Raw genomic sequence first — 72,089 nt, 5'->3', positions numbered from 1 at the left:
TTCAACCTATAAAGGGGGTGACATGTCCATGGTACATATTTTAAGTGGTAGGTGGCAAAAGATTTAATTATGGAATGGAGTGGGGATCAGGGGAATCATTTGTACCACATGTCAAAGTTCATGGGTAGCTATAATGAGCGAAGACCACACCTGGTTATGTGAGTATAGGAGGGAGAAAATCATAGTACATGAGTTACCGTGAAATTTTTTTCCACCCTTCTTTATATGCAATTTTCCTTTTATTGATTTTTATTCCTAACTACTTGGGGCTCCATGGGATGAGAGCATGACCTATAATATGTATCGGTGGATATTGTTGGATCCTTAATTTTTTAAAGAATAACAGTCGCAAAGGACACTTTGTACAAAGCTTCTAGAAATAGAGCCGCGAAAAATCAAAGCGGTTGTGGAATACTTGTTTTGGGACTTACGCAACAGAAAATAAGGGCACACACCGAAGTACCAAGAGCCTCCTTTTATACAGTCAATAGAGAACCAAGGTAATAGCCCTAGGTATTGGAAAACCATGGATCAAGCGAGTGAGGGACCAAAGACTAAATCAAGCGAGCAGAGGTATAAAAGAGGATGAAAAGTAGTGAGAAATGGTTGTTGACAAATTTTCAAAGTTTATACAGTTATGTGGAGTTTGGATAGTGATATTTAGACTGCTATGTAGAATTTAGAATTTGATGTAATGTTCAGGATTTGAGTTATGTGGGAGAACGAATGCTTATACATAGATTGAGCTATGTATTGATCCATTTTGATAGTTGTTTTGAATTGTAATGTTGGTCACACTTTTGTAATGTGCTACAAGCTGTAAGGGATAAATGTTATTATAATCAGGATTTGTTGTTTCAATATTAGAATGAGAATGGGAATTATGTCAATTATATTTGTATTTGGTGCCCCTTTTAAAAAATTTCCAGTTAGGTTTATTTCTAGTTACATGCATGAGTTAAATAGCTGCGAATGAATGTTTTAATGGTTCCCCAAGTTTCTTAGATAATTAAATCTAAATCCATTACACCTTTTTATGGTTTTGGCTCGCCTCGAGTGAGATGCTCCTTTGATCCAAGGGAGTGAAAATGTCGATGAAGTTCTAGACTATGCAGAGACTTTTGTTGGTACCCTAGGCCGAACCTTGGGGCAAACATAATTTAATTTTTTTTTGCCAACAAATGGTTTTGTTGCCAGGATTCCTCTGAATGTACCACAACTAATCCAAATGGAAGCCACTTTGCATAGAGTTCTGATCCAGCAGCAACAACACATTAACTCGAGGTCGAGTCAATGGGTTGTGGTTGGGGCATGTTGCGTCCTTTGTTTCTTAAGGATAACAGTTGTGAAGGAAATTTTGGACAAAGCGGACATAAATAGAGCACCAAAAAAGCAAAGTGGTAATGGAATACTTGTTTTTGGACTTACGTAGCGGAAAATTAGGGCGCACACGGATGAACCAGGAGCTGATTTTGATACAGTCAGTATAGAACCAAGGTAATGGACCTAGGTATTATAAAACCATGGATCAAGTGAGTGAGGGATGAAAGACTAAATCAAGCGAGTGTAGCTGTAAAAGGGGATAAAAGCATCAAGAAATGGTTGTTGATAGTTTTGAGGAGCGGAGCGCGAGGAGCATAGACCGATAGGAGCCAAATGGGCTTTAATAAGGTCAAATCCCCTTAGTTTGTTAAGATTCAAGCTGTTTTGAAACCCGCTCATGGGTCAAGGACCTTGGTATTGTAATGAAAAATAATATAACAAGAAGTCATATAATAGTCATAGGAGAATAGAATAGAAGTAAGAATACTGCACGATTTGGGTTTGATTTTACCTATTCTGTACTTGGGCAAAGGGGAACTAGTGTTACAGTTCTATTTGGCCACATCACTCCCGACATTTAGATTAGTGAAATTAGGGCTCATCAAACCCTAATTCAGTTGTTACATCCCCTAGACAAGTCATCACATTGAATGCTTCCTTCTTTGAAAGTTTCCTAGCCTAAAGCCTTGCTCAAATGCCTCCTTATGACACCAACGCATCCTTGGTGAGGGGTAACTATGCTGTAGAGCAGGTGGGCCCATTCAGGCCTGCACTATAGTGCACTTAGGCCCTCTTTGACCTGCTAGGCGAGATTGAGCAAAATTTGCATAGGGTTTTGGGAATATTCCTTAATTGTAGATGATTATAAAAGGATCCCATCTCTTATCTCCTCCTATGAGATCTAAATTGGATAGGCTAAGGGCAGATTAACCTCCTATTCTCTCATCCCTTGCTCCATGGAAACTAACTCCAAGTTTGGAAGGCCATTCAATACCCTCATTTATGACAAAACCACCTCCATTTCCTATAAATTGAGCACTCATCATAGTGATCAGGGGGCTAGAATCTGAAGTTTGTAATGAAGTTCTATTGGTTTGAGAATTGAGTTCATGTCAAGCAATGTTATGCTCCTGGATTGGTGTGCTTTTGATGTGGCGAAGGTTGGACTGAAGTTGGAGGAGTGGCATAGGATCAAACTGTATTGAGTGAAACTCTTCCTTCTACATTAATAAAGAGTTTATTCCTTTCTCATATCCTGGTTCATATCTATGATGATTATGTGTTTCAATGTCTTCGATTCCATTGGTTTATAGTAGGTAGATCATGTATGCTTTGATTGTTTCTTGTTTTTGTTTCTCTTGGCACAGGTACCAATTGAGTGGATTTAGTTCAAGTGGGAGCGACGGGAGCGATTCAAAAGATATCAAGGAAGCGAAAGACTACAAGTAAGTTCCTTCATCTCATCTATCTAATATAAGAAAAGGTTAAACTACTTTCTTTCTGTTGTTCTAGGTGTAGCTATGGACCTAGGGAAAATTTGTTTATCCATAGATGAAAATTCCATATAAAAAATTGGCGACCATACTGGGGAACAAATGTCATTCTTGGTGGCTTAACCTTATCATATTACACCCTAGTAGACTTCGTTTGACATAATTGATCTTATTTCAGTATTTTTGAAGTGTTTTTGGTCAAAAATTGTGCTTGAATGTCTCTTGGTTTCACTCTTTGGCACCAGCACAGTGTTGGTCTTGACACAGTGCACTGTAGAGGATCCCTAGCTTAGAGATAGTGCACTGTAGCACATTATCTCCCAATCTGGCCTGCGCTGATCCCCCTCAAGTAAAAAAACCCATTTTTGGCTTGGTTTTTTCCAAATTTGCTTCTGAAGTGGTTTGATGAAAGATCAATGTTCTATATGGTTTTGAAATCAATTTGAATTTCTTCTCCTAGCCCTACTTTGACATTGATTTTTTAGTGTTTCTTAAGTGATTTCGTTATCATTATCAATTGTCAAAGTTAGTTTATATCGATTAGTATTTTCTGAAAAGGAAGTGTAATAAAGTCTTCATTTCTTTAAAAAAGAAACTGTCGTAAAGTCTTCGTTTCTTGTGAAAAGTATTGATTGATTATTTGTGCATCTAGCTCCTTTTTGTTCATCTAAACACTAAAGGGACTAAAAAGAAAAACTTGCATTGTGCATATTGTAATTTGTGAATGCTTGATAGGATTAGTTAGGGAATTTGCATTAGGTGTGCTCTTTGTTCTTTGTGAAAGATTTGATTGCTCTATCCCTTTCTAGCTATGGTTTTCATTGTTAATTGAATGAAAGAATGTCTCTCATGTTAGTTGCATTCTAGGAATTTAAAACATACATCACGTGGTGAACCTTGAAAGGAAAATTCTTAAGAATATCAACTTAAAAAGTTATCTCAATTAACCTAATGAAGTATTTTAACTTAATGCATAACATTTAGAGGTTCTATGCTAGAGACGAGTTCCGACGTCTAAAACATAGCAGCTATCATTAATTGTATGCGATACATTACGAGTGTGATACGTCATTCCACATATGTAAGTATATCGTAGCTCATCCACGTACCTTGGAGTATATAGGGCGGTGTTATAGTAAGAAAATTATAAAGGAATGCTCTCACTGTGCGGTTTCACATTAGACAACACTAACATGGATTGGGCTGTTGGAGAGGTAAATCCCCTCTGCGGACAGAGGCGATCCCACTAGCCCAAAATGGGTCTAGCAACAATCAATTAACGCTACCATGCAAGTTCCTAGTTGCAAATTGAAAGTGGATTATGAGAACCAACCTGGAGTCCAACGCTAGTGTCGTAGAAGAGTTGATACTCCCGTTCCCTTGCTCCGGCAGGTCACAATCCTCACGATCTCCGCGAATGGATACCTGCACATGCAAAGAACGAAGCAAATACAAGCATAAAATCCACTAAATACAACTATATATCAGTCAAAAAGGATATAGATCAAACATTATCATAACGAACAATAAGATTGGAACCATAATGATAGTCATTTATTAATGAATAATCAACAGAGAAAAATACAACCAATGTTCTGACGTTGAATCTCTCCTCTGGCTGGGCGAGCAGCTATATATGTCTTGCAATAGACCTTTCTCTCTCAGACTTCTGGCAGCATAACCTCCCTATGCTCCAAGACTCTTACTATCACTCAAGACAGGCGTTATCACTACTAGCACTATCACCACTACTCAAAAACTAGCTTGTCAAATGCATGAGGACAGACTTTTATAGATGGAGAAGGGGAGGAAGATACAATGCATCAAGACACCCATTATGGATTGTCATTATCTCCAAAAAGCCGCTGTGGATAGATGTAAGGGATAAATGATGACTCTCGACATCTAGAAGATGAGATTTATCCTCAAAAGACTTCATGACTTGAAGGGAAAAAACATCTGGGCGCGCGTTTGTTAAAAATATTTTCCAAACTTGGTTGGCGCGGGTGTTACTCTAAGACAGAGCGCCAATGGGCGCACCTTCTTTTGAGGATCTCGTTCATTGGCGCGGGTAGTACATTGTGGAACCGCGCTAATGGAAAAAGGGCACTTTTCAGGGATATTTTGCAGGAGGTTTATTCAGGGCACATGAAGTCCATACTTAGGGGAACATAATGTAAGTGTTTTTAAGTTATGTCACTGCTCACAGGTCCCGGAATGAGTCCTCCAAAGTACGGTAAAGGGGTAACAGGGACGGTGACCAATGGTGACAAATTACTGTGTAACAGATGCCCCCTAAAGCATGAGGCCCGAGAGAGAGAGAGGGGTGAAATGCTTTACAAGAACACATGTAGCTGCCGCCGAGAATATGCATCGAGAGATACAACTGATAGCTCAAGTACATGATATATGTGGTATGGTCGCAGCCATCCATAAGAGAGTACATCATAATCTAGATCCATAGTATGGGCGCAGCCATCTGGTTAGGATCAATGAATCGACTCAGGTATGGTCGCAGCCATCCAGTGAATGAGTCATGTAACAAGAATCACGCCTGGATTACAACAGACAAAATCCAGGGTCTTGCACTCCATCTCGACCCGAACAAAAGTACAAGTTCAAGCATGCGAATATATGAGCTGAAGTCAAACATGCATGAACATCGTCTGATTACCAGTCAATATTGAAAACTGTTAACAGACGCGAGAGGTACCACCAATAATGAAAATGGCCCTCAAGGTACTATAGGTACAATCTACGGTGTGCGAATTAGTGATCTGGCGTCGAACACCCGTAGAATCATTCGATCGTAGGCCAATGATGAAAACCTCACGTCGAACACGAAGAACCTTCCATTGAGGCATGCAGGCTCCAAGGCACCGGAAGGGAGTCTCTAGATCAGCTTCCTGGATAATGAGCTGAAGTCGACAGGAAGTGACCTTGATCGAAGGTGGGCCATGATGTTTCCCACGTCAGCGACACGAGACAGAGAGATAATGTTGTGAATCAGAATTATGTGAGCTATCAGAGGGAGGTTGTTTTTCTGCAGAGGTCAACTTCTCTTGAACATATCGGCGACACGATAGTGGAATTGGCGGTATTTGACATAAATGGATCAGAGGTCATGGTGACGAGGCAATGAGCAGATGAGAGGTCAAATAGGATTACCCAAATCCACGGAGGCAAGTGAAAAATGAGATGAGATATCCCCACCCAGACACGAAAGCAGACAAGTGCCATGTTCAAGAGCGACATACTGCCGACACGACAATAACTATGGTTCCATTTTTTCCCCCGCCATTTCTGGCGAGTACCCCAATTATTTTTAACAAGCTTGATGGGGATAGCATATGCTTGTGGTGCGTCATTTCGACAGAATCCGATGTCATCAGGTTTTAACGAGTCTGACAAGGGAAGAACTCGACGCCTTTTCATGTTTAGAGAGTTTGAAAAGACAGCAGAAAAGGAAACTCCAAGGATGTCATTTTTCGTAAAGTTGTGTCTCTCGAGCCCGAAAAAGTATAAAACAATGCTCGAAATAACCGCCCGACCATTACGATCGAGGAGTACTTTTCATAAATAGTGATTTCAACCTGAAAAAGTAAAAAAGCGATCAAAACCACGTCGTTTCGTAACCATTAACGAGTCTGAAACGACAAAAACCCGGTAATCTTTTTATGTTTTAACGGTCGACAAAAAGAACTTAAAACGACCGCCCCTTATTAACGTTTAACGAGTCAAGAGGAGTAACTCGGCAATCTTTTCGTCTTTAAACGGTCAGAAAAGAGCTGAAAGCGGACCTCAAAGTAACCTTTTCACATGTTTTACCGAGCTTGAAAAAGTAGAAAAAAGGAGCTCGTTTCGTCGCTTGAGTTGCACCAACACCTGTCATCATAGCAAAAACAGCGTAAAACCCATTTTGATATAAATATATTCAAAAATACCCAAAAAAATAATATTTTTAATGTATTTTAGGTCAAAAAATGCTATAAAATAGTGAAATGGTAGAAAAAAAATTCACTTTTTACTTTTCACCTTGTGAGTTTACCATTGGAGGGTTTTGGGTGCAAACTTCAACCATTGATTGTGATCAATCCAGGAAAGCAATCGAGCCGCCGTCTGGAGCAGGTAAGAGGTCTTGTCCTCAGCTTCATTTTCATTCCATTTTTTTAGTTTTTCATCCACAGACGGATCCCCTACAAGGGGATTTGCAAAATTTAGGGTTGCGCCATTGGTGCGGGTTTCCCACTCGGGACCACGCCAATGGGATTATTTTCCAAAAGGGGGCGCGACATTGGCGCGACTGTTTCGAAAACAGTCGCGCCAACCGGGCGACCTAATTTTCCCATGGATTTAACCGTTAATTTTGCTATTTTCCTTGAATTATGGTTTCACCAGTGATCTAATGATGGTATTTTCGACTTTATGGTTGCAGGGGTTCGTCAAAATGGTTGTAGAATGGAGAGAAAGAGAGCATGATGCTATAGATGCTCTGGCACTAGAGGATGAAGCCTGCATGGATGCTTTGAGGGACTGCGGCTTAAAGAAGTTTTTCCTCACCTCCTATTTGCGTGCACAACCAGAGCTACTACGATTTATCGTGGATGCTTGGGACATAGAGGATTAGGTATTCCGCTTGCGAGATCAAACATTGGAGCTGGATGTTTCCGATGTCTATTTTATCACTAGGTTATCGCGGAGAGGTGCACGACCCATTTTGACTGGAAGTAGGCTTTCCAGGGAAAAGATGGGGGAGGTGATGGAACGGGTTTGTCCGAGGGCACAGTTTGGATCGAACAGTGCCAAGGTAGATATCGTCACAGTTCCAGACGTAGTGCTACGGGTGATACTATTCACTATCACAGGGACGGCTGGGGTACAGGCGCCCCATGAGGCCAACAAGAATCATTTACTGCTGGCAACCGAGTGTCTCCAGCCTACTCTGTTTGATTGGGCCACAGCTGTGACTACAAACATCAAGAGGCAGCTTACGAAGTGTAAGCGTGGGGGCAACAAACAGTTCAGGTACGGATCCATTGTGGTATCCTTCTTCTTGGAGCGACTGCCGATTTTCCGGATTCAGGGAGGTATAGTGGCAGATCCAGTGCCACGGGAACCGAGGTTGACTCGATGGGCAGCACTCATGCCCAGAGGAGGAGGGGGCCAGCAGATGGATGGAGGCCCGAGTTCTTCATATGGCTTCGTCACCAGATGATCGTTATAGAGGATTGGCCCTATGCGGGCACCGATTTTACTGGAGACCCAGATCTCCCATTGCCTGTGGGAGAAGACTGGGATGAGGAGCTTGGTAAGAACTCTTTGTGTTTTTGATGTTTTTTGATGTATTTAATAATTTTTTTTTGTAATACATGCATGTCTCTGACAACAGCTATATATATGTATGCAGATGTTGGTGCAGAGCGACCAGCTGGTCTGTCTCACATAGCACGGAGGGTACAACCCGCAGCCGACCCTCAGGTAGAGGGTGGTGTGGGTGAAGAGCTAGTACAGAACCTTGAGGGACTCACTCGAGGGATTCCAGACTATGCCAGATTGGCGGATGTGCCCTTCGCGTACCAGAGGCACACAGTGGGAGTACCGACTCGTGTCCACCGTCTGCTGAGACGTTTGGTGTGAGTGGTGACATGCTATCATGAGCATCACCGTGATTAGACGCCTAGGTTTCTTTTTTGCATATTTTTGAGAGACATGTTGTCTCCGGCCATATGAGATTCGAACATGTATTAATTTTTGGACTATGTAACGCGCACGGCGCAAACATTATGACACACACGTATATATATACATATGCCTATGGTTTATTATTGTGCTTTCATGTGCTTGCTTGTATAATGTTTTGATTACAAATTACGCAAATGTCTATCTAATACATGATTAGCCAATGCATCAGATAATGTGTTTAATTGTCGTGGAATATGCTGATATATGATAAAATCAAAGTTCCTTTCTAACAATCTCACACGTAAAAACAACCTTAGAATGCGATGGTCTCTGACGGAATATTGCCCATTAAGCTAGTGGATGACAAGTTGAGAGTCCAGGTTCACTACCAATGCACGAATGCCGAGATTAATTGCTTCAGCAAGTAGCTCGATTACAGCACAATATTCGGCGACATTGTTAGTGGTACGACCTAAAAACACACCTTGAAAATCTATCAGCTCGCCATGAGGATCATAGATTACCCACCACACACAGATGCAGCTGCAGAGGACAAGTTGCGAGTACTGCGGCAGGCACCATCAGCGAAACCAACATAAGGTGCATCAGACATCTGCACAAGAAGCGAAAGACACAATACGTGGCAGTTACGCCTTTAAAACTGACACACATACACACAACACACTTGCTAGAGTACATGTATGTACAAAATAAAGTGTACAAGCATCATGCATAGTACTTTTTCAAATACAGCCCGTTTCGGGCTTCTCGAGAGGGTTCCCTTCATCATCAATTAGCTCGTAGGACCCTTTTTGCAAAACTTTCTTGACAATGTAAGGGCCTAGCCACATAGGCTCGAGCTTTCCTGCTCCTAGCTTATCATTTGCCTGATCGTACAGCAGGACTAAATCTCCTTCAACAAAAGAATGTGGATGTACAGTCTGATCGAAGTGAGTCTTGACTCGCTTCTTTTGTGTTTCAATGGCCAAAGAGGCCAGGCGAAGGGTCTCATCTAGCCGTTCCAGGTAAAGAAGGCATTCTTCTAAAGGAGTAGTGTTGGGAAGTAGCTCGATAACCAATTTTAATGAAGGGATTTCACATTCGATTGGAAGGGTAGCCTCTAGTCCATAAACTAGTTGAAATGGAGTGAAACCAGTGGCATCCTTCACGGAGGTTCGGTAGGCCCACAAGGCAGGGAACAACATCAAATGCCAGTTAGACTTATGCACGCCAATGGTACGCTGAAGAATTGTAACCAAAATCTTATTGATAGCTTCAACTTGGCCATTGGACTGAGGGTAGTATGGAGTCGAACTATCGTGTTGTAAGCCTAGCTGGGTTGTTAGTTCCGTCATCATGTGATTACGGAAATGCTTCCCGTGATTAGTGACGATGGCTTGAGGGACGCCGAATCGCAAGATAACATGGTTGAATAAAAATTGCGCCGCTGTGTGACCGTCTTCAGTTAATGTAGGCATTGCCTCGGCCCATTTAGTAAAGTAATCGACGACAACGATAATAAACCATGCCCCTCGGCCGAGCGATGGTTATAGGTCATATAATCAATGCCCCATTTTGCAAAAGGGCCAACGGTGACAACAGGGTGCAATGGAGCAGGAGGCGCTCGCATCTTCCGCTGGTATATCTGGCACTCATGACAAGAGCGGACGACAAGAATGCAATCCTTGAAGATAGAGGGCCAAAAGTAGCCAGCACGGAGGATTTTTTGGGCAGTAGCATATCCGGACATGTGACCACCACAGGCACCAGAGTGGCAGTCATTTAAGACACGCTCAGCTTCCTCGAGAGTTAGACATCGGCGGAGAATAGAGTCGGCGCCGAGGCGAAATAGTGTGTCACCAATGATACGGTATGGTTGAGACTGATGACGAATCCTTCGCCTAACGTCTTTAGACACGCCAGGGTGAAAGGAGGACGTTTGCAGATATATAATGATATCCCCGTACCAGGGGTCGAGGGTGCTAATGAGAAACAAAGTCTCATCCGGAATTTGATTCTCTACGTGAGAGGTCGGGGAAGAAGATGGCAAAGAGCAAAGTAACTTAGAAAATACAAGGGATTTCTTGGACTTGGCAGTGGTAAATTACAAGTCGAACTCTTGGAGGATGACAATCCACTTCGAGTACTTGCCCCTCAGCAACTGGCGTGACAAAATATATGTCATGGGGTTGCAATCAGAAATCACGGTAGTAGTGCGCAGCAGAATGTAGTGACGGAAGCGTTGGACAGCACAAACGACGGCTAAAGCCAACTTCTCAACATAAGCATATCGAGTTTCCGTGTCTAGAAGGTTGCGGCTGAGATAATAGATAACATGCTCAGTGTCATCATCGTTAGTTTGAACAAGAACCATGCCGATAGTGGTGTCGGCGGCAGCCAAATACAGAGTGTAGTCACGATAATAGTTCGGCGGACGGAGCAATGGAGCAGAAACAAGGAGACCCTTGAGACGCTCAAAAGATTCCTGAGCAATGGTATCCCAATGAAAAGGGACATCGCGCTTTAGTAATCATGTGAAACCTTTAGCCACCTCGGCATAGTTTGGAACGAAACGTCGTAGAAAATTTGCTTTACCCTGCAAGCTTTGCAATTGCTGTAAAGAAGCAGGGGGAGGAAGATTCAATATAGCCTCGACCTTAAGGGGATCCAAACGGATGCCTTCTCGGGAGACGACAAACCCGAGAAGTCGGCCGGATTCAACGCAGAAGACACATTTGTGAGGATTGAGTCTGATTCGGTAGTATCGACAGCGAAGAAAGATCTCGCGAAGGTGAGTAGGGTGGTCCTGATGTTTGGCTGAATGAGCTGGAAGATCATCCAGGTATGGCTGTACAATGTGTCGAATGTCATGAAACGCATAGGACATTGCACGTTGGAAGGTAGCACCGACATGTTTGAGACCGAAAGGGAGTTTCTTATAGGCAAAAGTGCCCCATGGACAGATAAAGGCGGTCTTGTGTTGATCAGCGGGAGCAATATTGATCTGGTTATATCCAGAAAAACCGTCCATAAAAGAGTACATTTCACTTCCGGCACACTCGTCAATAATTTGATCAATGAATGGTGTGGGAAAATTATCTTTAGGACAGGCCCGATTTATATCACGATAATCGACACAAACACGGATTGTACCCTATTTTTTATTCACAGGGACGATATTGGAAACCCAATCTGTGAGCGGGATAGGATAAATAAAACCGGCTTTAAGAAGCTTCTCTACTTCAGCCTTAATAGCTGCAGCCTTTTGGGGGTGTACAGGGCGTAAACGTTGATGAACAGGCTTAGCACTTGGGTACGTGATTATCTCATGCACCACTATGCTAGGATCAATGCCGGGAATTTCTTCATAGGACCATGCAAAGACGTCACGAAATTCGCGAAAAATATTGGAATAAAGTTGAATCTCCTCCGGAGTACAAGTGACTCCAATGTGAAGATGTTCGACAATCCCTGGTTTCACAGAGATGTCGATGGGCTGGGTTTGCGTAATGTTCGCCATATTTCCTTCAGAGGACACTTGATAAACTTGGATAGGTGTTTGAAGGATTTGAAATGGGAGACAAGGAGCAAACCGCTCAAGACAAATAAGCATATCCTGAGGGGCAGGGAGAAAAGAGGAACGATGGTGAGAATCATGCCAAGGAGGTTCCTCGAGAGACATAGTCTCAATAATGGCTTCGTCGGAAGGGAATGTTCGTTTTAAAGAGTCCGAAGAAGTCTCATCCACAAGCCCTAAGGATGGAGTGAACGAGTGGAGAACCTTGCTCGAAGGAGCAAGTTCAGAAGAGGGAGCCGATGCAGCAATGATTTCGACATAGTTGAGCTCGGCAGGACTCAACGGCATCTGGTCGCCCCAAGAATCTACTTGGTTGGTGGGAGGGAGGATCCACGGATCAGAACAAGTAGCAATCATATTAACAGAAGCGACGTTAGGAGGTGGGAGCGTAAAAACACCCATAAGGGCGGGATCCTTGAAAAGTCCGGCTCCCAGACTCTCAGATGATTTCGAGGTATGCTCCACAAAAGGGATGTTGCCTTCAGAAGAGGAAGTGAAGAATGATAGCTGGTCTACGGTAACGATCTTCCCTTGATGAGGGAAACGGATGATACAAAACAAAGATGAAGCTACAGCTTGCATCGCGTATATCCAGCTACGTCCGAGAAGGAGGTTGTAGGTAAGAGTAGCATCAACAACTTCAACTTCCATTTCGACCGTCTTCCCTTCCAAAGAGATGGGCAAACGTTGGAGTATACCATAAGGACGGGATGCTCTTCCATCAAAATCTTCCAAGGTTGTGGGAGACTGGCTCAGCGTCGGAGATCCAATAGCTTTCCAACAGGCAATAGACATGATGCAAGTAGAAGCACCTTCATCAATGACTGTACGATGAATCGTTTTGGAATCAATAATAACCTGTATAAGGAATGCAATTTGGGGAGGCAGTCTCTGCGTATGGCGTTCCATGTCAAAAGTAATTAGATCCGAGTCGGCCGGGTCTATGCCACCGATAGCGGATAGCAAGGACTTCCTCTGAGAAGGGCAGCTCTAGAGAACTTCTAAAGTGGAGTCTGAGCTAAGTCCTCAACGATATTGTAGTGCTGTGCAGCACGAGCATTTGGGTTGTAAGAAGATTTCCAGAGTACTCCTTTTGGAGGGGGTCGAAGAGGCGTCTCAGTACTAGGTCTCTCGATGTGGAGTGGGCCTGAACTGAACGGAGGAGCACTGGAGGGGACCTCAGGCTCTTTCCCGGCAGATGACGGATAATCTTTTGTTCGAGTACTGATATTGACAGGTATCGTTCCAGCCATAAACACTTGAGAACCGAAGGAAGAGGGAGTTTGAGAGGGGTCAGCCACCATTTGAGTTTTTTGAGTTTGTTGTGAGGGAAAGGGTTCTTTGAGCACCGCAGGAGTCCCGGGAGCGCCTTTCAACAAACGACTAACTTCGGACCACCTAGGGCAGTCTTTGGTATAGTGATCTTCATCACAGATAAGACAAGGATACTTGGGTTTGCGCTTGGCACCGTCCTCGGGCGGAGGTTTAGGGGAGTCCTGTTTAGGTTGATCTGGCTTATTCTTCGCTTTCCCTTTCTTCTTTCCTTTCGAGGCTTTGTCTGCCGTGGTGGACTGGACGGCATTGACCTCGGAAGTAACATTCGAAGAAGGTGTTACCTGAGAAGTGGGTTCATTCGAAGCACTTGATTTTTGCTTCCCAGGGTTCGCGGAATTTTTCTTCGAGGACGAATTAACAGAACCAATAATACCGTCAACAATTGGTGTTGGCGGGGCTTTGGATGTTCCTGGTCTCGGGGCGTCAGGCAGATAATCATACAATGTACCTGACTGAGAATAAACCAAGTCAAGGTACTGAGCGCGCGCGATAGCTTGCTCTTCAGTGACACACACCCCCATGGCAATGTCCTGAGCTATTGGAGGAATGAACGAAGTCGTAAACCAATCGGTAAGAAGTTGGTCGGGAATCCAAAATTTGATCATACGTCTACGCCGTCTCCATTCATGGATATGATCAGATATATGCATGGCCGTTGTCTGTCTTAAGGATGTGAGGAGGTGTGTACCCGTTTCATATCGAATGGGCAACTGAAAATGAGTGAGAAATGCCATAGCCAACGAGTTGAAATCCTGAAAGGATCCGCGATTGAGCTCAATATACCACTTAGCTGCAGAGCCAGTGAGAGTCCTTTGAAAAAGGCGAAGCCGAATTGAATCATCAAGCCATGAATTGGATGAACACCACAGGTGATAAGTCATGACATGAGCTTGTGGATCTTCATTAGCTTTACCATCAAATTTTGGACAATCACCAGGAATTTTCGTTGGAACCGGAGGCCAATATGGATTATGTAGAATAGGATCATTGGTCAGTTTGGACACATCCAGTAATTCTAAAGTTGCTAAGAAAGGTAATTGAGGATTGAAGGACATCTGGGGCTGCTGGTGGGATGGAACACCAGGGTTCCAACAAACTGGCGGTTGCCCCCAAGGGCTTAGTCTGGACGGATTTGGCCCCATAGGGTTTTGTCTGTAGGGATTTGGGTTCTGCCCCCCAGCGTTCCATGGATTACCAAACGGTCTTGCAGGAGCACCATATGGTTGCGGATAATTCTGATAAGGATTCGCCTGCAGTTGTTGATAATTTTGATATGGGGCAAACAAAGGTTTCCCTTGAGGTTGCTGGTAACCATACGGGGGCTGGACTCCAAACCGAGTTTGAGAAACAGGCTGAGTTTGATAGACTGGATGGGGTCTGGGGTCCAGCCTGGGGCAAAAAACCAGGGTAATCAGTGCCAGAAGGATGTCCTGTAGGTTGGGCTATCTAGCCAGAAGGATGACCTTGTTGATATTGAGGTTGGCCTCCCTGCCCAGAAGGTTGTACCTGTTGGGAGTGGAGTTGTTGTTGCACAGCTGAAGGTTGTCCTAACGGACCAGATGGCTAAGTGGGCTGGGCAGTTGGTTGGCCTGATTGGATTTGAGGCTGACCGACTTGCCCAGAAGGTTGACTATACTGGACGATGGGCTGACCATGTGGTTGAGTAGCTTGTCCAGATATTGGACCATACTGGACATTGGATTGGTTTGGGTTAACATATGATTGACCAATTTGTCCAGTAGGATAACCTTGCTGGATACCAGGTTGGGCTTGTTGAACAGAAGATTGACCTGAGTTACCAGAAGGTTGAACATAAGAGGGGAAAAACGGACTACCAGAGGCAAAAGGGTTTCCTTGAAAGGATTGCCCTTGTTGGTCTTGATGAGGTGGTCTTTGGGGTTGCGCAGACGATACTTGGCCACCATGAAAAGAGGTGGAGCCCCAATCAATTGGCAACGAAACTGAAATCTCAACAATCGGTTGAGACGGCAAAGGCCTACCAAGATGTGGTGAATACTGACCATATGGCCCCTCTGTTGGGACATTTGATGTAGGATCAAAGACTCCGAATAAAGAAGCCGAAGGACGACTGAAAATAGGAGTCGAAGAAGCTACACATACCGTTGGGGGTTGTGATTGAGGTAACAGACGTACTGCGATTTTGTGGAGTAAAAGGCTCCTTGGTGGGAAAAGCAAGTTGTGACCAAATAGAACTCGTGAAAGGAGTTCCAGATGACATAACATCCCTTAATGCTTTATAGCCTGGAGGTAGGCTCCCAGTAGTAGGAGTGCTACTAACAAATGTAGGTTCCGTTGCAGTGGGAATTTCACCGCTCATCGCAACGGATTCTTCAGTCGAAGTAGGGGATACGTCCTCCATGTCGGAGGAAAAAGGTGGGACTGAAACACGAGGAGAAGTGTATTCCCAAAAAGGGATACTGTCCTCAGAAGGTTCCCAAACAGGGTTCCAATGAAACTCGTAAGTCTCGTCGCCTGGAGCACGAGAATTAATCGGTTGTATACTCGGAACAACAGGAAGAATTTCACTCACAACCGGTATCTCGGGAAAGGAAGAAGACGAAATTGGTAATTCCGCCAGGATGAAACTTCACAAAATCCTAGGGAATCTAACGAGACAAAACCCTACTCAAACTAACGCAAACAAAATCTAACCGAGTAAATGTGTATCGTGGCCGAATAAATTTTAAAACAAAGGAACTGAACTTGACCTTTTCATGTTTTAAGAGTCGAGAAAAGGACAAAAAGATGACTCTAGTCTCCTTCAAATGTTTAATGAGCACGAAGTGACAAGATGCTCACTGGCACCTTTTCTTTTAAGGAGTCCAAAAAGGATCAAAAGTGACTACTCTGGAGACTCTAGGCAAAGGGTTTACCAAACAATCCGTAAAACTACTTATACACCTTGGCAATCAGATGAAAACCAAGGACTTCCCGTATGGCAGTCAATCTTCCCGAATGCTGTGTTCAGTGCATTACGGCTTGTAAGGCGGCAGACACGGCTTCCTGTGGATAAAGGATGATAACCTAGTGGGGTCTCCCCTATATACGCGATGGTACGTGGGAGCTCAAGTCCGTGCTAGACCACTATCGAGTCACAAAAGGAGGAATCACCCAACCGTAATGTGAAACAACAGTGACTAGGTTTAACGACGCCGGAACACGTCTCTAGCCTAGACCTCTAGAATGTATGCGTTAGGTTCCAATGCGTTGTTAGATTCATTCGGTTTATTTTACAGTTGATCTTCAATTAGGTTTCAGTTTTTAGGTCCTACCGTATGTGATCTCTCAGAATTTCCTAAATGCAAACTATATGCCAAAATATATCATTCCGTTCAATGAATGCTAACTACAGAAGAGTTGAGATTTTCAAACAAACAAAATGATCATCAAACAATCAACAAAGATCCTAATGCAGCTAATAGCAATAAATGAAACTTTTTTTTTTTTTTTTTAAAGTGACTAATTGCCAATAACAATGAAGAATGCTAACTAATGTAATGCAAAAAGATCGTTTGTTTTTTTTCTTCTTTTACAATGGCCTAATGCACTTAAACAAATCTCGAGAGATGTTAACAAGCGTGAACAGGCACATTTCACTCAATGCAAATAGAACCAAGTCTGAAACACCAAGACAAACTGCCAAAACAAGGAGAATCACAAAGGCCTCAATGAACCATGTGATCTAAGCTCAGACGAAGTCAAGCAAAATCCAAACGAGCTAGAGGTGAATTGCTCGAAGCACAGAATAATAAGTTTTGACAACCACTAGACAAGTGCAGAAAACAAACAAAAAGTCGACTGGACAATCAAAGAACCAACCACTCCCACGGAAGGCTCGATATACAAAGCCACTAGATGCTCTAGGGCTGGGATATAAGATCGATGGAAATAGGCAAACACCCGAAGGATAAAGGTAAAAAACCAGTCAAACAGAGTTCTGACACACTCCAGTAGCTAAAAAGGATGTAAAAAGGCAGAAATCTGAGTTTAAAAAGCTTCCAACAAACAAACTGGAAAAGTTCACAGGACTGGTGCGACTGTCAGCCTGTAACTAGCGCTATTAAGGAATTAGCGCGAGTTGCTTTTGTGCAACATGCGCCAACTGGCGCGACTGTCAGGCAAAAAAACGCGCTAATAAAGTTTGCTGGCCTAAAAAATAAATCAAGCAATCCAGGGTCTGGTCGACAGTATTCAAACAGATCAAATAGCAAGAAACAACTTTAAAACTAACCCAGAAAGCTTATTTACGCAAGCAAGCAAGAGAAAACCAAAATGAAAGACAAACTCCAAGCTGTTCGGTTCGTAAACCAAACCGGAGATTGACTGAAGTGGCGTTGATCTACTTCGCTAATGCAAAGCAATAGCGTTTCGAAGGCTGCCTGGCCGTACTTTAGGCTCCGTCCAAGGTTTATGAATCAAACAACAAATAGCTTCCCCAGCGGAGTCGCCAAATTGTTGGAGAGGTAAATCCCCTCTGCGGACAGAGGTGATCCCACTAGCCCAAAATGGGTCTAGCAACAATCAATTAACGCTACCATGCAAGTTCCTAGTTGCAAATTGAAAGTGGATTATGAGAACCAACCTCGAGTCCAACGCTAGTGTCGTAGAAGAGTTGATACTCCCGTTCCCTTGCTCCGGTAGGTCATGATCCTCACGATCTCCGCGAATGGATACCTGCACATGCAAAGAACGAAGCGAATACAAGCATAAAATCCACTAAATACAACTATATATCAGTCAGAAAGGATATAGATCAAACATTATCATAACGAACAATAAGATCGGAACCATAATGATAGTCGTTTATTAATGAATAATCAACAGAGAAAAATACAACCAAAGTTCTGACGTTGAATCTCTCCTCTGGCTGGGCGAGCAGCTATATATGTCTTGCAATAGACCTTTCTCTCTCAGACTTCTAGCAGCATAACTTCCCTATGCTCCAAGACTCTTACTATCACTCAAGACATGCGTTATCACTACTAGCACTATCACCACTACTCAAAAACTAGCTTGTCAAATGCATGAGGACAGACTTTTATAGATGGAGAAGGGGAGGAAGATACAATGCATCAAGACACCCATTATGGATTGGCATTATCTCCAAAAAGCCGCTGTGGATAGATGTAAGGGATAAATGATGACTCTCGACATCTAGAAGATGAGCTTTATCCTCAAAAGACTTCATGACTTGAAGGGAAAAAACATCTGGGCGCGCGTTTGTTAAAAATCTTTTCCAAACTTGGTTGGCGCGGGTGTTACTCTAAGACAGAGCGCCAATGGGCGCACCTTCTTTTGAGGATCTCGTTCATTGGCGCGGGTAGTACATTGTGGAACCGCGCTAATGGAAAAAGGGCACTTTTCAGGGATATTTTGCAGGAGGTGTCTTCAGGGCACATGAAGTCCATACTTAGGGGAACATAATGTAAGTGTTTTTAAGTTATGTCACTGCTCACAGGTCCCGGAATGAGTCCTCCAAAGTACGGGAAAGGGGTAACAGGGACGGTGACCAATTGTGACAAATTACTGTGTAACAGGGCCTCCACGTACTTTCGCGTATATATGGGAGGAATACATTAGGTTTCTATCCATCCTTAGGTAACCGAGTCGGCTGCCTTGTACACTGTAATACACCGAACACAACATTATGAGAGATTGCCTGCACATATGTTAAGTCCTTGGTTTACTGAGGCAGTGTATTGCAAGTCACAGTTACTTGGTAATCCTTTTGCCTAGATCATCCCTCTTTTGTTTTTTTATGTTATTTTGATTAAAATAAAATTAATTGACTACGGATAACATCCTCCACGTCACTCCTTAGTTGATCTTAGGTTGAGACATATGGCAAAAACTTCGGAGTCCACCGATCAAGGAATTCCTTTTGATGGGAGTCCTACTCCTTTTCCTCCTTTTGGAAATATTGGTGCTCCATATATGGCTACATTATCCCTTCCAAGATTTACCATTGGCCTGCTGGTATGGTTATTTTCAACCTCCTTGGTTCAAAATGTTGTGATTTCTCCACAATTGAGTACTCCTCCACTTGGACAAATTAAACCTCCAGTTGATCCTAGAGTTGACCCTTTGCCTTCTTCATATGTTGTTTCTTCCTCCCTTTCTTATTGTTCTCTTGGTGAAAGTATTGATATTAGTAACTAGGTGGCTAAGAAGAAGAAGAAGAAGAATCAAAATCAATAAGGGGGCAACAAAGCAACCATTGCTTTGAATGAAAATTTTGATGAGAAACCATCCGATAAGCCTCACAAAGTTCAATATCCTTGAAAACTTTGTACAAGAGACCATCTTCTTCGAAATTGTTATAGTATTCCTCAGATATTAGAAGAATGGTCTTCTCGTTCACATCATGTTGTGTCATCAAATGCTGGAGATCATGTTGGTGACACACCATCAACTAGTGGTAGTAAAGTTCATGGAAATAAGGGTAAAGTTAAGTTTCCATGTAGGTTATGTGAAGGGAATCACCCCATTCACTTTTTTCTTTATCTGGATGAAGCCCAAAAAGTGTTGGATAACCTTCCTACTTCTCCATAGCGGCTTCCATCTGGTTACAAGAGACTCTCCCTTAATCCTTCACTAGTTGATGAAGTGACTGACCCAAATCAACTGTCGGTCAAACCCACTTTCTCTGAATGTGAATCCCATGAGTCTATACCTAACCAATCACAGGTCAAGGAAACAGTTGATCCAATTTCACCTTCAGTTAATCGTACCTTTCCCATAGAGAGTGAGTATGATACCACTCAGGTTCTTTTCATTTCTTCAGATTCCAATGAGATTGGAGGCAACCCTCCCGTTCCATCAAGATAGGAGGAAAATCTTCCCGTTCTCGTAACTTAAGGGGGTAATTATCCCATTCTTATGGTACCCCCTCCAAGTAGTCTGGTCACTTCCTTGATTGGCAGTATACTGTATTCCTTCTTATGTGCCTTTCTAGATCATAATATAGGTTTATAATATGATTATATCTGGCACTATTATAGATGAAGATGCATATCTAAGAATCCTATCCTCCAATGCTTGGCAGGTACTTAGTTTGCTACCACTTGTGCCTGTTACCCAGAATCTGTTGGCTTTTAATAGAGGAATGACTCAACCATTAGGGATCCTTCCTTGGTTTCTTATTACTTTGGGAGGAAAGATTGTTTATCTCAATGTGATGGTAGTACTAGGCCCTTCAGATTACATTTTACTTCTTGGGCGCGGCTATGTTTATGACATGGGAGCTAGTGTTTCAACACTCTTTCGAGTGATGTGTTTCCCCCATGAAGGCAAAATTGTCACCATTGACCAACCTTCATTTTCTGGTCCAAATATGGCATCTAGTCAACCATCTTCCCTAAATGGTCCTTTTTCCCCAATATTATCTTCCCCACCATAGGTGTGGCAACCCATTCCATGCCTACATAAACTTACAATCAATTCCATGATGTTATGCATTATGTACTGGGGGCATTGGAACTAAATCTTTCTAATGGATTCCTTGCTACATATCCCTTCCAGAGCATTGTTCTCCCATATGATGAGAACCTCTTGGAAGTCATGACCTCTTATGTGTCATGATCAAGGAATTATGAGGATAGTTCCTAGTCTTGTGTCAACCTCGTTAAAAAATGAAACAAAGGGTATGAGGATAGTTCCTTGTCTTGTGTCAAGCTCATTAAAAAATGAAACAAGGAATATGAGGATAGTTCTTTTATTGTGTCAACCTCATTAAAAAAAGAAACAGGTCCTAGAGCGTAGTTCCTTGTATTGTGTCAACCTCGTTAAAAAAAGAAAAAAGGAATCTGAGAAGAGTTCCTTGTCTTGATTCAAGCTCATTAAAAAATGAAACAACGACCCCTGGAGCAAAGTTCCAATTCGAGTCTTTGATTAGATCTTGTAAAATCCTAGTCGATTCTTTCACTTGATCTATAAATTAACCTTCATTCCATCCACCTGATAGCCATGAGTAGTCTACTTAGGTGAATGTAATGAATCTTGGGGGGCATGCACCTAGAATCGAGTCATCATGTTGGGGCCATGTAAACCAATCCAAGCATAGTTTTCGTTTCAAGCTTGTGTAAAAATGAAACTGAATCCAACCATAATTCCCTATGGTTCAAGCTTGTGTAAAAATTAACCCATGTCCATTTTAACCTTAGTGATTTCCATTCTATCAGCCTATTTCTTCAGATGATGCTTGGTTTTTCCCTTCCCATCGTCACTATCTTCTTGGCCGATCATACACTTTCACTTGGTTGTTTTACGCTTTTTGAGGAATAGTTGCAATGAGTGATCTTATTAGCCAGCCTCTTCACATAAATCAACATGTTTTGAGAAGTTCCAGCATCACCAAACCCAGTTGCTATCCTAGACGCCACTCGTTCCTCTAAGTGGAGTCCTCTTTAACATCTTTTCCGACTCTTTAAACATGAAAATATTGTCGGACGCTTGTCCTTTTCAGCTCCTAAATGGATTGGAAACTACATATGCTCAGTATAAGTTTAACCCTTTTCCGGACTGAGATACATTACTTACAAAAAAGGAATATGTTGATCAAACATGGTCAATAGGTTCTCTCTTGTATTATTTTACGCTTTTTCGGACTTGAGAGATAAATTTATGAAAAATAACTTGTGGAGTTTTCTTTTTGTCCCTTTTTAAACTCTTTAAACATGAAAAGGACCGAGTTCTCATTGTCGATAAACTCATTAAAACATCAAATAGCGACAAACTTGTCCATTATGACAAGACCGAGTTTCACCTTCGCTAGGCTTGTTAAAACATCACATAGTGATGGATTCACCCAAAGGATAGAATTATACTACAAGCATATTTTATACTCCTCAAGCTTGTTAAAAAATAAAGAGATACTAGTCAGCAATGACTGGGGAAAATAGGAAAAGGGATAAATCACTTTATGGTAGCAAGTCGCTCTTGAACATGACACTTTCACTTCATCTCTGTGACTATTTAGGTTGGTTTATCTACTTGATGGTTATCATACCTATGGTCTATCACACCATCCATCACTTTAATTTTGGGTCAATGATTCCAATTCATTTAGGGTCGCCGACATGTTCAAGAGAAGTCACTCAGTAAACTCATCCTTTGCAATACTCATAAACCTTCATTTTCATGACTGCCATTCCTAAACCTTGTGTTGTCAGTCACGTTCCGTCTCCAAAATAATTACACTCATTTCGTGTCATTGATGGGGAATACATCAAGGCCCTCCTGTGACGAGTTGCTTCTTGTCGACATCAGCACATTATCTAAGAAGATGACTTAGAAACACCCTTCTAGTACCTTGAGGCTTGCATACATCAATGGCAAGTTTGTCGCTTCCAGTGACAGGTTGACATCACTGGCCTTCGACCGAAAGACTTTTTATGGTGTTTGACATCAAAACATTTATTAACACCATGCAAAATCTACAGCAGTACCTTGAGAATCATTATCATTATGGGTGATCTCTCTCACGTTTGTTAACAAATTACATCATTGGCTGGTAATCAGACGATGTCTTCCCATGTTTGATGTCAGCTCACATATTCACATGGTTAGACTTGTACTTGAGTGAACGATTGGACGAGATAGAAGACCCCGGATCTAGTTTCATCCATGTGGGCTGCAATTTCAGGAAAGTATTAAATCATTTGTATGATGGCTTTACATGAATGGTCATCCTATCATGGGTCTATATTTGTAGACGAATATCTATGTACATGTAATGAAAAATTTATATGATGAGTATGGGTATGCCTTCCCTCAAAAATTCATGAAAAATTCAAAATATCATGATGTTATGTATTTTAATCGATGCAGGTCATCATCCGCTTTAGATCCTCCTTGTCACATCATAAAGCATATAACTCGACATTATCATTTTCAGCTTCATGCTTTAGGGGGAAACTATTACAGGTCTATTTGGGCACATCACTCTCGACTTTCAGATCAATACAATTAGGGTTCATCAAAACCTAATTCAGTTGTTACATGCCCTAGGCAAGACATCACATTGAATGCTTCCTTCTTTGAAAGTTTCCTGGCATGAAGCCTTGCTAAAATGCCTCCTTGGGACACCGGCACAGACTTGGCTGAGGGTAACTGTGCTGCATTGGAGGAAGGCCCATTCAGGCCTACACTGCAGTGCACTTAGGGCCACTTTGACCTATGTTGGGAGAGATTGAACGAAATTTGCATAGGGTTATGGGAATATTCCTTGATTATAGATGATTCTAGAAGGATCCCATCTCTTATCTCCTCCTATGAGCTCGAAATTGGATAGGCTAAGGATCCATTAACCTCATATCCTCCCATCCCTTGCTCCATGGAAACTAACTCCATTTTTGGAAGGCCATTCAATACTCTCATTTATTAACAAACCACCTCCACTTCCTATAAATTGAGCACTCATCATAGTGATCAGGGTGCTATAATCTGAAGTTTGTAAGGAAATTATGTTGGTTTGAGAATTGAGTTCATGTCAAGCAATGTTACGCTATTGGATTGGTGTGCTTTTGATGTGGCGAGGGTTGGACTGAAGCTAGAGGAGTGGCACAGGATCAAACTGTATTGGGTGAAACTCTTCCTTCTATATTAATAAAGGGTTTATTGTTTTTCTCATATTCTTGTTCATATCTATGATGATTATGTGTTTCAATGTCTTCCATTCCATTAGTTTATAGTAGGTAGATCATGTATGCTTTGATCGTTTCTTGTTTTTGTTTCTCTTGACACACATACCAATTGAGCGAATTTAGTTCAAGTGGGAGCGACTGGAGCGATTCAAAAGATATCAGGGGAGCGAAAGAATACAAGTAAATTCCTTCATCTCATTTATCTACTATAAGAAAAGGTTAAACTACTTTATTTCTGTTGTTCTAGGTGTATCTACCCTAATAGGGAAAATGTGTTTATCTGTAGATGAAAATTCCATATAACAGGAAGGCTCTTGCAGCTATGTGCATGAAGACCTTGGTAAGTCTGCAGCTGAGTGCACGGGCCCCTGCAGTTGTGTGAGTAGAGTTGGGAAGAACTATAACTGCAGATCTGAAGCATAATAAAGGACTGTTTTGAAGAACTATCTGTGTATTTGTGGATCACTATTTTATCTCTGAATTTAGTGTATTTTTCACCTGTTGAATGAAATTAATCAGGAAAAATACTTATTAGATTCGCAAAGACGTAGATCTGTTTATTTATATGATGTTATGCATGTTTAACGCAATTGGCGAAGGACATAAATCTGTTAATGGTTAATTACTGTAAATTCTGGGTTTTAAGGGTTAGGGTTTAGGAAGGTCAAGATAAATCCCTAAGCTTGGCATAAACACATCACATAGTCCTTTGGATTCATAAACTTGGTTCTAACATCCCCCAATACTGCATTGGGTGAGACTACAAGCTGCGCTACACAGGTTGCTGCCGAAAGAGCCAATAGTGTAGGGTTATGTTGGTTAGCACAACTAACTCCGTACCTGGGTCTAAGCCCCCTCAAGCCAACAATATAATTCTTTTATGTTGTTTAAGTTTTTTTTCACTTTTGTAAAACCAAATTAAAGGAAACGACATGTCATTACTACTGTTGTCATGATTGACTTTTAGACTGACAAACTTTCCTAGATGTTGATTGAGTTTGAAACTGAGAGGCTTTCATGTATGTATTTCAAAGTAACTCTTATTTCTTTTGTAACACAAAATTAAAGAAAGTGGCTTGTGGTTACTGTTGTTGTCATGATTGAGTTTCAGATTGATAAGCTTGCATGGATTTTGATTGAGTTTGAAACCAAGAAGGTTGCATGAATGTAGTTGACGCTCTTAACAAAGATAAATAAAGACCAAATAAATAAGTAAGTAAATAATAAAATTTATTAACAATACTTCAATTATGAACAATATATCAAATTTAGCAATAGGAAAAACTATGACAGTGTTAACTTTCTTAATAAAACTAAATGCATGTTTCACCCACGTTAGAAGTGAGTCAATTTTTGCCCATTCAATTTTCACCTTGTATCTTTCCTCCTGATTATGAATGATGATTCTCAACATATTTGTAAACTATTTTATGGATCAATATCATGAATCATTAATACCATATATTCAAAATTATCTCATTTACTTCTTCATTAAAATTTAAAAACTTATAGAAGTCAAGAAAGAATATATATATGGTTTCACATCATTTCACACTTTTAGATAGAAGTTTGGGCCAATATTTTACTATTATTTCCATTTACTAATCTTTTCTCCAGAGAATTTTCATCACATTTGCAACCTTAATCTTTTTGTCACATTTGCATCAAACCAACCAATATTATTTCATCACATTGTCAACCTTTATCAAGGCCTCCAAATATAAAAATTAGTGCCATATCACACCTCTTAAACACTTATGTTTTAATTGTTGTGTAATGATCTTTTACATTTCCTATGAAAAATATTTTTCATGTGTAGCATCCTTCATAAAGTTGGATTCGTTATTCTCAAATTTCAAACAAGTTTCATGTAATTGTTTAGGATGCATTGGAGTGTATTGTGCAACATCCTTCTCAAAGTTGGCTTTATTGTTTTCAAATTTCACACTAATTTTATTTATTGGTGTAGGATGCTTTGGAGTGTATTGTATAGAAAACAAAGATGGGCATGATGCACCACACTAAACTAGAATTTGTTGTAATACAATAGAGGGGTATAACATGTTTCACTGATAGAAACTTTGAAGTGATGTGTTATCTCTTAATGACTAAATTGGTGCTATATAAAGTAAACATTTCATGCAGCCGTATGATGTGAAAAAGAAACATTAGAGAAATGTGATATGCATGTGCAAAGGAATTTTTTTTACCCTTTCAAAAAATAATATATCTCACCACTAATAAATTCATTGGATACGAAAGTTAGAAAATTATGACTTATGTAATATTTCAAAAAAGGAATGATGAATTCAAAGAAATACAATATCTCACCTCCAAAATATCCCAATGATGATTTCAAAGCAATACAATATCTCACCACCGAAAAATTGTTTGGATGCAACATACCTTAGGAGCAAATGTTCATCCATTTTTTATGGTTTTCTATTTGGTTAAAACATTATGTTTTATAAATAAATCATTTTGTGTAATAAATAACACCTTTTGTCAGGGCCCTTTTAAACTTCAGAGAGTTACATTTTATCACACCTTTGAAATTTTTTCGTGTGAAAAACTATCATAGAATTTGCCTTTTTTGTGTGGGATCTTTAACATGGTCCTGTAACATACAATCTTAACATTTGGAATTACTTTCCAAACTAAAATTTAAGGGGATTACACGTTAAATGAGAGTTAAAATTATTACAGACCCACTAACCACTATCATAAACAAGCCTTAATTATGACATAGTTTAATCAAACTAAAAATAGGACTTTAATAATTAATCTGGGACTGATTGCGGTTAGTTATCTGTTACATTTAAGTCACACCTCATTGCCTCCTTACGGCTGTATTAATGCTTCAACTTATGTGATGGCCTAGGTGATAAGGTTGTCTTTTGGAAATCTGTAATGCCAAACTACTCCATCGTCGATTTTGGGATCCGCTCCACATCTATGGTCTCCAACCATTGTATTTATCGAATGGTGGATGTGAAACCTGAATTTCTATGCCTTTAGTGTAGTTTCGATACACATTCATTGTTTTTCCTATGGAGAATGGTTTTCGTCTACTTTGTAAGGAGTCCGCCATGCATAGGTATTCTCTTCATCTTCCGCTTGACGCTAGGGTGTTATTTGACTCCATTCTTGTTTTTCCATCATCATGACAGGACTTCTAATCACCTATGGTTCCTCCGACAGAAACCCTGGTTCACAGGCTTGGGTATTCGGTATGGAGCGATTTTACAAGCGGCTCGATTCAGGTATCTCGGAGTATTTTAATTTTTTCTTTTACCCTGCTAAGTCTAGTCCCTTTTTACCCAATTTTTGGGTTTATGTTTGAATTGTAATCCATGTTACTCTTCCCTGTTGGGGTGGAGGTCTTTGCAGGTATTATAACTTCAGTCGAAGAGTTGAAGGAAGCCTTCATCTGGTTCACCTACATGTAGAACCAAGTTCCCAACCCATTTCTAGGTATTTGAATCTAGCTTAGGTTTTCTTCGCAAGGGTTTCTTGCTCTTGATGCATTTCAGTCTTCGAGGGAGGCTTAATTTGTAAAACTATTAACTTATGAGTTAAACATTTTTTTGTTTCTATCTTTATAGAGTATAATTATTGTCAGCCCTAAATGGGCAGAATATATTCAGTTTAATGAAGGAAGTTGTGAGGACTGAAAACTCGATCAACTTGTTTATTTAGTACTTTTGGAACAACCCTGCTCTATTTGTTGTGAGAAATTCTTTTATGCATATTTTTTAGATCTTGAATAAATTTTAGCTATTGCTCTCGACAGTTTTTGAGTTATTATAGCATTTTACAGTATTTGCCTTGGCACCTCCGTTTTGAAATTAAGAGTAGGTTTGTGTGTATGCATATCAACAAAGAATGTAAATTCCTCTTCGACCGTGTGTGGTAAAGATAATTAATTCTGACCTTGCCTGCGAGGGTAAGGGTTTTGGTAATACATGAGTGTAGGATAATTTCTGGTATTACAACTGTCTTTAAGCCTAAAAAGCGAAGCTGATTCTGCTATACTGTTTTTCAGTTTTCCTTAGTTGATTTATATAGGCCTGTAACAAAATTTACTTCCGGTTTTGTAATTATCACGATTGCTTATTTGATTTTTGTATACCTGTATGAATATTTCTGTTTCTTTTACCCTTGGGTTTAGTGTTTTTTCGTTACCTAATAGAACGGTTAGGCTTACTGTTTCTTGGATTTTATTTGTAATTTAGGTAATATTGTGCAGGGGTTCGATAGTAATCTTTTTCTAAATGTTTTTTTTTGTTGACATGAAATAAATACATATACCTAGTTTCTAGCGGATATCTTTATCACTTGTCTACTATATTATGCTTTCCATTTTACTTAGCACAAAAAATTCTTGATCACTTATCTATTGTAATTCTAATGTACATTCTATTTAGCACAAGAAATTCTTTATCACTTGTCTACTGTACTTTGCGGTACATTTTACAACTCTTAAATGACAAGCCTAGCTTATAAAAAGATTTATATCAGATTTCTATCTTAATGAGATTTCTCACTTATCTAGTTCATGTTGTATAACAAATCGATTTGCAAATAGACCGGTTTGAGGCTTTCCCTCTCAACCTTGAGACTACTATATTAGTAAGTATCCCCCCAAGTTGTTCCTGGTCACATGAACCTTATTCTCTCACTAGGAGAATCCTTGATTTCATCGCTATGTGGTCCTAACCAGACGTATCTATTGCAAACTGTCTGTCGTCTCAGCATAGTTCTACTTTCATTGTCTCAGCACAGTTCTACTTTCGTTTTGTTCTTTTCTTTCTTGCTCCTCCTTTCTGCTGATCTTTGATACCCCTATCCTCTTGATTTTTCTCGAGTAAATCCTCAAGAAATTAGTCAAGGAAAGATAATTGTCTCTCATAACTAAATAACAAGTAAAACACTATTTACAAATAACTGCAAAATTCACTTTTCAATAACTAAATACAAAATATAGTTCTATAATTAAAAATAGTAATAGTTTGTTTGGTTTGTAGTAAAATAAATATTTACATTATCTGGGGATATCACATCTTCTCCCCTAAGATGTAACATCATCCCAATGTTTTCCTTCTGAAAATAGATCCGGAAAGTTTTCTTTCATAACCTGCTCATCTTCCCAAGTAGCCTCCTCCAGCCCATAGTGTTGTCATTGCACTTTAACTTGGTTGATAACTCATTTCCGCAACATTACTTCTCTCTGATCGAGTATAAACAGGGGTTCAACGAAGAACTTTCCTTCCGGTTTGACCTGTACATTGCAACAAAACACTCTAAATTGTTAACCAATTTTTTTTTTGTAAATCTGAATTCAAAAATAAAGATTATCATTTACTTTACATGAATGTCTTGCCAATTGATTATGTGGTTAGCATCATAAATGTATTTCTTAAGTAGAGAAACGTGAAATACATTGTGCACACGAATATGGATGGGTAAGGCAAGATGGTAAACCACTAATCTGACTTGAGCTAAAATTTGGAAAGGGCTGCAGAATCGGGGTGCTAGTTCAGCACATGCAGTCCATTGAAAGGTGATTTTATTGGCTTGTACGTGAATGTAAACATTATCCCCCACTTGGAATTCCCGAAAAATCCTTTTCCAATTAGCAAAGTTCTTTTTCCAGTCCTGAGCAGCTTTCAAATTGGCATGTACCTTTTTCACCATCTCCTCCAATTCTACTAACATATGTGGTCCTAGCATCAACTTGTCCTCGTGACCACTCCAACTCAAACGTGTCCTGTACTTGCGTCCATATAACACTTCAAAGGGACTCATCTTAAGGACGTATGGTACCCATTGTTATAGGAAAACTCTACTAAGTGCAGGTAGTCCTCCCATTTAGATGACTGTTACATTACATAAGCTTACAATATGTCTTCTACTACTTGATTTACTCGCTCTGTCTGTCCATCCGATTGAGGATGATATGCAGTGCTAAAATGTAGTTGTGTGCCCAATCCTTCAAATAGAGCTTTCTAGAACGCTGATGTAATTTTCACATCACAGTGGGAAATGATCATTTTGGGTATTCCATGTAATTTAAAAATGTTTTGAATAAAAATGTTAGCAATTTGTACCACTTTATAAGTTGATTGTACTGGTATGAAATGATCATATTTTCTCAATTTGTCCACTACCACCATGATTGTGTCATTTTTCCTTTTAGACTTAAGTAGTCCGGTATTGAAATAGATGGATATGGTTTCCCATTTCCATTCAGGAATAGGTAGTGGGTGGAGTAATCCTACTGGGTGTTGATGCTCTGCCTTTTCTTGTTGGCATTCCAAACATCGGGCCAAATATTATGCTACTTCCTTCTTCACACCAAGCCAGAAAAATTCCTTTCTAAGGGAAAAAATCATTTTCTAGTATCCAAGGTGGCATGCATAAGGAATCTTATGATATTCATCTAAAATTAGATTTTTAAGATGTTTATGGTTATGCACACATAACGTTTTCCTATAAATCAACAATCCTTCTTAATTTACCTCATATCCCATTTGTTTTTCTTTGTTTTTCAAAGTTTTCGCTTGCTGCCATAAATTTTTATATAGTAAATCTTACATGGTTGTTTCATGAATATTCTCATAAAAAGTGGTTCGTGATTTGCTAAAAGAAATATGATACAAACAATTTACCTTTCGACTTAAGGCATCCGCAACCCAGTTCTCCTTTCCCTTCATATGTTTGATTTCAAAGTTGATTTCACTTAAGAAGTCAGCCCAACGTACTTGCCTAGCTTTCAAAGTGGGTTGTCTAAAGTAGTTGGTTAGACTATGATGATCAGTCTTTAACAGAAATTTCATACCCATCAAGCAATGTTGCCACATCTTTAAGTCTTTAAGGCATAGATAACTGTTGTCAACTCTCAGTCATAGGCCGAATAATTTTTCTCATATTCCTAAAGTTTCCTTGATTCATAGGAAACAACCTTGCCTTCTTGTATTAATATTCCACCTACACCTTCTTTGCTAGCATCAGTACAAACTACATATTCTTTATTGGGGTCAACAATGCTCAAAATGGGTGTGGTGGTAAGTAGATGTTTGAGCTGATCAAATCTCCTTTGATAGTTAGAGGTCCACTGAAAAGATTTTCCGCTCTTTTGCAGAGAGGTTATAGGATATGCCACCTTAGAAAAACCTTCCAAAAATCATCTATAATATCCGGTTGGATCCATGAACAATCTTATGTTAGCTACATCCTTTGGTACCGACCACTCCATGATAGTCCTTATTTTTCCCTGGGTCCACTACAATTCCATTATTTGTGATGACATGTCCTAAGTACTGGATTTTCTCTTTAAAGAAATCACATTTACTATACTTAGCGTATAACTACTGTTGTCTTAGGACTTGCAGAACAATACAGAGATGCTCCTTATGTTCTTCAATGTTCCGAGAGTGGATCAATATATCATTTTTAAAACCTAATACAAACTTGTCCAAGAACTGATGAAATATATTGTTCATAAGGCACATGAAGGTTGTTGGGGCATTAGTTAGTCCAAAGGGCAGTACTACGAACTCATAATGTCCATAATGAGGCCTGAACATAGTTTTTGCTATATCTTCCTCCTTTATTCTGATATGATGATAACCTGAGAGGAGATCAATCTTTGAGAATACGGTTTCACCCTTCACCTGATCAAATAACTCATTTATACGAGGGAGAGGGTATTTATTCTTAATGGTCAGCTTGTTTAACTGATAGTAATCCATGCACATTCGCAAGGTTCCATCCTTCTTCTTAAGAAAATGTATTGGAGCTCCCCAAGGGGATACACTGGGACGGATTTACTTTTTATCCAGCAGCTCTTGTAGCTACATTTTTAATTATGTTAGCTCCGGTATGCTCATACCATAAGGGGCTCGAGAGACTGGGGCAACTCCTAGAATTAACTCAATGGTGAAATATATGTCCCTTTTTGGGGGTAGGCCCGAGATTTCCTCAAGAAATACATCTGGAAAATTTTGTATCACTGGTATATTCTCTAATGAAATACTTTTATCTTTAGAGTCAGCATACCCTACTTGTATTGCATAATCTTGGTAGCATTTTCTGATGCACTTTGCTAATTGGGAAGCTATTACATGTCTTAATTGCGGAAGTTTCTGAATACCCTGAATTTCCTGTCTTTCTCCTTCCTCATTGTTGAGCCTCCAAATTACTCTTTCTCTAGCAACTCTTCTCATTCCTTTTCTTTGTTTTTCCATAAGAAATATGCATTCTCATCACCAATGACCGGTATATACTGTCTTGAGGAGGACATTTAGTGATTTGCATGTTATGCTTTTATGTTTTGCTGTTTGAATAAATTTTTGTATGTTAGCTACGGAACGTAGCCTATTCTATAGCTAATCGGCTGTTCTGCAGCTACCTTCAAGCTCTAACAGGTTCTAGGTTTCAGAAGGAGAAACTAGCCACATGGGCAGCTTGGAAGTCATCATGACATGGACCCTGTCCTATTCATTCAGCCTAGATTGACAAAGAAGATGGCATAAGACTACAGTCAATGGATAAGTCATACAGAAAGAGACCGAAGGTAACGTGACTCTGTTTCATGGTTAATTAATGCATTTCAAAGTGATGGGAAGAATTATCCGGAGCAACTACCTATACCTATAGACTCCAATGTATCCACTTGTACAAATGAATCCAATAGCCACCATGTCTTGGATTTATGTATCCAGCAGTCGAGGAAGAAATTCTGCATATCTATCTTCTACGTGTTTGGTTGTAGCATGCTTTTCTCCACAAACAGTTATATGATTTTTCTTATAAATACCTATGTAAAGGACCGAAGAAGTTAGTAGTAATAGTAATATTTTTATTGTGAAATCGATGTTGGCATTATGACTCAGATTTGACACAGGTGTTGTCCTTGATGGCAACTCACTCAAATGATAGATCACAGTTCAACAGGTTAACAACTCAAAGTTACAGATCATACTTCACATAATGAGGAAAGAGAAGTATATGCAGGTTCACCTTGACAAAGTAGCGTATACACGTGAGTTAATAGACCAAAAGGTGTGTATAATGTACACATGCAGTTTCACAGAAGGAAATGTGCATACATGTTGGAAATCTAAGTTTTGGTCTGTGATATTTGGTCCATGGTATTTTGACCCATGGTATTGGTCCTAAGTATTTGGTTGAAAGTATTGATCCCAGGTATTTGGTCCAAGGTATTGGTCTTAAGTGGTTTTGTACCATGGTATTGAGAAAGGCCTAACACTATATAAGGAGAAGAAGATCATTATGCCAAACATACTCAAGTATTGAATATCTTGGTTTATGGTGCATAGCTAGATCTGAACCAAGGATGAACCTTAGCACTTGATGAAGGATAAGACCTAATGATGGGTCAAGACCTTAAGGCTTGAAGTGAAGTATCTTTATATGGTTTGATCATTTATCTGAATAACTGGTGCATGTTGTAGTCTGTAAATATGATGATCTGGGTATAATTGAAGTCTGGAATTATTGTAATGTTTTAAATCATCATTTACAGCTTTGTACGTGGGTTCTCTTTAGAAAAGGTGCATATCCACACTGGTTCTGAATATCAAAATAGAGTATACATCTTAAATTTGATTTGCATATCTATACGTAGGTTAGCCTTGAGAAAAGTGCGTATACACACAGGTTTGACATAGGGAAGTAGTGTATACCTTGTAAACTATGTTTTAGCTATTTATGTTTGCTGTTGTAGTGTTCTGGGTTCTAGCTTGCGTTCTGGTTACAACATTATGAAAGATCAGATTGAAGGTCGATTGGTTCAGTTGTGAAAAGGAGATTGGTTGATGAAGATATATTTGATGATGGATCCAGTCTGAAAATTTATGAAACATGGTCCCTGGAAGAAAAGAGAAGGTTGTAGCCTTCTGTAGGCTGGCACCTACGTACTAGTAAACATATTAGCTAGTACAAGAGTAAGGGGGGTTGTAGCTCCCTTCCAGGAGAAGCTGGAGAACGAGAGAAGGTTGTAGCCTTCTATAGATAGAAGCCTGCATACTGGTATAAGTTTGCACTAGTATAAAAATTGTAAAAAGAAGTTTCTTATTATTAAAAAGAAGATAGAGATGATTGTAGTAGGTGGTTTTCACCCACATTGGGTTTCCACCTTATATCTTGTGTTTATGTGTGCAATTTTTGTTATATTTTACTACATCTGGTTACTGTTTATATGGTTCTAATGCACTGATTAAAGAGCAAGATATGATGAATTAACTGAATCTTAAGTTTGTAGTATATACGCTAGTTTCCTTAATCACAGTTTCGTATACACGCGAGTTCCACTAACTGAAGTAGCATATATAAATCTAATTATGGAAATGAAAAATTATTGACTTGCTAATACTGATTCACTCCCCACTCTCAGTATTATTTCCTACAATTGGCATCAGAGCAGGTCCTTCAGAAGAAGCTTGATCGCTTGAAGGAAGATCCATCATCATGAGTAATCAAGAAAGAGAGGGATCCATCAGACCTCCAATATTTGATAGAAGCAACTTCCTTTATTGGAAGGTAAGAACCACAACCTATCTTCAATCTCTTGGAATAGATCTCTGGTAAATCGTGGAAGGAGGATATATGTTTCCATCAACAATTCCTACAAATGCGGCAGGTAAAAAGCAATATGAAACCAATGCCAAGGCTGTCAATACATTATGGGGAAGTCTATCACAATTAGAATTTGTCAAAGTTATGCAGCTCAAATCCACCAAATAAATATGGGACAAAATCATTCTAAGCTATGAAGGAGACACTTAGGTAAAACGTGCAAAACTGCAAACTCTTAGAATTCAATATGAAACTCTCAAAATGCACAATGATGAAATCATATCTAGTTACTTCTTACATATTGATGAGATTGTTAATTGCGTGAAGAATTTACGTGAAGAGATAAAAGAAGTTACTTTAGTTGAAAAGGTTTTAAGATCCTTGTCTGCTAAGTTTGAATCAAGAGTATCTGTCACAGAAGAAAAGCAAGATCTTCAGACTATTACTATGAACAACTACATGGGATCTTAACTGCTTTCGAAATGAGAAAAGGAGGTCCAACATATGTGAGAGAAGTCACATTTAAAGCTTCAGGAAAAGAAGAACTTAATCAATCAGGACATATTTCAGAAGGAGAAGAAGAAGCAAACTTTGTTAAGAACCTTCAATGGGGTTCCGGAAGATTTAGAGGTAAACTACCTTTCAAATGTTTTGCCTGTGGAAGATTTGGTCATTATGCTACCAAATGTCCTCATAAAGATAAGGTTGATAAAGGTAAGGAATCTGCAAAATGGAACATAAAACAAAATGTAAATAAAAGAGCTACTATACTCATGAAGATAGCGATGGTTTATCAAATAGTGATGAAGATGAAAATAGCAGTGATTATAGACTTGTGATGGCTTATGAAGATGATGATTTTTTAGATTCTTTAGATGAAGATGACCTTTATGAAGAAATCTCTAAACTCAAAATCTGTTTATAAGAAAAGAGTATGATTATAGATACCTTGACATTCCAACTTGCTGAAAGAGAAAAACACAATGAAAAGCTAGAATGTGAAATTGTGGGTCTAAAAAAGGATCTTGAGAAAAAAAAAGCTCTCAATATTAGATTTGCTAAAGGATCGGATACATTAAATGAAATTATCAAAGTACAATGCTATCCTTTGATAAAGACAGATCTTGGATGCTCTGAAGAAACATCTCAATCACAGAAGCCGTCAACCTCCACTAAAAGTTATCGTGATGCAGCAAAGAGCAGCGAACAGTTCGACAATCATCAGCAAAGGCATAAATCAGGTCACCAGGTGAATCGGGCTCAATTCACTTCAAGAATGAACAAAGGCCACAGTCAAACTCAGGTAAACCAAACTCAATTTGCATCAAGGAATATCAATCAATAGGTTAGTAGAAGGAACTTCAACTACAATCATCAGGTCAATAGATTCAATAATAGCAGGAACTTCTTTAATGGTCAATGTTTCTCATGTCATAATTTTGGACACAACACTTCTCAATGTGTTTCTTACAAAACTATCATGACTAGAGAAGCACGAAATCAAAGAAATGTGATAGGGATTAAGAAAAGTTCCTATAATAGATTTTCTCTTCTTCAAAATGAAATGGAATGCTCAAACTATAACAACCTTGGCCATGAAGAATCTGAATGCAAGAGTAAATTTCAGCAAATAGCTCAAAAGGGGAAAACTTGATTAAATCCCAAAATATGGAGAAAGAAAGAATCACAAACAGAAAGATGTGGTATAGCCCTGCATGTAGAAGGACAAGAAAACTAGTGCTACATTGATAGTGGATGCTCAAAACACATGACAGGTGACAGAGAAAAACTACACTCATATAATACCTTAGAAAAGGAAAAGGGTGTCTCATTTGGAAACGACACTCCCATTGTCATAAAAGGTAAAGTATCTGTTTTCTTGAAAGAAAAAGTTAAAGCTGGGAATGTTATGTATGTTGATGGCTTAAAGCACAATCTTTTGAGAGTGAGTCAAATGTGTGATCAAGGAAATGAAGTAGTGTTTCGATCAAATGGATTGTTCGTGAGCTTGATATAGGAGAAACCATGATTAAAGGGACAAGAACTCCAAACAACCTATATATACTCAAGGGATGACAAAAATAGTGCTATCTAAGCAAAAATGATGAACACTTGTTATGGCACAAAAGATTGGGGCATCTAAGCTTCTCTCAAATAAGAAAAGCATCCAGATTCCAGGCTATTCGTGATCTTCCTGATATCAGCATTCTAGAGAATGCAATATGCAAATCATGTCAATTTGGTAAGAAAACCAGAGCACATTTCCCTAAAAAGGAAGGATTAGCTAGTAAGGCTCTTGAACTTGTTCATATTGATTATGTGGACCATCAAGGAAAAGGTCACCTCGTGGAGAAGAATACTTTATATTATTCATTGACGATTTTTCTAGAATGTGTTGGATAGGACTTTTAAAGCATAAAGATGAAGCATTTGAAAAGTTAAAAGCTTTCAAACCTTTGGTTGAAAATGAATCAAATTGCAAAATCAAATGCCTTAGATTTGACCGAGGAGGGGAATTACTTCGGATGAATTCTTCGATTTTTGTGAAGAACATGGAATAAAAAGACAATTCTCCACTGCAAATACTCCTCAGCTAAATGGAGTGGTAGAAAGGATGAACAAAACAATTCAACAAATGGCTTGTGCTATGCTAGATGAGTCTGGAACTCCTGCAACCTTCTGGGGTGAAGTTGCATTCACTGCCGTCACTATTATCAACAAAGAAAATGTTCGGGTAAACATCACTCAAACTCCACATGAACTCTGGTATGGTAAGACTCCTACTGTAAAATACTTCAAAGTTTTTGGAAGCAAATGTTACATCAAAAGGGCTGGTGAAAAACTAGGTAAGTTTGAACCCAGAGCAGATGAAGGTATTCTCCTTGGTTACTCTTCCCGAAGTAAAGGATCTAAATGTTAGAATAAAAGACTTGGGAAAATCATTGAAAGTATTAATGTTGTGGTTGATGAAGCATGCAAAAATCCAAAACAAATAAAAACCAAAGATTAAGAAGAAGATGAGGATTGTCCTCCTACATCAAATTAGACTAATTCTAACAAAGAAACCAATGAAGCACCAAAAGAAGAGATAACGGTAGAAGAAAAGACTCTATCCAGGTATGTTCATAAAAATCAACCAGAAGCTCAAATCTTGGGAGAAAAAGGGGCAGGTGTGTAGAATAGAAGAACCATTGCAGAAGCTTCAAGCTATCTAGCATTAATATCCTCCATTGAACCTCAAAATGTAAATGAAGCATGCAGAGATGAATGTTGGGTCAAGGCGATGAATGAACAACTTGATCAAATTGAAAGAATAATACTTGGGAATTAGTTCCTAGACCTCATGATAAGAATATCATAGGAACTAAATGGATATTCAAAAACAGGCTGAACGAAAATGGAGAAGTTATTAGAAACGAGGCCAAACTTGTTTGTAAAGGATATGCTCAACAAGAAGGTATAGACTTTGAAGAAAATTTTGCACCTGTTACTAGACTTGAAGCCATCAGAATGTTCCTTTCTCTTTCTAGTTTTCAGAAATTCAAAGTATACCAAATGGATGTAAAATCTGCCTTTCTTAATGGAGACTTAGAAGAAGAAGTCTATATTGAGCAACCAGATAGTTTCATTCTTGGAAATGATACAAAACTTGTATGCAGACTCAAAAAGGCTCTCTATGGTCTAAAACAAGCTTCAAGGGCCTGGTATTTCTGTCTTGACAAATATCTCCATCAACAAGGTTTTTCAAAGGGATCAGTTGACAACAATTTATATACAAAGATTGACTATAATAAATTGCTAATACTTGTTGTGTATGTTGATATCATTTATGGTAGCAATGAAGAAGCCATGAGTCAAAATTTTGCTTCGGTAATGAAACAAGAATTTGAAATATCCCTGCTTGGTGAGCTTACATATTTTCTTGGTCTACAAGTTCAACAAAACAAAGATGGTATTTTCTATCACAAACCAAATATCTCAAACAGATCCTAAAAAAGTACGGCATGGAAGATTCTAAACCAGTGTGTACTCCAATGGTAACAGGATGAAGTCTCAGCTCAAATGATGAATCAACAGTGGTGCATCATCTAACTTATAGATCCATAATCGACAGCTTGCTTTATCTAACAGGTACTCGACCAGACATCATGCATGCAGTGGGAATAGTTGGAAGATTCCAAGAAAATCCAAAAGGAATCACACCTTGAAGCAGTCAAAAGGATATTCAAATATCTTCAAGGAACATAGAATTTTGGTTTATGGTATCCTAGAGATACAAATATTACACTACATGCTTATACAGATGCAGATTGGGCAGGAAGCATTGATGACAGAAAAAGCACTAGTGGTGGTGCATTCTATATGGGTTATAGATTAGTGTCTTGGTTCAACAAGAAACAATGCTAAATTGCATTATCTATAGCTGAAGCAGAATATGTGGCTCTACATCTTGCTACACATGTACTCCAAGACATTCAGATGACATGTACTCCACCCATCTCCATTCTATGTGATAATAAAAGTGTCATCAGTATTTCAAAAAATCCAGTCATGCATTCCAAGACCAAGCACATACCCATCAAATATCAATTTCTACATGAACAACTGGTTGAACAAAAAGTCAAATTGGAGTATGTTCCCTCCAAATAATAGGCTGCTGATATATTCACAAAACCACTGCCTAGAGATACATTTGAATATCTTAGACAGAAGCTGGGAGTAGTTGATGCATCATTCTACGGTTAAATCTTATCTATTTTAGAGAAAGGAGGTTATACACGAGTTTCATGAAGCGTAGTCATGTACATATGCTGGTTTTTGTGGATACAGTCGCGTAAATGTTGGTTTGAAGAAAAGCAGTGGGCCAGACTCAGGAAGAAAGGGGTCTGATATGGTTTAGTTCAGGGGGAGCATATGCTTATAATAAGGCATTGTTGGCATTATCTTAGAAGATCTTGGTACTGATTCACACAATTGTTTTTTCAGGTGGAACAGGTTCAGGGGGAGAACATGGTTACTAGTTGACAGATGCTACTAATGACTATCATGGTCCTACTTAAAGATATCTTGTCTCTGTTATATATATTTCATGTATATATTTTAATATAAAGGTCATGGAACGATCTAAGTTGTTACCCCACTATACATGGGATGGATGATGTAATGTTTTCTTGTTTTGACTTGTATAAACAATTAGTATATCCCCACTTGGTTGGGTGGATGAGTTAAACTTGGTGTATCCCCACTTGGCTGGGAGATGGATGTATGTATGAGTATTTGGTGATAGGAAGGTCATTGGTGATGTATGTATAGAGTCATGTTATCTTTTTGCAAACCTTGCTTATGCTCAGGGGGGGCATGGACTCGATCATAGGATCTCAATTAGCACACTTCAGCATATCAAAGAATTTAGCATGTACTCAAGGGGAGCATGACACTTTGCCCTTGATGACAAAGGGGGAGAGTGACTTGGGGTTGCCATCAAGTCCAAAGGGGGATATTGTTGGCATTATGACTCAGATTTGACACAGGTGTTGTCCTTGATGGCAACTCACTCAGATGACAGATCACAGTTTAGCAGGTTAACAGCTTAGAGTTACAAATCAGACTTCACTTAATCAGGAAGGAGAGGTATACGCAGTTTCACCTTGAAAAAGCAGTTTATACATGTGGGTTAACAAACCAAAAGGTGCGTATAGTGTGCACACGCAGTTTCACAGAAGGAAAGGTGCATACATGTTGGAATCTAAGTTTTGGTCTGTGCTATTTGGTCCATGATATTTTGATCCATGTTATTGGTCCTAAGTATCTAGTCTGAAGTATTGATCCCAGGTATTTAGTCCAAGGTATTGGTCTTAAGTGGTTTTGGACCATGGTATTGAGAAAGGCCTAACACTATATAAGGAGAAGAATATCATTAGGCAAAAGGTACTCAAGTATTGAATATCTGATGATGAGCAAGATCTGGTGTACAGGTTATTGGGTTATGGTGCATAGCTGGCTCTAAACCAAGGATGAACCTTAGTGCTTGATGAAGTATACAATCTAATGATGGTTCAAGACCTTAAGGCTTGAAGTGAAGTATCTTTATATGGTTTGATCATTTATCTGAATAACTGGCGCATGTTGTAGTCTGTAAATATGATGATCTGGGTATAATTGAAGTATGGAATTATTGTAATGTTTTAAATTGTTGAATTGAGGCTTCTGTGATCCATAACATTTATTAAGAAGATTTTCGGCGTAAATCACATATAGAAAACCTTTGTCGACGCGTTTCGAACCAACTAGTGTGGTTCATCATCAGGACAAGTTGAGGAGTCAGATCATGGCTGCTAATTATATAGGGAGAGCAGATAATCCAAACGGCTAGGTTGACTAGGTTGACCATCAACGACTATCTAAAATGGCTAGATTAAAAATAATATTAAAATATTAATAAGTCAAAGGTAATAGAATAAATAACTACTTGTAATATATTAGTTATTCAATTTTATCATATTAATATATTTTTCTTAGGTTAATAAATTATTCAATTTAACTCATTTATAATTTATTTAATCATATAACCACTAGGGATAAGTAGAAAAGGGGGGTTTTTATATAATAGAATGTTATATTATTTTATTTTATTTATATACTAAATTACCTAATTCTAATTTATTTAATCAATTGAGTTGCAAGGGATGAGTAAAGGGGGTTTATATATTAGAAAATATAATTTTATTTATTTATTATTTATTAATTTATTAATTTATTTTAATTATGATTTAATGGAATACATTATGAGTATTGGTTAAAATTGATCTATATTTTTATTTTATTTATATGGTAAAGGTATAAACTTAGTAACAAATAGGAATAATAATATTCATAAAATTATTGATAAGGAAATAGTAATAAAAATTAAAATGAGTGTCAATTTTTTAAAACAAGGAGGACAAGAGCAGGACAATAGTAAAAAAACTGAACTAAAAGGAGAACCCTAGGAGGAAGGAAAAGACAACTCTAAGGAGAAGGAACCGGGGAATAAGGGGAAACCTCGACAAGACTAACAAAAAAGGGCAGGGATCCAGCAACGACTGATCTTCCAACCATCATCTCTATTGAGATTGATAGGCCTTTTTTCAATTTCAATCGCTTCCTTGAATTTACGGTGATGGAAATGGGCAACCTTGGTAATAACCTTGGCCTCCTCAATACAAACATGATGCTTGGAAGATCAGTCGTTGCTGGATCCCTGCCCTTTCTTCTTAGTCTTGTCAAGGTTTCCCCTTATTCCGCGGTTCCTTCTCCTTAGAGCTGTCCTTTCCTTCCTCTTAGGGTTCTCCTTTTAGTTTAGTTTTTTACTATGGTCCTATTATTGTCCTCCTTGTTTTAAAAAATTGACACTCATTTTAATTTTTAACTATTTCCTTATCAATAATTTTATGAATATTATTATTCCTAGTTGTTACTAAGTTTCTACCTTTACCATATAAATAAAATATAAATATAAATATAGATCAATTATAACCAATACTCATAATTATTTATTCCATTAAATCATAATTAAAATAAATTAATAAATTAATAAATAATTAAATAAATAAAATTATATTTTCTAATATATAAACCCCCTTTACTCATCCCTTGCAATTCGATTGATTAAATAAATTAGAATTATGTAATTTAGTATATAAGTAAAATAAAATAATATACCATTCTATTATATAAAAACCCCCTTTTTTACTTATCCCTAGTGGTTATATGATTAAATAAATTATAAATGAGTTAAATTGAATAATTTATTAACCTAAGAAAAATATGTTAATATGATAAAATTAAATAACTAATATATTACAAGTAGTTAATTATTCTATTACCTTTCAATTATTGGTATTTTAATATTATTTTTAATCTAGCCGTTTTAGATAGCCTTTGGTGGTCAACCTAGTCAACCTAGTCATTTGGATGATCTGCTCTCCCTATATAATTGGCAGCCATGATCTGACTCCTCAATTTGTCCTGACAATGAACCACACTAGTTGGTTCGAAACGCGTCGACAAAGGTTTTCTACATGTGATTTATGCCGAAAATCTTCTTAATAAATGTTTTAAATCATCATTTACAGATATGTACGCAGGTTCACTTTAGGAAAGGCATGTATACACACTAGTTCTGCATATCAAAACAACGTATACATCTTAAATTTGATTTGCAGATCTGTATGCAGGTTAGCCTTGAGAAAAGTGTGTATGCATAAAGGTTCGACACAGGGAAGTAGCATATACCTTGTAGAATATTTTTTAGCTACTTCTATTTGTTGTTGCAGTGTTTTGGGTTGTAGCTTGGGTTCTGGTTACTGTATTCTGGTTACACCATTCTGAAAGATCAAATTGAAGGTTGATTGGTTCATTTGTGAAAAGGAGATTGGTTGATGCAGATATATTTGATGATGGATCCAGTCTGAAAATTTATGAAACGTGGTCCCTTGAAGAAAAGAGAAGGTTGTAGCCTTTTGTAGGCCGACACCTACGTACTAGTAAACATATCAGCTAGTACAAGAGCAAGGGGGGGTTGTAGCTCCCTTCCAAGAGAAGCTGGAGAATGAGAGAAGGTTGTAGCCTTCTGCAGGTAGAAGCCTACGTACTACTATAAGTCTGCACTAGTACAAAAACTGTAAAAAGAAGTTTCTTATTATTAAAAAGAAAGATAGAGACGATTGCAGCAGGTGGTTTTCACCCACATTGGGTTTACCACCTTATATCTTGTGTTCATGTTTGTGATTGTCTATTCGGTTTTACTGCACCTCATTACTGTTTATATGGTTCTGATGCACTGATTAAAGAGCAACATATTTTGAATTAATTGAATCTTAAGTTTGTAGTATATATGCTAGTTTCCTTAATCACAGTTGCATATACACACGAGTTCCACCAAATGAAGTAGTGTATATAAATCTGATTATGAAAATGAAAAGTTATTGACTTGTTAATACTAATTCACCCCCCCAGTATTATTTCCTACAATCGAAGTTCTAGACTCTGTAATTTCTGGGCATTTTGTGTCCCTGTTTTAATATGAGAAGACCACATGTTTTTATGAACATCTGAAGGAGTTTTCTTGGATTTGATTGAGCAAGCGTAGCCTAATCAGTTGCAGAGGCCCCTGCGTAGAAGAAGGTTTCATTTCATTTTATTTTCTTCTTCTTGTTAACTGTAAATTCATCATTTTCTTTCTAAAACAGTGTTTATAATAATTTTCTTACTAACAATGTTTATAATGCAATTTCCATCATTTTCTTATTAACAGTGTTTATAATTTAGAGCAGTTTCCATTAGCTTGATCTCTTTTTAGTTTTTATTAGTACTTTAGAAGATAGAACTCAATGGTGTAATCTCGTTTCTTCAATTAAAAACTAACCTTGTTTTAGGATGAGAGTAGGATTGAAGAATGATAAGGATACACTATTGGATAGTTACTTCATTCACTATTTTTCTAGTTTAAATTCTCAATTAAACTTATCAGTGTCATTTATTGTCTTTGCCATTTCATTTTTAGTTTACTAACTCATGGTGTTAATGAATGTTTATGGAATTTATGGAAAACTCTTCAAGTTGATAATTCATCCTTAACTAAGTGGTTGAACATTTCGTCTATGCAATGAGTTATTTTTGCATCTCTGTATTTGCTTTCTCTTAGATTAATGAAGTACAGAATTACTCAAATGTCATCCCAAGGATACTTTCTCCCAAAATTGAGAGGTAGAGTAACCAATTATTTCATTTATTTTTATTTCTGTAATTAGTTAGATATCAATTGCAAAATTCACTTTCAGTTTTAATTCATGATTTGGAAATAATGGTAAAATAAGAATAGAAACTTTGTTTTCATTTCTTTCTTAACTTTTCTTCCAAATCTTTCTTAGCTCTGTTTTCATTTCTTTCTTAGCTTTGTTTTCATTTTTCAATTTTGAGCAGTCTTTACGAAAGTTAGTTTTAGTTCTGATAATTTACATTGTAAATCATTAGGAATTAAAATCCAAAACCCCCCCAAAACAACATAAAACATAAAAACAATGAAGTAAGAAGGGTTAGCTAGCTCAAACAGTGCACTACACTTCATCAGTTTACGATACCCGGATTGATAATTCATGTAGAGAAATTTAGGACACTAAATTGACCAAACATTTTGGCGATGTTGTCGGGGAAGTGTAACTAGGTAGCCTTATCTCTTACATTCAAAAGAAAAAATGATATGCATAGAGAAACAGACTCTAGGGGTAGATTTATAGCTAGGGGTAGTTGTTCAATTCCTACAATACCACCTACTTCATCGAGAACAAGGAAAGATACACCTCCATCCCAAACTCATACTCCCAGCCATAGAACACCTGAAATTACAAAGGCAGAAATTCAATCAAAAGAATCTCCTACTACCAAGTCAGTCCTAGAGGAGAAAAATCTTGAATCTCCAACAACAGGAATAACCTTTTTCACCTCCATAGGAGAAGACATTTTAGTTGAAGAATTAGGAATACCTGGTGAGGAAGAAGAAGTAGAACCTCTCTCCCATCTCCAATTAATAGAAGAACCAGAGGAGGAGAAAGTAACCTTGCAGGTTGAACCTTAAAATAACTTTGAGGAAACTATAATGGCAGAAGAAGGAGAAGATGGGGAATTCAATATGTTTGGAGGGGGTAGAGGAAGAGATAGAGGAAACAATGGAGGAAGTAGAGGAAATAACAGAGAAGGCAGAGGAAATAGGGAAATAGATAATTCTTTTGGATTCCCTATAGTGGATGAGGAAACAAATGCCACAATGAAAAATATATCACCCTTTGTCCTCCCAAACTTCCATGGGTTAGAAAGTGAGGATCCTGAAACATTCTTATTTGAGTTTGAAGTCTTGTGCAGAACTTCTGACTATCTAGAAGAATCTCAAAAACTCAAATTGTTTCCTTCAACACTAAAAGGAGCTTCTTTGAAGTGGTTCATGCGGTTAGTCACTCAGTCCATTAGAACATGGAATGACATGAAAAAAACGTTTTTGGATAGGTACTTGGATTATTGCATGCCTACCAATCACAAAGATGAAGTGTTCAATATGATGCAAAGAGAGGATGAAAGCTTGGAGGATTTGATTGAGAGATTCAACTATAATTTGAAAAGAGCAAACATGGAAAATTTAGATGAAGATACCTTGAAATCTCTTTTATTAAAATCCATTAGAGATTAGTGGATAGATATCTTTCACATGATGGGGAAGGGAGATATATCTCAACTTCCATTAAATGATATAGGAGAATTATATGTTCATCTCTCAAGAGGGAAATCTAAAACTGGGAAAGGTCCAAGAGATCCTTCTCTTGTTAGAGTAAACAAATTTGCAACTGGATCTGTAAGTAGGGCAGAAATTGGTAATATGCTTGATGAATTTAAAACTGACATTCTAGGGAGTCTTAGTGAGAAAATAGACACCCTTAAATTACAAAACAAGTAGAAAACTGAGGCTAATGCTTTAGCCATTTTTTGTCCAAAATGCAGAAAAAAACATGCTTTAAGAGAATGCCCTTTAGATGCAAAAGTTGTACAAACTTGTATGATTTGCTCAGAAAGCCATGAGACCAAGGGTTTTCCTTCAATTCCAGGTTTTAAGGTTGTCTTTCAAGAGGAAACAGTCCCAAATTCTGCAGAATCTCTTTGTTTGTTGCTAGAAGACCTTGGCAGGGACCACAAAATCAGGGTTTTAACAATCAAATGTATCTTCAGCCCCCACCAAATTGGAATTCTTGGCAGAAACCTTGGCCTCAACCTCAATCTCAATCTCAACCTTGGCCTCAACCTCAATCTCAATTTCAACCGTGGGCAAAAGGAGTACAAAATCCTTATGGGAGATTTTCTCAATATTATCAATATCCTCCATCATATCAAAATTATCCTCCCCCACACATTCAGCAACAAAATCATTAGCCACAACTTCAAAATTAGAACCCTCAACTTTCATTACCATTTCCACAACAATGTCCATAACAAAATGAAAATCCTCAACTCTTACTGCCATTTCAGCAGAAACTAAATCAGCTACCTGCCCAACCATTACCAAACCCCAACAATAAAAACCCTAAGAATGCTTATATGGTAGAAGGACAACAATTTCCAACTTATGTGATTACTCCTCTAGATCTTAATGATGTTCAACTGAGATCTGGTAAGATATTATAAAAGGAAAGACCTTATGTAGTTATTCAAGAACAAGATAGTTCTAAGGAAGATTATCTAAAGGTCAATAAAAGTTTTGAGGGAACATCTCTCCAGAACCAAAACATTGAAAAAGAAAAACAAAAAGAATCAGTGAACACAACTCCTATTAATGAGCAACCAGCATCTACTTCTACACCTCCTTTTCCTGAAAGATTACAAATTGATAGAGGAATAGAAAAGAAGATTATGTTGCGCAATTATGATTTTCTAGATGAATTGAAGAATGTCTGTATCAAAATCAATTTGCTACAAGACATTAAAGAAATTCCAATTCTAGCCAAAACAATAAAGGAGTTGAGCATAAAGAAACCTGGAAGAAAAACAAAGGAAACAAAAAGAATTCACCTAGTAAGAAAAATAGCAAACATAATGATGGGAAAAATTTCCATACAAAAATATGTGGATCCAGGAAGTCCAATTGTGAAAACACATATCAATGGATTTGAAATTTCAAATACATTGATTGACTTAGGGGTAGCAATAAACATCATGAGAAAACAAACTATGGAGTAGCTCAAGCTTCCTAATCTTCTCTACACACCTACCTTACTACAACTAGCAGATAGATCAGTAATCAAACTAGATGGAATGTTAGAAGATATTTCAGTACCTTAGATTCTTAGAAATACCCTGTTGATTTCATGATCTTAACTCCCAAGAACAATCTAGGAGGACATCCACTTATATTATGAAGACCTTGGCTGGCCACAGCTGATGCTTTTATTAGTTGTAGATCTAGTGACATGTATATTTCTAATGGTAATTCAACAAAAAAAATTACTTTATATCCTCCAACAAAAGTCATCATAGAAATAGATGACAAAGAATGGATTGATGATGAAGATGATATGCAACCTCTCTTTACTATTTCAGATATTAGTGAAGATAGTAAAGTCTTAAATACATTAGAAAATTTTGAATCATCTTCAAAATATGACCATGAGAAATTTCAAGAAAAATCTAATGTTGAATATTTTTCATCTAGGCAGATGTCTCTCTATTCTATGGAAGAGTTTGGTAGCTCTACAATTGAAATTTTTCCAGGTAGGACATTGAACGTAAACAAAAATTTGGAGAAACTACAACAAGAAGAGCTAATCAAAACATTACAAAAACATTCTGCTGCATTTGCATGGGAATATACCGACATGAAAGGCATTAATCCTAAGACTTGTATCCATCACATATACATTGAGGAAAATTGTAGACCTATCAGACAACCTCAAAGAAGGATGAATCCAAATCTTAGAGAGATTGTGAAATAAGAGCTCCAAAAATTACTGAATATAAACTTCATCTACCCAATTTCAGATAGTCAATGGGTTTCTCCTTTGGTAATTGTGCCTAAAATGAATGGTAAATGGAGGGTGTGCATTGATTATTGAGAACTGAATAAAGCAACCCTTAAAGATCATTTCCCTTTGCCTTTTATAGATCAAGTGTTAGATACATTAGTAGGTAAGAAGTATTTCTCATTCTTGGATGGTTTTAGTGGTTATAATCAAATTCAGGTAGCACCTGAAGATTAGGATAAAACCACATTTACTTGTCCATGGGGAACTTATGCCTACCGAGTACTTCCTTTTGGGTTATGTAATGCACCTGCAACATTCCAAAGAGCAGTACTAGGGATTTTTTCTGATCTAATACATGATTGTGTAGAGGTATATATGGATGATTTTACAATCTATGGGAATACATTTGAAGAAGCTTTGGAAAATTTGGAAAAAGTTCTTAAAAGATGTAAAGAAACAAACCTTTCACTAAGCCATGAAAAATGTTTTATGATGTTTACAGAAGGTATTGTTTTAGGACATCACATTTCAAGAGATGGGATTAAAGTTGACAAAACTAAATTTAAAGTCATCTCTAAATTATCAATTCCAAATTGCCAAAATATGTTAGAAGTTTTCTAGGATTTACAGGATACTATAGAAGGTTTATAGAAAATTTCACTAAAATAACATCCCCACTCTTAAAATTTCTTACAAAAGATTGTGAATTCAATAGAAATTCTGATTGCCACCTGGCATTTGAAACCTTAAAAACAAAAAAAATTGAAGCACCCATTTTAAGAGGTCCAAATTGGAAACTCCCTTTCCATATTTCAACAGATGCTTCAGATACATCTCTGGGAGTTGTATTGGGACAAAAAGATTTGATTCCTTATGCCATTTACTATATAGGTAAGAATTTGACTCTCATTGAGTTAAATTATACTGTGGCTGAAAAGGAATTTTTAGTTGTTGTTCATGCAATGAACAAGTTCGGACACTATATAACAGGCTATGAAACCTTTGTTGATATAGATGACTTTGCAATTAGATATTTACTGAATAAACCTATTACTAATGGTAGAGTTACAAGATGGCTTTTACTTTTGCAAGAATTCAACATTAATATGATAGATAGACCTGGAAAAAAAAACACAATTGTTGATTTCTAGTCCAGGATTCAGAATTTCAAATAATATTCTCCAACTGAAGATAAGTTTCCTAATGAATATATTTTTGCAGTAACTACTCAAACTCCTTGGTTTGCAGATATTGCTAACTATTTGGTCACAGAAAAGTTACCTTCACATTTGTTTCCTAGAGAGAAAATAAAAATTATTCAGGATAGTGCAAGATATTCATGGATCACTAACGAATTGTATAAAACAAGCCTAGATCTTATGATCAGAAGATGTGTCAGGGAAGATGAAATGCCTGAGATTCTTAAGGCATGCCATGATGAGCCATGTGGTAGACACTTTTCTGACAATAGGACAACCTATAAAATCCTTTCTTTAGGATATTATTGGCCATCCATCTTCAAAGATGCTAAATAATATGTCAGGAGATGTGACAGCTGCCAAAGGGTAGGGAAACCTACTTCCTCAAATGAAATGCCATTACAAATTCAAGTACTCATCGAACTTTTTGAAAAGTGGGCCTTAGATTTTATTGGGCCAATTAATCCTCCATCTTAGTAGAAGAAATATGTATTAGTATGCACTGATTATGTCACTAAATGGGTAGAAGCCAAAGCATTACCTTTTGCTAATGAAAAAATTGTGGTTAATTTTGTTTTTGAGGACATCTTCACTTGTTTTGGTGTTCTAAGAGAAGCTGTAATAGATCAAGGATCTCAATTTATATCTAACATGGTGGAAGGGCTTGTGGAAGAATACAAGATCAAACATATTAAATCTACTCCCTATCATCCACAAGCAAATGGTCAAGTGGAATCTACAAACAAAGTGATTGAAGGAATCCTCACCAAGACTGTGCATCTACATAGAAAAGATTGGGCGAAAAAGCTTCCTAAAGCCTTATGGGCCTACAGAACTACATGGAAGAACACAACAAGACATACACCCTATGAACTTGTTTATGGGAAACAAGTCCTGTTCCCTATAGAGTTACAAATCAGAACTTTCAAGATAACAGTCAAACTGGGACGAGATTTATCAGAGGCACAAAAGCATAGGTTGGAGTAGTTAAATGAACTTGATGAAATCAGACAAGAGGTAGTTCAAAGGACTAGTATAGTCCAACAAAAAAGGGCTAAATGGCATGACAAATATATCAAGGACAAGAGGTTTCAAGTGGGAGATTGGGCGTTATTGTTTGATTCAAAGTTTAAAGATTTTCAGGGGAAGCTTCAAACCCATTGGCTTGGGCCATATGAGATTCAAAAATCTTTAGTAATGGAGTAGTGAGGACAAGAACAATAGATGAAATTAAAAATCCTCTTCTTGTGAATGATCATAGATTAAAGATATATCAGAAACCAATTGCAAAAGAGGAGTTCATTAAGATTTTCTAAGACAATTCTGAAATGAAGCTAGTGAAGAATAATTCTTCTTCTCCACTAAATTAGTCTTTATTTTTCCTAAAAATAAATAAAAAACAAATTTAAAAAAATAATAAACTGTACAAGGTTGAAAACCAATTATTGATTGGCATACTTATACATAAAATACAGGGTGAAAATTAGAGGTTTTTGACACCCTATATTTTCCATTTTCTTTTTCTCTGTAATAAGTAGTGACAAAAAGCTATAGTCACTCTGCGGTTTATATTCTGCAAAATTCATCATCTCATCTCACCTCACTCCATTTTATTTTTGCAATTTCACTTCATCCCATTGTCATATTTCATCAATAAATTTTTCAATTTTTCCTTTTACAGTTTTCACTCCATCTTCATTTCATTTATCATCTTGTCTTACATCTCATTTCATTTCACTTACATAGCCACTTCCATTTCATTCATGCTCCATAAGCCATATTTCACTTTCTTTTTCACGTTCTGCAGTTGATTCTGTTCTGCAGCTGCAATTTGTTTATTAGTTCAGGCACAAGTGTACAAGTCATAATAAAATCATTTATGCAGGGAATTGAAGAAAAATCAATTTTTGAAAACAAACCATGCTCAAGGTACATGTGGATCAACATAAAAAAAAAAAAAAAAAATTAGCAAGCAAAAGGTAAAGGTTCCAAAGGTAAATGTAAAAATTTATTTCAAAAAGCAATTTGAAAACATAAGTTTGTATAGTATGTATAATCACATGTCTTCTTAATCAACCATCATTTGATTTTACCTCACAAAAGAATGATGTAGAGACAGCTTCTAAACTAGAGGTTAGAAAGAAGAATAAATAGAAAGGAAAATTGAAGGAGAGAGCTGAAGAAATCAATGAAGACATTCTGAACCTTCATCACCACAAGAAGATGAAAAGTTACTCTCCGAAAGATTGACCAAGATTAAGGAGAAAATCAAGAAAAAGAAGGAGATAGGGAAGAGGAAGAATGACACAAGAGAAGAAACCATAAGCTTCCAAAACCTGAGAAGGAGCTCTAGACTCCGAGGTAAGGTGAGGAAGGCAACATCAAAAGAAGCCCATTTCATAAACTTAGAGGAAGAAACCCTAGTTCAATCTCCTGACAGTATTCCACCTTAACACAGTCTACAAAACTCTCCTCCATAGAATTTTGAAGGCAGCCCAAGCAGAGCTTCTCCTGGAATAGATCCAGTACAACAATAAATCTATGACTACATAGAGTCATTAGAGAGAAAGAATACCTCAATGGATCTACGATCCACAACCAATCTAGAGCATCCTGTCAATCCACAAGAACCTCTAACTAGCTCTCTCAAACAAGAAATCTTTGAGTTAGAGATTTTGAACAAGCACATTCATAAACAAAATGAAACATTGTGGGAATAGAACAAGCTAGATAGAACCATTCATGACAACACAATGCTGCACCTAGGATCATGGTACAAGAAAAATAGGAAGTTGAAGAGGAAAAATAAGAAGTTGAGTAGAACACTTATCAACCTCAAATACAAACTTCTTATGAAGAAGCCCAGGATGGCAATTAGTGAAAGGAGAATTAAGAAAAGGAAGTTGGATGTGATGGAAAAAGTGTCAGAAAAGATGAAATAGGAGAAAGAAGTTCACATTTTTTAAAATTTCATGGGCACATGCAATGATTTTGTAGTGGGGGTATGTTAAGCCTCAAAATTACTCTTTCCCTAGCAACTCTTCTCATTCCTTTTCTTTGTTTTTCCATAAGAAGATGCATTCTCATCACCAATGACCAGTATATATTGTCTTGAGGAGGACATTTGGTGATTTACATGTTATGCTTGTATTTTTTGCTGCTTGAATAAATTTTTGTATATTAGATATAGAACATAGCCTATTCTGCAGCTAATCAGCTGTTCTACAACTACCTTCATGCTCTAACAGGTTCCAGGTGTTAGAAGGAGAAACTAGCCACATGGGCAGCTTGGAAATCATAATGACATGGACCTTGTCCTATTCATTCAGCCTAGGTCGATAGAGAAGATGGCATAAGACTACGGTCAATGGATAAGTCAAAAACAGAGAGACCGAAGCTAACAGGACTCTGTGTTGTGGTTAATTAATCCGTTTCATAGTGATGGGAAGCGTTATCTGGAGCAACTACCTCTACCTACAAACTCCAACAACCACCTCTGCAAATAAATCCAATAGCCACCATGTCTTGGATTTATGTCTCTAGTCATCGAGGAAGAAATTCCACATATTTGTTTTCTACGTGTTTGGTTGTAGCATGCTTTTCTCCACAAATAGTTATATGATTTTTCTTATAAATACATGTGTAAAGGACCGAAGAAGTTAGTAGTAATAGTAATAGTTTTATTGTGAAATCGAAGTTCTAGACTCTGTAATTTCTGGGCATTTTGTGTCCTTGTTTTAATATGAGAAGACTGCATGTTTTTACAAACATTTGAAGGAGTTTTCTTGGAGTTTATTGAGCAAGCGTAGCCTAATCAGTTGCGAAGGGCCCCTGCGCTGAAGAAGGTTTCATTTCATTTTATTTTTATTATTCTTGTTAATTGTAAATTCATCATTTTATTTCTAAAATAGTGTTTATAATCATTTCCTTACTAACAATGTTTATAATGCAATATCTGTCATTCTCTTATTAACAGTGATTATAATTTAGAGCAGTTTCCATTAGCTTGATCTCTTTTTAGTTCTTATCAGTAGTTAAGAAGATAGAACTCAATGGTGTAATCTTGTTTCTTCAATTAAAAACTAACCTTGTTTCAGGATGAGAGTAGGATTGAAGAATGATAAGGATACACTGTTGGATAGTTACTTCATTCACTGTTTTTCTAGTTTAAATTCTCAATTAAACTGATCAGTGTCATTTGTTGTCTTTGCCATTTCATTTTTAATTTACTAACTCATAGTGTTAATGAATGTTTATGGAAAACCCTTCAAGTTGATAATTCATCCTTAACTAAGTTGTTGAACATTTCATCTATGCAATGAGTTATTTTTGCGTCTCTGTATTTTCTTTCTCTTATATTAATGAAGTATAGAATTATTCAAATGTCATCCCAAGGAGACTTTCTCTCAAAATTGAGAGGTAGAGTAACCAAGTATTTCATTTAGTTTTATTTATGTAATTAGTTAGACATCAACTGCAAAATTCACTTTTAGTTTTAATTCATTATTTGGAAATAATGGTAAAATAAGAATAGAAACTTTGTCTTCATTCCTTTCTTAGCTTTGCTTCCAAATCTTTCTTAGCTCTATTTTCATTTCTTTCTTAGCTCTGTTTTCACTTTTAGATTTTGAGCAGTGTTTACGAAAGTTAGGTTTAGTTATGATAATTTACATTGTAAATCATTAGGAATTAAAAAACCAAAAACCTACCAAAATAATACAAAACATAAAAACAACGAAGTAAGAAGGGTTAGCTAGCACAAACAATGCACTACACTTCATCAGTTTACAATACCCGGATTGATAATTTATGTAGAGCAATTTAGGACACTAAATTGACCAAACACTCATCTTGTTAATTAATTGTTTTGGTTTTATAGTTAATGAGGGACCGATGCTTTTCCAGACAGTCCATACCTATAAGGATGTCATATGACCCTAGGGGTAACACATTCAGATATGCCATAATAGACTAATTAGCTGATATTAGAGGGCAATTACTGGCTTTGGCCAAAACTCTTCTTTTCGCTTTGTGGCTAGTTGTACTAACCAAGCATTTTTAAACTTAACAGCTTGCAATTTACATTGATCCACTATCTTGGGACTAATATAACTCAATGTAGCTTTGGGATCAATTAAAATAGAATGGTTCTGTCAAAAACTATACCTTCAAATCAACCATGGTTGGCTGAAATTCTGCCTGATGGTCCTCAATAACACCATTAATTTTAGGAATGCTTCTTGCCACCTCTCCCATAGTAGATGGCTCTTGTAATTGTGAAATATGATCAGCTCCTTTGCGGTGTGGGTAGTTTTTGACATAATGCGGTCCTCCACATCCCCAACACTATATAGGTGGTCTGTTAGTGATTTATCCTTCAAACCTTCTAGATTGGTCATTCATCCTAGTTTCGCTTGGTACTTTTAATCTGGGTAGATTTTTGTTCATATTCCAGTTAGTTTGACCTCTATTCAATCCTTTATTGACTGTGCCATTATTCCCCTTGTGGTTGGAAATAAATTTACTTCCATTTTTTTCGACCCATATTTTCCCCATATCACCTTTTGGTTTATTTCACTGGTAGCATATTTGTGCCTTACGTATGACTTCATCCATGGTTTTTAGGTTATCAAACTCTAGTTTTTCTTTCATCAACAACGGGAGACTCCTAATAAAATGACGTACTTTTTCTTTTTCTTCGCGTATATAAGGGACATACTGAATTAATGATGTGAACTTTTTTATGAACTCATCCATGGATAATTGGCCCATTTGGAGATCATGGAACTCTTTAAAATATCTTTGAAATTTTTCTCAGGTTATGCTTTGTTCATTTACTCCACAGATTGTTTTAACTTCCTCCCACCACAAGGTGGCTTTCCCTTACAATGGGAAATTGGCCAAAGAAGCCTTTAGATTATGTTCATACTCATACAGTTGGAATTACTTGTTCATATTTATGAGCCAGGCTTCCACTGCCTCATCTTGTTCACCATCAAAGAGGGGAGTCTTTATTTTTCAAAATTCCCCTTGAAGTTCCATTTTCTGTCTTTTATGTGTCTTGTGATATGACACATTTTCTGATTCTTCTTCGTGATTCTCTTCGCCACCTTTTGTTTCGACATACTCAGCTCGAAACTCTTGTTCTCCTATCATATTTCCAAGTTCAGGGCTAGTGAATAGTGGCCGATGTTTCTGCCTCTAGGATAAACTCTTCATAATCTTTTCCTGCTCCTGCATCAACATTTCATTATCTACTTGTAGTTGGGCCATTTCGTCCTTTAATTCATGTACAGTTTCCATAATAGCAGTATTGGTGTTTCACATCTCATCCTCCAACTGCACCCATACCTCAAGATTTCCTTCTTGAAATGATGCAGGGCCTACTCCCATTATGGACTTGTGTGGTGGATTTCTTGTTCCTCTCATGCTGATTGCTTCCCTACTTCCTCTGTGCACATCACCAATTTTCTTATTTTCTTCATTCTAGAGGTCTCAGTTTTGCAACCTGAGCGCTCTGATACCATATGTCACACATCCATATATTAAATAAGATCAAAAATTTTATTTTATTTTATTTTATATTTCTTTCCTTTTACCATATAGAAATATAAGTAATTACCATACTTACTATGATCTTAATAGAGCTGCATATGTTGTCACCCTGGTTATTACTTGAGACATTATTACATATAACATGGTCTTGTAACATACAACCTTAACATTTGGAATTACTTTCTGAACTAAAATTTAAGGGGATTACACGTTAACTGAGAGTTAAAAGTATTACAAACCCAATGGCTGCTATCATAAATAGGCTTTAATGATGACATAGTTTAATTGGCCAAAAAACAAGACTTTAATAATTAATTTGGCACTGATTGCGGTCTGTTCTCTATTACATTTAAGTCACAACTCGCGGCCTCCTTACAGCTATATTAATGCTTCAACTTATATGATGACCTAGGTGATAAGGTTGACTTTTAGAAATCTTTAAGGCTGGACTACTCCGTCGTTGATTTTGGGATCTGATCCACATCTATGGTCTTCAACCATTGCATTGATTAGACGGTGGATGCGAAACCAAAAATTTTATGCCTCTGGTGTAGTTTCGACACACATTCATTGTTTTTCCCCTGGAGGAGGGTTTCAGCTCGCTCTGTAAGGATTCTGCCATGTGCAGGTATTCCCTTCTTCTTCCACTTGATGTTGGGGTGTTATTTGAGTTCATTATTGTTTTGTCATTGTCATGACAGGCCTTTTGATCACCTATGGTTCCTTCGACATACATTCTAGTTCTTGGGCTTCGGAATTCAGCATAAAGGAGGGTTTTTACGAGCAGCTCAATTCAGGTATCTCAGAGTGTTTTATTTTTTCTTTTACTGTTGGACACCTAATCCTCTAAGGGTTGGTGTGGAAGCTTAACAGCCAAAAGGAGTCCAAGAGACCACTTGGAATATGAATCCAAGGGTCACACCATGTACTATAAATGTATATCATTTGTTAATAATAAGTGAACTATCATGTTTATCATTCATATTCTGTTGTTGCCATGTGTGTGTTTAATAACATGGTATCAGAGCGGGAATTCTCCTGCCCTGCTCAAATTTGAGCCATTGTTTTGTGGCCTTTGTAGATCTAAGCACTTCTCCTTATCAGTTTTTTGCCTTTCAAAACTGCTTCACTGTCACTTTAGTTCTTCTCTGCTCTAGATGCTCCTTTACCTGAAAATCTGGTTGTTCTCTCCTGAGCTACCCAACGACATAACTGTGCAGCAACTGTCGTCTTCCATAACCACTCCTGCATGAAATCATTTGCCATCCAAGCCATTTCCTTAAGCTACGCCTACTTTAATGCTCTGAAATCTACGCCTACTCCTTGGCTCTAGTGGATTCCATAAATGCTCTCTGCCATTGTAGAAGTGTAGCTTTGCTATTCTAGACACTCTCTGACACACTGCTTTGTTGCTGGCATTAGTCGTGGTATTCAGTCCATTCTGTAGGCGCTTTCTAGAACAATGTGTTCGTTTCGCAGGTGGATGTAGTGGCAGATGGAACCATCTGTTTGAACACATTGCAAGGGTTTTCTGAAGGGAAGATTTACAATGCATATTCTCAATAGATGAACACATTGCAACAATGAATATTCTCAATAGATGAACACATTGCAACAATGAATATTCTCAATAGATGAACAAATTCTCAATATTCTCAAAAGAAGGTTAAAAGATACTTTCCCCCCCATAAAATTATGTGTACTGAGCCATTCCTGTAAGGATAAAATCGGCAGTGAAGCACTCTAAATTGGTGCGATCGGTGAAGCACTCTAAATTGGTGCAATCGATGAAGCACTCTGAATTGGTGCGATCGAACAGCTGCAAGGGTTTTAGCTTTACACCAACTTATTTGCCCTTGCGTTTTCATCTTTAGCACGGTAAATACACAACTTCATGAAATTTTTTGCTTTTCGAATTCACCATGGCACTTTGTAATTGCAATTAGAGTGTATAATTTCTGTTGTATCACTCGGTATTCATCGAAATGAGTATTGACCTCATAATCGCTCTCATAAAAAACAAACGTCTTTACCCAACTTTATGATTCGCTTCAATCGAGCCAGAGGAAATGGTGGTGCATTTGCATTTGAATTTTCTGAGCCCTAGATAAGTTTGCAGTGTCTGCTTATGTCCAAAATTCTTGAGAGGAGTTATTAGCTAGACTGGGGGAAGAGGTTGTGCCTTTCCCATTCTCCATTATTTTTCTAGGCATTTGTATCAGCGAATTTGAGCTACACTAGTGGTGCAGTAAACTCTTAGCAAAGGTATTGTTGAAATTATAACACCCATGGAGCTTATTAAGAAATGAGACAAGGTTGGTTCTTCCGAGGCAATTTTGCTAGCAAAGCTTGGCATTCGACCATTTTCCTATGGATTGATTGTGCAGTCTGTATACAACAATGGATCGATATTTGATCCTGAAGTTCTTGATCTCACAGAGGATGACTTAATAGAGAAATTCGTTATTGGTATTTCTACTGTGACAGCTCTTTCTCTGGCAATCAGTTATCCCACAATTGTAGCTATTCCACATGCTATCATCAAAGGTTACAAGAATGTATTAGCGGTCGCTATTGAACTTGACTATTCTTTTCCCTTGGCTGAGAAAGTTAAGGAGTATTTGAAGAATCCAAGCAAGTTCGCAGTTGTTGCTGCCCTAGTTGCCCATGCTACAGACGCTGCACCTACTGTAGCTACTCCAAAGGAAGAGTAAAAGAAACATGAGCCTAAGGAAGAGTCCAAAGAGGATATGGGTTTTAGTCTTTTTGAATAGATTGGATGATTGCACATCACAGATCATTAGAATTGATAATTTCAAGACAACTGCTATTCTTCCTATGTCGGAGCTGGATGACCATTTCTAGCCCTCTACCACTTAGATTTTCTATTCTGAAACCCTTGTCAGCTATATTTGAGTTGGGTTCTCTCCTTAAAACCTACCATCTCTGCCCATTCTTTCGAAATAACAAAAAAATGGGTGTTTTTCCTCATATTCGGATATGTCACCTGTCTTTCTATTCGATTCTTTAATGATAATTTCCCACAGGTGCTGTAAGGATCAAAAGTGAGTTCTCTTCCTATTAATCTTCCTCCATCCAGTAGCAATATATGGTGCATTATCTTGCGTTCGGGCTATTACAAAGAGGAAGTGATACATTATTTGGAGGATGATGTCAGCTTGAATTGTATGTATACTTGTTGCAACTGATCTATGGTGTGTGAAAGTCGCGATATATGTATGTGGAATATTGTGCATGGTTCATTGGTATCTTTCTATGAAGATTGTAATTTGGTATGGGTATGTTGGCTCACATATATGATGCATGGTTGGTGTGTGGCTGCTATTTAAATCATTGAAACATATAAAGTCAAATTACAATGTTATTTTAGAGATAATTGCATAAATATATCAGATTTTTTTGACTATTTTGGGCCCAGATCCCTCTATCTCTTGGGATTTATTTTATCGATTGAAGCCATAATAAAAGAAACTTAAAGAAAAATGGTGCATTTCTAGTTGAAATCCTTTGAGGTCTTCATTTTTGCTAAGACAATGGCCAAAATCAATGATTTTTTAGAGCTATTGAGCACATTCATGTTGTCTACTGTTGAAGACACAATGAAGGTCAACAAAGACACTCTCTTTGACATGCAAACCTGTCTACAAAATACACAAGAAAACATTGATTTTTTGCAACTTGAATCTCATCTACAACGAGCAGAATTACAACAATGGAGTCATCATTCTAAACCTATTTTTGTTCAGAACAATGAAACAGACTCCCATAAACAACAAGTCAATAATGTTGCAAATTCAGATTCAGTGCCTAATGCAACAAGAGATTTGCATGCAAAAATAGAAATTCAGCCTGCACCTCCCAAGTTGGTCATCAGAACTTGGGAAGAGCTTGTCCACAATAAGCATAGAACTAGTCTTGGATATGACAAGGACATGTCTGTTCGTATTCTAGACTACTCCAAACCAATCCAATTTCAAAGTGCTATATTTCTTTAGGATGGTTCATCTTCACCTGCTCCTCATGACAGTTCACCTTCAGTTGTTCCAGATTCTGCCCCTCCTCCACAACAACAGAAACAACAACAGATTGTGAAATGCCAACACTGTGACCGAGTTGGCCATATGAAAGATCACTGTTTTGATCTTCATCCATGTAAGCACTGTCATAAAGCCAGTCATTCTTCAAATAGATGCTTCAGAAACAAACCTCCTACAAGAACAAAGATTCATCTCGGATGGATCACTTCTTGGCAATGGGCATCAATAGCCAAGAAGATATTTCAGTCATATGTCCGAACTTGTTCTAGAGTATGTTATGAAACCAGCTCAAGAAAAGATAGAAAAGATAGATCAACGCCATAGAATTCAGCCTCTTCGAGGGGGCAAATTCCTTTACATTACATAAATGAACAATTCTTGGATGATACAAATGAAAAAACCTCCTTTCTATATATAGGAGTCTAAGGAGTCACAATATAATCCAGGCGACCTAACAATAATAATATAACGCCACAAAAATAACAATAGAGGGATTCTATGGGGCACAGAAATAACAACATGGGGGTAATAGGGGTACAAAAATATAAATAAGGGGTATAACTACAATAGTAATGGGGTAATCACTAGTATTATAGGGACCCAACATGCCCCTCTCCTTCAAAACAGTGTTGTCCTCAACGCTTGAGTAGTTATGGATACTTCTGCATAAAATTCTCATCCTCCCATGTGGAATCTTCATCGGATAAGTTCTTCCACTTGATAAGATACTCTGAAATTGATCGATTTTGTAGCTGTCAAGTTCTTGTTTCTGTGACTTCTTCTGGTTCCAATATAATTTTTCCTTCCTCGTCAAGTTCTGGCAATATTGTTTGAACTGGGAGCTTGTCGCCTATAACCTTCTTTAAACATGAAACATGGAAAACTGGGTGCAATCGAGAAGCTGCAGGAAGCTCCAATTTGTATGCCATAGTACCAATCTTTTGCAACACCTTGTATGGACCATAATACTTTGGTGATAATTTATTATCCTTCTTAGCTTGCTTTAGGGACATTTGCTTATATTGTTGTAGCTGTAGGAATACCGAATCACCTACATCAAAACTTCTTTCACTGCGATGTTGATCTGCCTGTTGTTTCATTCTATTTTGTGCCAAAACGAGGTTATCCTTTAAGAGTTGGAGGACTTGTTGTTGATGTTCGATGTGATGTTTCACTGCCTGAACCTTAGAATTTTATCTTAAATATGATGTGATGGATGGTGGTTGATACCCATAAAGTGCCATAAATGGGGTTATTTTTGTTGCTGTATGGAAGGAAGCGTTATACCACCATTCAACCAGAGGCAACCATTTGACCCATTGTGTCTGTTTATTAGATACAAAGCAACGAAGATATCCTTCCAAACATTTGTTTACTATCTCATTTTTCCCATCAGATTGAGGATGATAAGATGAGCTATGAGCTAACTGAGTACCAAGACAAGAAAATAATTCTGTCCAAAAATTTCCAGTGAAAATGGCATCTCTTTCACTTACAATAATCTTTGGGTTTCCATGTAGCTTTTGAATTGTTTCCATAAATGCAGTAGAAACTGTAATGGCTTTAAATGGATGTGATAATGGACAAAAGTGTGCATACTTGGTAACTCTGTCAACTACCACCATGATGACACTCTTTCCCTCAGACTTGGGTAAACCTGTGATAAAATCCATTGAAACCTCCTCCCGACATTGGCTTGGAATGGATAAAGGTTGCCATAGACCCGGTGTCTTAATTGTTTCAACTTTATTTTGTTGGAAAACCAAACATTCCACCACAAGCTTTTGAATATTTGATTTAAGGCCATCCCAAAAAAATTCCTTCTTAACCCTGTGGTAAGTTTTTAAAAGTCCTGAGTGCCCTCCTAAGGGAGAAGTGTGCAATTCCATAAGAATCTTTTGTTTTAGCTGGGAATTCTTACAAAGGTATAAGTGATCTTTGTACCATAATGAATCATTTTGCCAGCTAAATGTATCAAACGTACTGGAATCTTGTTGTAGCTTTCGAATAAGTGCCCACACTTCTTCATCATTCTTCCATTCCTCCCTTGCTTCGTTTATCCAATCTGGTTGGATAATAGAAATGACGCACAACAATGCTTCCACATCCTCATTCTTTCTTGAGAGTGCATCTTCCACCACATTTTGCTTCCCTTTTTTATAGATGATTTCAAAGTCATAACCCAACATCTTTGTGACCAACTTTTGTTGCTCTTCAGAGGATAATCTTTGTTCTAAAAAGTATTTAAGGCTATCACGATTCGCTTTTACCTTGAAGTGTCTTCCCATTAGGTAGGGTCGCCATTTCTTAAGTGCATGGAGTATTGCCAACATTTCCTTCTCATAAATAGCTTTGCTTAAAAACTTTCCCTTGATTGGACGACTTTCAAAAGCAATGGGTCTTTCATCTTGCATTAGAACAACACCAATTCCATTTCTTGAAGCATCACATTCCACAATAAAGGTTTTTGTGAAGTCCGGTGTAGCTAAGACTGGTGCTTGGAAATTGCCTCTGTAAGATGTTCAAAGGCCTTTGTGGCTTCCGGAGTCCATGAAAATGCATCTTTCTTTAATAATGTTGTTAGCTTTTGTGAGCGTGACATTTGTTGCACTTGTTCTTGTAATTTTGATATATCATGTAACATTTCTTCCTCTTCTTCATGCGTCATGCTAGAGCTTTTAGGTTCCTTACTAGGTGTTTGCATTTTCTTTCCTCGGGGCATCAGTTACCAATAATAATGCTTTACTATGCCCTTTGAATTCCGTTAAACCAAGCTTACAGAAAATTTTTAAAAAAACTACACACCTTTTTTCACTTTATAGAAGCCTGATATTGAATCTGATGTATCTCTGTAATTTCGGATCATCCAGTTCTGAAATTGAGACCTGTAGTAGCCTTCTGCGTCCTCTTTCCAATGCCACAAGTCTAACCAATTAGATTCTCCAAGGAAGAGTTATGTGAAATCTCCCAGAGTGACTTTCTTTTAGACTAGTTCAGTAAAGCAAACTTGTATGACGTGCCACAAGTCACTGTTTCAACCTTTGGATCTGAAGCAGGCATACAAGAAACCATAGTCTGTCCTCTTTCTGTACCTTCTTACGAAATTTCAATCCAATCCCCAGAGAGAAAGTTATGACGATTTTCCCCAGGTCACCTGTTTTAAATGTAATTCAGGAGTCTGCAAAAAGACCAACTTCCTCAGATCATATCTCCGCAAATATCGTGTGAATCTGAAATTCGGACCCAAGGTTCAGCACGATTTCTTCTCAAATAGGTTTTTTGCGACTTCTGAAACGTCACAGAAAAAAGTTATAGCGAAAATGCCACGATGACCTGTTCGGAGCAGCGAAACCCTAGAATCCAAAGCTCTAATACCAAATGTTATGAAACCAGATCAAGAAAAGATAGAAAAGATAGATCAACGCCTTAGAATTCAACCTCTTCGAGGGGGCAACCTCCTTTACATTACATAAATGAACAATTCTTGGATGATACAAATGACAAAACCTCATTTCTATATATAGGAGTCTAAGGAGTCACGATATAATCTAGTCGACCTAACAATAATAATATAAAGCCACAAAAATAACAATAGAGGGATTCTATGGGGCACAAAAATAACAACATGCGGGTAATAGGGGCACAACAATATAAATAAGGGGTATAACTACAATAGTAATGGGGTAATCACTAGTATTATAGGGACCCAACGAAGTATTGAACAATATTTCAGTTGAGTTTTCTCCATCATCCCACCTTGTATCTGACAGGGGGGGAAATGATGGTCATCTACAAGCTTCAAAGTCACATCAAGCGAGCCTGAGCCACAACTTGCCATACCAGATTCAGAGTTGTAGCCAGAGACAAAGATGCCCTTGAGCATGCCTTCAATTGGTGATGCCTCTTCAAAGAATCGAGGACACTTCCTCTAGCAGAAGACTTCAGCTTCTTGCTAGTTTTGGAAGAGTTCTAGGAATTGCATTAAGCATTCCAGAGTTGTTGGTCATCCTTAAACCATCACAAGTTGAGACTTCCCTTTTCAGGTTGAAGTTCTCCCTTTTATGCGGGGTGAGACCTCCCTTTCATGGTTGAAGGTTTCCCTCTTCAAAACATCAGAAGCACTTCCTCTAGCAGAAGACTTGAGCTTCATGCCAGACGTGAAAGAGTTCTGGGAACTGCACTGAGTGTTCTAGTGTTTGTGGTCATCCTTAAACCACCTCCCTTTATACCAGAATTTCAGAGAGCACATTTAGCTTAGTGATGCCATGTTTTTTACATATTTTTTATTACAGATCTCTTCTTGGGCTCATACATAACCCTTCGGATTAAGGGGGGGGGGGAATTTTGGACACCTAATCCTCTAAGGGTTGGTGTGGAAGCTGAACAACCAAAAGGAGTCCAAGAGACCACCTGGAATATGAATCCAAGGGTCACACCATGTACTATAAATGTATATCATTTATTAATAATAAGTGAACTCTCCTGTTTATCATTCATATTCTGTTGCTGCCATGTGTGTGTTTAACATTTACCCTGCTACGTCCAATCACTTTTTACCCAATTTTTTGGTTTATGTTTGAGTTTTAATCCATGTTACTCCTCCTTGTTGGGGTGGAGGTATTTGCAGGTATTATAACTTCGGTCGAAGAGCTGGAGGAAGCCTTCATCCAGTTCACTTACATGCAGAACCAAGTGCCCAACCCATTTCTGGGTATTTGAATCTAGCTTAGGTTTTATTCGCAAGGGTTTCTTGTCGTTGATGCATTTCAGTCTCTAAGGGAGGATTAATCTGTAAAATAGTTAACTTAGTAATTCAACATTTTCTTGTTTCTATCTTTATGGGCTATAATTATTGTTGGCCCTAAACGGGCGAAATATATTCAGTTTAATGGAGGAATTTGTGAGGACCGAAAACTCAATCGGCTTGTTTATTTGGTACTTTTGGAACAACCCTGCTCTGCTGTTGCAAGAAATGATTTTATGCATATTGTTTAGATCTTGAATAACTTTTAACTATTGTTCTCAACAATTTTCGAGTTAATATAGCATTTTACAATATTTACCTTGGCACCTCCATTTGGAAATTAAGAGCAGGTTTGTGTGTATTAGTATCAATTGAGAATGTAAATTCCTCTTCGACTATGTGTGGTAAAGATAATTAATTCTGACCTTGCCTGCGAGGGTAAGGTTTTGGTAATACATGAGTGTAGGATAATTTCTGGTAGTATAATTGTCTCGAAGTTTAAAAAGCAAAGTTGATTATGCTCTACTGTTTTTCAAATTTTCCTCAGTTGATGTAGACAAATCTATACAAAACTTACTTTTGATTTTGTAATTACCACGACAGCTTATTTGATTCTTTTATACCTGTATGAGTATTTCTATTTCTTTTACCCTTGGGTTCAGGGTTTTTCCGTTACCTAATAGAAGGTTTAGGCATATTTCTTCTTCCATTTTATTTGTAATTTAGGTAATAATGTGTAGGGGTTCGACAGTAATATTTTTCTAAATGTTTGTTTTGTTGACATGAAATAAATACATATACCTAGGTTCTAGCAGATTTCTTTATCACTTGTCCATTATATTATGCTGTCCATTTTACTTAGCACAAGAAATTCTTGATCACTTATCTATTGTAGTTCTAATGTACATTCTATTTAGCATAAGAATTTTTTTATCACTTGTGTATTATACTTCGCGGTACATTTTACTTAGCAAAAGAATTTAATCTACCAGATATCCAGAATGGAAATAAATTACTTATGGACTATTCACATAATATCTCTCGAATTAATCTGCTCAACTCTTAAATGACAGACCTAGCTTATAAAAAGATTTATATCAAATTTCCATCTTAATGAGATTTCTCACTTATCTGGTTCATGTTGTATACCAAATCGGTTTACAAATAAAATTTTTTGATGCTTTTCTTCCCAACCTTGAGACTACTATATCAATAAGTCTCCCCCCAAGCTGTTCCTGGTCACAGGAACCTTTTTCTCTCACTACGAGAATCCTTGATTTCAAGGCTATATGGTCCTGACTAGACGTAGCTACTATAAATTGTTTGATGTCTTAGCATAATTCTACTTTTGTTGTCTCGACATAGTTCTACTTTCGTTATGTTCTTTTCTTTCTTGTTCCTCCTTTCTGCTGATCTCTGATATCCCTATCCTCTTGATCTTTCTTGAGTATATCCTCAAGAAATTAGTTAGGAACAGATAATTGTCTCTCATAACTAATTAACAAGTAAAACAATGTTTACAAATAACTCCTGTTGTCGCGCGGATTGACATGACAATGCTCAAACCAGGGGCTGTCACACTGATCCCCGATCCCTCCGTTTAATCCTGTCTCCCGCGGCTAAGGGGGGTAGTCCCTGTGAGATGATGAGACCAACTGTCAACTAGTTGGTTGGGAGACACGAGATACGATATGAAAAACACCAGATAGATTTGATTAACTTAGCAGACCAGTGCCTTAAGAGATTGTGGTTAAAACGATTACTTGTTAGATGATATAGAAACATGAACTGTGAACAGCGATCATTTTCCATTAGCTAAATCACAATGCTCTTAAAATGACCAAAACGATATCCAACAATTGAGAATTTTCAAAAAAATGAATGCTTTAAACCACCCAGAGAATCGTAAATTATTAACTAGACATCGTATTCGTATCTCAACTTGAAAATTTAGCATCTCAGCATAAAACATATAACGTGAAAATTCCTGAGACTGGCAAAAATAATTTCCCACAAAATTTTTTAAATCTCTTTTTTTTTTTTTTTCAATATTATAAAAATGAAAATTAAAAATCTAAAAATTTAAAATTTAAAATCTATTCTAAAACTAACTATAAATAAAAAATTAAACTAAACCAAAAAAATCTTTTTATTTTTTATATTTAAAAGTAAAATTTAAAAGACTAAATTAAAATCTAAATAAAACAAAACCTAGACTAAATATAAATTAAAATCTACGTTACTTTAAATTAAATTCTAAAATTAAAACTTTTAAAAAAAATTTACAAAATCTATTTAAAATGAACCCCTTTTTTATTTTTTATGTAAAACTTTCATGACAAAACACACAACGAATCTAAAAAACCTAGACATATTAAGTTATGACCTAAGAAATGAAACTATAACTAAAAAAATGAAAACGTAACTAAAATAAAAATCGATCTCATTACCTAAGCTTGAACTAAACCACGCATTTGCCATGAAAAAAAAAACGATTTCACACTACAGTAAAATGAGAAACGCATATATCTTCGACGGATATTCACGCAGAGCAGAATGAAATACACGCAGATTCGGCAGCGGATTTACCTGGCACGATAGCGAAACTGGCGGACGAATTACCTGAGGATTTCTCGAAATGATGCTGCGTTGCAAGACTTCGGTTCAGACTTTCTTACCTGACGCTTTCACAAATTACGTCTGCACATTCTTCCTTAATCAATGCCTGAGATTAAATCAGATTTGCGTTCATCAGTTATATCGTATCTTGTGTCTCTCAACCAACTGGTCGACAGTTGGTCTCATCATCTCACAGGGACTACCCCTTAACCGCGGGAGACAGGCTTAAATGGAGGGATCGGGGATCAGAGTGACAGCCCCGTTGTCGTGTCAATCTGCGCAACAACAACTCCAAAATTCACTTTTCCATAACTAAATTCAAAATATAGTTCTATAATTAAAAATAGTAACAATCTGTTTGATTTGCAATGAAATAAATATTTACATTATCTGGGAATATCACATTGGAATATAATAGAAACAAATCGAATACACAAAACTCAGAAACCTAAAGAAAGAACAAGAGAAATGATTGCAAGAACTATGAATTAGAGATGGTACTTGTTTTTATGAGTCGATACAACCTTGCAATAGATCGACCCAATCAATGACAACCAAACACAAACAATAATTAACAATTGTTTTTCTTAAAGTTTTCATGTTTATGTTTAATAATAATCTAAGGTCAGAACATTGTTTAATTGTCTAATAATGAATCTGATGGTGAACAATGGTGCAAAGTGGTATTTAAGGGAGTTCTTCCATAAACAAACACCTTAACATAATTTTTATGATGAACCACACTAGCTGGTTCGAAAAGCATAAGTAAAAATTTTTCCTATGTGATTTTTACCAAAAAGACTCTTCTTAATAATCTTACTTATAAATTTCATTTATAAATATTAATATTTTATAATAAAATTAATTATATAAAATAATAATTATTATAACCTGACTAAAATTTATTAGAAAATCTATAAATCTATAATCTTTCGATTGTGCTCAAACTATAAAAACTACTTAAATTAAGGATTATTGTTCAAATTATAAAAACTAGCTAAATTGAGTAATGACTTTAAACCCATAAATATTGAATAAACAAAGAAATTTATTTTATAATATTATGAATTAAAATTTGTATTAATTAAGGCTAATAATAATTTAAGCTTAATTAAGCTATTACAATTTAATTGAGTTTAAAGGTTTATTTTACATAGTATGATGTGTAAGGGTGTCTCTCTGTCATCAAAGTTGAAATTTTGCTTATGTCATCGAAAATAAAAATTCTAAAAATTAAATACCTATACAAGACATTTAAATAATGTAGATTCATAGAAAAATTTACACTCGACCAGATTAAATCCGTGTTATAAATCTATTCTAATTTAATTATATGGATGGTGTCTTTTTATTATTATTTTAAATGGGTTAAATTAGGCATTGTATACCTTTTTTATCTCCTTTTTCATTTATCCATCTCCGATTTATGACTTAAATGATATCTGTTCAAAATTTGAATACCTCCACCAAGGTAAGTGTAATTTCAAAATGGATATCATCCTGGTATGTGAGGATTCTGAGCAGTTTGGATCCATAATTAACAGATGAATCCGCATTGGATTGATCCAAGAACTGCTCTTGCCACGTAGAACGATATCAGCACATTCCGTGGCACCGGTGGTCAAATTCGTGGAAATTATTCAATTTACGCGGTCTTTATTGTTTACTGAACGGAGGTCGTGGATCGTCGTCCTGCGGGTGAGATTAATCCTTCCTTTGGACGGGGGCATTGGAGATGTAGGATTGTTGTAGACACTCTGGAATTTATTTTATCTAAATTTGAAAATTGAGGATAATTGTGTAGTGTGGAAACAAGAACCTTAAACTGAAATTAACGTTTGACAACTTCGTTTTCAAGTAAGATGCAACCACCTGGCATCGACTCTGTACTTTTTTAATGGATATACGTTTATATATATATATATATGTTTATATATATATATATATGGATGTCACACATATATATGTAGAGACATAATTTCTTTCATTGCTATTTATTTAAGCTTGTGCCATGGTCTGTTTTTTCTCTAGTTTTGCTGATGAACCACACTTATTGGTTCGAAAGATAAAAATTTCTCTCATGTCATTTCTACCAAAAGACTTTGTTTAATTCATTATTGATCACAAAAGTTTGAATACAGAAAATATTTAAATAAGTGCATATATTTTAGAATGGTTTTAGGAATTTTAATTTAATTATCAATAACTATTAAGTAGATGGTCTGAATTTAACTTCCTCAAAATATTTTAGAATTTTCATGTAGTATACACAAATCAATGATTGAGATTTATCTCCAAAATAGTTATATTCCTTTTCCATTTTTAATTTAATTAATTAATTAAAAGAAATTGTATACTAATAAGTGTCAAATGAAATGAGTTATGGTTTTTTGGTCATATATTATTGATAACCCACAGTAATGGTGCATGATATTATAACAAAACTTATTTACAAATTGATAATCTCCACAATAAAGTACGGATGATGATTAAACAATTTGTTCCATATTTTTTTTAATGTAAATATATTTAACTTATATATTAATTGTTTTTATAACTAATACTTTAAAATAAAGTTATTAAAAAATGTTTTGAAACATTTAGTTTAAAAATAAATTAATATTTTCAACATTTGATTTTAAAATTTAAAAATTATGTACAATGAAATTTAAACTTATTGATAACTTTATAATTCAAATATTCATGTATAATGCAATTTAAATTTTAGCCCTGAAAGACATAATGACCATCTCTAAACTTAAAAGATAAAAATTTGAAGTAGAATTTATAAAAGCTGAAAATATAGGCTGTAAATAAAGAAATAGACAAATCCAATGTCGCACAATCCTAAATTGCCTGGTAGATTCTCTTTTTGTTTTGTTTTCCAACGAACTCGTCTTTTTATCTTACAAGAAACACTATGCTTTTCAATCTTTGTATTATATGTTTTGGAAATATTTTTTCATTAGTATTATATTTAATTATTTTTAAATATCTATATTAAAATTAAGTTTGTTACTTATGGGGTCTTGGATATTTTAATTACAGCGTAGAATTTATTTTCTTGATATGTGAATCTCTTTTAGTGTGTGAAACTTGAAAAAAAATATGTACTTCAAGAGATTTAATTCTCTTCAAAATGGATCTATATCGGTTTTATATATGCATATAGAATGTCCAATTTTTCATTTTTAAAACTACATTTTTGAATGCATAAATGTATACAATGCTTTGAAAGTATACTTGGACACTTGGATTGTGTAAACTACACCACATAAATTTGCAATTCCAACAAATTTTTGCGAGACAAACTTTAAATTTAAATTTAAAATTGGAATTAATGACTCCAAATTAATTTAAACTTTTTAAAAGGGGATAGCTAAAATTCTAAAACAAACCCCCTTCTTTATGTTGATTGCACAATATCCTAGAATCAGAATCGAATGTCAAGTGAAAGACTCCTACTATTAATAGAGTGACTTTAGCCATTTCCTCTATGCAATTACGTTTATTTAATCCCATTATCAATACACACTGACTTTAGTCATTTCCTCTATGAAATTACGTTTATTTAATCCCATTATCAATACACACTAACTTTAGTCATTTCCTTTGTGCAATTACATTTTTTTCGCCAACACCCAGCAAGACCTATGGTAATATTTCTCCTCATTACCCTACATCTTATAGCATGAATATAATATATATAAGATTTGGACATAGTGATATAATTGGAAAAAAATAGATTTAGCCACCAATGATGGTTTGAGCAACACCTGCCAAGACCTATGGTAATGTTTCTCCTCATTACCTTGCATGTTATAGCTTGAGTATAATACATATATAAGATTTTGACATAGTGATATGATTGGAAAAAAATAATTTAGCCACTAACAAGTGTTTGAGCAACATGTATCAGTATGGTAATGTTTCTTCTCATTACCTTGCATGTCATAGCTTGATTATAATATATATATATATATATATATATATAAAATTTTGGCATAGTGATATGATTAGAAAAAAATGATTTAGCCATGAACTATGGTTTGAGCAACATGTGTCAGAAAGGCATCCACACAAGCGTGAGACTGAACACATTTCATGTCCTCTATCCTCAACTCTTTACGCTGTATAACATGTTCCTTTAGTGTATCTTTGCACCTTTAGGGGCAATTGCTAGTTATCAATAATTATTAGACAGATGATAGGGATTTAACCTTCATAGAATGTTATAGAATATTTTTAGTATTATACATAAATAAAAGGTTGAGATTTATCTTTAAAGTTGTTATGCTATTTTTTTTTTGTTTTAATTCAATTCATTAACTTAAGAAAATTATATAAGAGAGTATCATATGAAATGAGTTTTGGTTTTTTGGGCATGTGGTATTGACCAACCATGGTATTGTAATAAAACATATTTAGAGCTTAAGAAGTGAATCATAAAATAATCTTGTTGCATTCGTTATATATATATATATATATATATATATATATATATATATATATATATATATATATATATATATATATATTTGTGTGTGTATTATTTTTATGATTAATAATAATAATGTTAAATAAAGTTATAATTTACCTAATTTTTATAGTTTTTTAATTTTAGCAAGGTAATAAAACAAGTGTTTTGATGGTTATTATGAATTAATGTCTATATGTATTTAGACACCATTTAATTT

At 37.0% G+C, this 72,089-nt stretch overlaps 1 pseudogene; it reads left to right on the top strand.

Annotated features, from left to right (window-relative positions):
• The first annotated feature begins 27,237 nt into the window (after positions 1–27,237).
• On the top strand, positions 27,238–58,745 carry LOC149231470 (large ribosomal subunit protein uL10 pseudogene; annotated as a pseudogene).
• The last annotated feature ends 13,344 nt before the right edge of the window (positions 58,746–72,089 follow it).

This window comes from Pinus tabuliformis, chromosome J (genome assembly GCF_031772625.1).
Source record: "Pinus tabuliformis cultivar Carrire ecotype Pingquan chromosome J, CPIR1, whole genome shotgun sequence".
NCBI lineage: Eukaryota > Viridiplantae > Streptophyta > Pinopsida > Pinales > Pinaceae > Pinus > Pinus tabuliformis.
This window is presented reverse-complemented; position numbering and strand designations above follow the sequence as displayed.